General features: G+C 36.8%; 1 long non-coding RNA gene across 2 annotated transcripts; it reads right to left on the bottom strand.

Annotated features, from left to right (window-relative positions):
• Positions 1 to 12,544: 12,544 nt before the first annotated feature.
• Positions 12,545 to 68,533, bottom strand: LOC126959376 (uncharacterized). 2 transcript variants are annotated; one of them, XR_007727512.1, is made up of 4 exons: positions 68,394 to 68,533; positions 28,914 to 29,111; positions 23,618 to 23,875; positions 12,545 to 12,873 (listed from the first exon to the last, which is right to left on the bottom strand). It is a non-coding gene; the product is annotated as an uncharacterized LOC126959376 (long non-coding RNA). The 2 variants fall into 2 exon arrangements; XR_007727511.1 differs by lacking the exon at positions 12,545 to 12,873 and adding an exon at positions 22,151 to 22,284.
• Positions 68,534 to 72,089: the final 3,556 nt, after the last annotated feature.

Here is a 72,089-nt window from a genome sequence, read left to right as displayed (position 1 = left end):
CAAAATAAGATACAAATAAAAAGATATCAGAGATATCCAAGAAACTGATCTTCACACACTGGTTTGCTGTGCTGGGAGTTGGGGTGGGGGATGGGATGGGGTGAGACGCAACCTACAATAGTGCACCTATCAAAATGGAGTCGCCTTCTGCTTTTCTCATTAGGTTGAAAAATTAAAGTGTGTGCAAATTCTCAAAGTTAAGAGGCTCTATCCTTGAAGTCCAAAGAAACTCACAATAAGATATTCCACAAGGAAAGAATGCTGGCCCTGGACACAATGAAACTGAATGTTTATTCACTGGAGAATTGTTTCAAAGTTGCAGCTGTGGAAATTGATTTTAAAATGACTTGGCTTATTTGGAATCCTGTCCTGGTCCTCTCCCCCCATTCTTTACTACAATTAACAATAACACAATCAATTTGATGAAGAACCACACCTGGCAGGCATCTGAGTATTAAGTGAAATATTCTTAGAGAGTATATTTCTTGTAAGCAAGGCTGTTTCTTAACTACTAGGGAAACGGGGCTGGCCAGGTGAGGGAGACACATTAATAAAATATGATCCGGTCAAAGAGCCATCAAGTCCAATGGTACACGAGTGAGGTTGATCTGTCAGGACATATTAGTTCAAGGTAGTTCTTATTAATAAACATCCTGGGTTACTGGACTCCCACTTTTGTTCTCCCTGCATTTTGAAAGCCGTGGGCCTGATACAGGAAAAGTCTGAATAATCTGTGTGCACAGCTTCCAGTTTTCAGGTTCACCTGTGTTTCTCTGCTTTGAAAGTATTGCCATTTTCTCTGATACTTTTGAACTAAGGCCACTTGTAGAATTCAGTTTTCCTTCCTGTAAATAGCACACTCGGGTAAGAGAGGAGGAAGAGGAAATGTATCTTTATTCTAATGAAATGGGAAAAACCTGGCTTTTACTTTTAGCCAAAACACTCAAATGTGGCCGACGTGAGGATTGCCTTCTTCATCTATGTAAAAGTCCTTTGCTACTGAGTGACTGGCCCTGGACATCATGATGATTTTGTTTTCCTTATTGGTCCCTACCTCTTTGTGGGGATCACCCTTCCATAGGCACCGGCGGCTGTTTTTCAGACCATTTGGGACAAACTTTGCCCTTGTGGACTTCTGGGGCTGCATCACCAGGCTTTCTACCCTGGCTGTCATGGTAAGCCTTTAATTATGCCAGCCCTGCCCTGCAATGTATAGTAACTGTGGCATTGTTATGCAGTTTTGATTTGTTTACAAAATGCTGTCTGATGTTTTAAAGTGTACTCCCCACTTCCTTTGAGAGTGTGATTGTCTTATCACACCCCCATAATGAGTACTTGGAGTGAATTCCCCTTCCCCTTGGGAATGTCACCTTATCAGACATCCCCATATATGAGCTACTGACCTCAACTAGTGGATTTCAAAACACATACACATTTAAGAGTTTGACAGGCCCTTGGGGAGATTAGTTCGTGGCAGAGCTACACTCTGTGGGCCAGTCACTTCTCAGAACACCCAGAACTCAGGCTGTGGCAGACCTAGGGACCCCGCAGCCTCGTCTACCAGCACCGGCACTGATCTCTGGCATGAAGACTTTAGGGATCCCAGCTGTGGTGGTCAGGCCAGCTTCTCCAGAGAACCACTCCTATAAAGGTACACCTCAATCTTTAATTAGAATTCACTTTCCACAGAGGCCTGTGGCCTTCCTAATTGAGCAACTAGACCTTAATAATTTTGGAACTCCCTCACTATGTGGTTGGTGTTCCTCATTTACTGAGTGTTTTCCTTGTAGGATTTCTTTGTGTTATTCTCCTCCTCATTAAGCATTGTGAACCTAGAAGAAACATCCCTTTGTTCCGCAATAAGCTGCACGATTCATGAAGTTTTCATCATCTCTTTATTTACACCATATGCAACAAGCCAACTTTAGGCTTGCAGTGATTCAGAACCTAGAGCAGCGAAAGATGCATTGTGAGATGGGGGATGCATTCTTGTTACCTTGTCCATCTCCAGAAATCTTTAAACAGTAAGGCCATCTCAGAGCTCCTCTACCTCATATTCCAAGAAAGGTCCCTCAACTATTATATTTTACCAAGGATCAAAATGAGATCTATTCTCCAGTAAGCATTTGAGGTCAGAATGATTTTTCACCTAAGCTGTTTCTTTGCTTGTCTTTCTCTCTTCTCCTTGGCTTCTTCATGCTTGCTTGCTTGGGTCCCTTCTTTTGTCTTTCTATCACTGATCATGCTGCTATGCAGTAAAGTTTCAGATGGAGTATTCTGTTAGCCATTCAGCAGGTCAATGTATGTTGTAAGATGCATGATGCATTTTCATTAGACCTTGTGAAAATTTAAATGCCAATATGAATTTTTTTGTGCATTGAAGCAGTGAATGAGAGGAAAGCAACATACTGCTCATTTTCCTTCCTCACCAAAAGCCCATGAAATAGAAGAGTGTGGACAATGAATACTGGAATAGAAAACTAGTAGATGCAGTTTTGTCGAAATTTCCATCTTACCAGAGAACATTTCAGGAGAGTCCCTGCCTATACAGCAAAGGTCAGCAAACTATGTCTAGAATATTAAATTTTCCTGCCTTCTACCTGTTTTTGTAAATAAAATGCTGTAGGAATACAGCCAGACCTATAAGTTTATGCATTGTCTATGACTGCATTGACCGAAAACTGAGTAGTTGCAACAGAGACCACATGGCCTGAAAATTCTAAAATATGCACTATCTAGCTTTTTAACAGAAAATTTTTGCCAACCCTTAGAATGTAGAAAAAGAATTATCGAAGCCTCCTACAATACTTTTTTTGTATAGGAGTAAATGAAATATTTGCAAACGACTAAATTAGATATACTCTCGTTAGGAGTCTGGTCTTTACATGTGTGGAGTAAAACACCAAGATAAACCATATAAGTGTATGTATGTATGTTTAATTTTATCTAATTAAGGACCATTTACATGATCCATATTTCTTGGTAAATTGTGATCCTGAAACACAAGGACACCATACTATCTGTAACCTGACTCTGATCACGTCTGTCAAACACTTGCCACTCATGTATCTGTCAAATAAGCATCCTTTGAATGAATGTTCTTTGTGAAGAAAAATCATTTTATAAACCTCCAATTCTTTAGGTCCAGCTCATTGGAAATGGAGATCATGAAGCAGTGTGATATGTACTTGGTAGTATTTTCAATGTGGACCCATTAAATCCCTCTACTTCTGGACACTGAACAGGGATTTTGATTTCTTAGTGAACAACTGCTTGCTTTTCAATGCCTTTGTTCCATCTTTTTGTCTTCTCTTTATTTTACTAACTCCAACTTTCTGGCATTTTTTAAAAGAACATAACAATTTTTCTTAAGGAATAGGTTTTGTATAATTGCTTTAGCAACCAAAGCACCTTTCATTATTTTAGAAACAATCCATTTCCCATAATAAAGCTCTGCTTCCTCTTAGTCAACATATTCAATATAGCAGCTGCTTTCCCTGCTATCCCTTGGCACAAGTGTGCCAACCTTCTTTGCCACTTATCTGGCAACATTTGTTGACACAAATAGAGGCAGATTTAACCAAAGTCTTGCCAATACCTCCCTGGTGCCAGATTTGTAATCATGCATTATTTGGGGGGCTACTCCAGCTGTTTCTGAAGGGAGAGAATAAAGGAGTTTTCTTTCTTTTTGAAAAAACAACTCTCCATTGGGAGAAAGAAGATGGCTGAGTGAACTCCCACTTGCTGAATGGCATCCACACCTCTGGGAAATTTTCAACCAAGGAAGCTTAAATCGGCCAAAATTCTTTGAACCTGTGTCTGCAGTCCAAGAATATTTACTTAAGTATGCCTAGATTACAACATGCTTTCACACAATGTAGGGTTTGATGGACACATGGAATTTTTGTTAGTGGAAAGAAGTGGTCCTAATAATGAGTGTTCATTTTGAACTCACTCTCTATATGTGTCATCTTATTTAATACTCATCCATATGTGTTATTTATTTGCTGCTCATGATTGCCCTGGTAGGAAACCACCCCATAGGAAGTTTACAGATGAGGAAACTGAGGCATACAGAGGCCAATCATGTTTATAGAGTTAGAAGGAGGCCAACTTTCTTCCCACTCCCTCAACCTGCTATACTCTCCTCATTAGGATCCCAAAGAAATTGTGAGTGGGAGTAAACTGGGTGAAAGTGTGCGACTCCAACAAACTTTTGCCTCCACATAAGCAACATTTTAGATGAGATACTCTCTCCCAAAGAAATTGCAAGTAATAGCAACCTGGGTGCAAGTGTACAGCAAAATTCTCTGGTTTGCTCATTCGGTGAAATGTAGACTTACCAAACATTGTAAGTCTACATATCACCAAATGAGCAAACCAGAGTGTGAAGCCTAGGAATGATTTCAGGCCCATCCTTCCCACTTTAGTTGACGTTCAGAGAGATCTTTGACCATATGGTTAAGCCTTCATCTCACATCTCTCTCTCCTACTCCATCTCATTGTCTACAGCTTAAATTGAACCTCATCCCTGGATCACTGACTGCCATCACCTTCTATGGGCCTCCTTGCTCCAGCCTGGGCATCTGGAAATTCATTGCCTGCACTGTAATAGGAATGATGTGTCTAAAGATACTCTGATTACATTCTCTCCTCTTGAAAGTTATTTGATGGCTCTCATTGACCAAGCTCTTCTTAACCCAACACACAAGGTCCTTTACAATCTGGATCCACTTCCCTGGGCTAGTTGTCTTCTTATCTGTCTCCTGTGCTAGACAGCAAGACAGCAAAGGCTGCAGCTAGGCATTCTCAGCACCTGGACTGGTGCCTGCCACCTAGATGATGCCCAATAAATGGTTGCTGAAACATAAGTATGTTCTTAGTCAGAAGATTCTATCAAAATTGATTACAATTTCATATTTAAGGTTTATAATGCAAAATAAACTTTGAGCTAATTTTGGTGTTAGAATCCAAATGGAATATTTTTAGAGCCTATTATTTTCCAAAATTGTTTGCAAGTTAGCAATTAAGCTACTAATACAAATATTCATATCATTGCTCATACTCCACTGAACTGCTCTTCTCAAACACTAAGGGAAAGTTAATTTCAAGGCACATGCCTGATATTGAAGTGAATAAATTATATCTTTTTTATTATCTAAATAAAAGCCAATGGGTTTTTTGTTTGTTTTTGTTTGTTGTTGTTTGTTGAAAGAGTTATACATTATCCCTGCTTTGCACAAACAAAGTTAAGGTTGTTTATTCAGAGGCAAGATTTGGCAGTGAGGGGAGAAAATGGCTTTGGCTAACTCAGTTTAACTGACTTAAACTTGAGCACTGGCGGCTCCCACCCCTATAGAGAAACTCCCAAAGCTGTTCTTAACTGGCCCCACAAATCTAATAGGAAAAGGATTTGCTGATGAAAAACATCTGCCTTAGGGTATAGTGAAGATTCCACAGAAAGTTATACTTCACATGCTGTGACCTTATATGAATTTTCTCTACTAATCTTTATCTGGGGGAAAACTCTTGAAATTCTCCCTCCCAGTTTCATCATCAGCTTTTTACATACCTTTTCTCCTTGGCAGAAGAAACTACATTGTCTTGTTGGAAAGAACAGAGAAGCTATTGAAGACCATTCATTTAACCCCAAGGCTGTCATTACCCTATGAGCTGAAAAGCTGAGTCACTTTAGAAGCAAATATAGAAAATGCCAAAAAAGGATCTATACTCATTACAAGACTACAGAAACACATGTCAAAGTTTATTTGAATAAATAGAGATGTAGCATGTTGGATAATTTTGAATTTTTTGATTTATATAGAAGAGAGATTTTTGAATGAGTTAAACTCAGTTCCCATATTCTTCCAGCCATATAACCAGTCTAGCAGAAGACCACACATATTGAAATTCAAGGTCAATAAAGTTACCAAAATAAACCCATCCAATGCCAGAAAGAAATATAGAGAAATATAGTGAGATGGATTATTTGAATATCACATTAAAATTTAGAATCCACATTTTCTAAGTAAGATGGAGAATTTAGTTTTCACAAGAAATTAAGACTGAAAAACTATTAACGAAGAAAAATGAATTATGCAGTTAAGGTGGCCTACGCTATGTACACCTATTGAAGAAGCCTCATGTTCTTACTACATCTTGCAGAAAGGAGTGCTTCACTCTGGGGATCATATTCTACGCCCCCACTCCCTTGGTAGGAAAAAAATCAGATTTAACTGTGTGCTTAGGCATGTGGTGTTTATGGGAAAAGTTGTGTGTGGGTGTGCACTTAACTACTCAGGAGGGATATGCAGTATGAGTCAAATTTCAGAAGGCTTTCCTACTTCTGAATTCCAAGAAACCAAAACAGTCAACTGGATGAATCTACTTACAAGCCCAGAAAAGCAATGAGGCATTTTCATATCACAAAAGTAGGGTAAATTTTTCATTTTTGCCATGAATTATTTAAGAGATGCTTGCCGTACCCTGAGCAGATGATCTAGTTCCTCTCCTAAATGGGCATTTGCCCTTTGAAGGGAAAAAAATGAAGAGAATTTGATTAGAAACAAATGAAAACCAGTTGATATGTTTTCAGTCTGGCAACTTGCCCACTCTCCCTGTCTTCAAAGTCAGAGATAGTGAGATAGTATTTAAGTTATCCTGTACAGGTATTGTACTGCACCTAAGAAACACCGTGAAAGTTGAATTTTCTAACTAAATCTCAATTATCTACATGTATGAGACATATAAAAATACAAATTTTCATAACCATTTTTTAAATCATTTACTATTTACAAAGTCCTGGTTTCTGTCGAATTTTAGAAATGTAAGATTTCCATTTGCTAATGAGTTGGAGTCCAAAATAATTGCAGACACAAATCCTTTGGAGTTCAGTTCTATGATAATCTCTGGCCTCAACGTTGGCCTGTTGCACTGAGATGGAATTGACAGGACAAACGGAAGAAGGAAGAGCCCTGTGCAGCTATGGCTTCAATTCCTGGTTTCGCTAGTTGGCGTGGTGAGTGAGAATTTCTTCCACGCCTTGCTATCCCTGGGGTAGAATATAGGCATGCAAAAGCTGGAATACCATTGACGAGAGTTGTTTCATAAGTTTGGCACCCACTAGCACTTTTTTCCCAGTCCAGGGACTTGGATAATTATCTTGGTTCATGGTGGGTGGCATCTCACTAACAAATTGTTCTCTTGAGAGTACCATTGTTTCAGGTTTTGCAGCTAATGGTCTGGAATTTTTGGACTAATTGATTTAAATTTGTAATAACTTCTTTGTTTTATGTAGAAATGATTGGTCTTAGCACTGTAGGGCTATTCTAGCCTTGCAACTTTACATGTTTAGAATAATTGGATTAGATTTGTAATATTCTTTTATTTTATGCGGAAACTACTGTTCTGACCACTGAAGGATCGTTGTATCCTTGCAGCCTTTTTCATGGAAACTAAACTCTTTGTTTTGCAGAGCTTCCCAAAAGTTAGTAAGCTTCACAAGGATAGGAAGCAAGTCTGTTTCCTAGCTTTGCTTCATCCTCCGAGGTCTACCCAGTATTTTCCATACAAGGATTCCTTAAGGGTGTGCTGAACTGAATCCTATATATATGTCCTTGAGTCTGTTGCATAAATATGGGTAACTGTTTGCAATCATGGAAGAAAAGTAGAAATGATAGTCTGCCAGTCATTTCTCTAGCTCTGTCTTTGCTGCTTATTAGTGATGTGATCTTCAAAAAATCACTGAACCCATCTAAGTTTCACCTTTTGCACTTGTACAATGGCAGTAGTAGAAGGTAACTGATCTTAGCAAGTTATCATAACAATCAAGGGTGAAAATATGTATGAGAAAGTGTGTGCTCTATAAACATACTGTACTATAGAAATCCAAAGTATAATTATTATTAAATCTCACTTTGCTACCTGATTTTCTGATTAGTAACACTGTGGGGCCTGAGTTTCTGAGTCAGCAGCTCCCCTAACCCTCAGGCAGCATTAGGACTCATTTTTCTTACCTGTGTTTGACCTCCTTATCTCTAAGTTTCTAATTTAAAGACATGGTTTCTTAATTTGTGTAAATGAAAGATCATGAACTTTACATTGGATTATATATGTAAATGTTATTAAAGATTTTTATACTAAAAGCATAATAATTAGATGCATAGAAAGTAAAGAGACTGAACATAACTTAAATTCTAGGTGTTTTTGTTCTATTCTAGTGAGTGCCCTAATTTCTGTACTCATTGTGCAGAGATTCTTACCTAAGGAGTTAAATTTGACAGGATCCAAATAATAATGTGATTAGAGGGATACTGTAGCACTATGGCAGTGGGGATTAACTTGCCTAAAACATTTCAGAGGGAGATAGTCTATATAATTGTTTCTACGTCAAGATGAGAAAAACCTGCCAATGTTTCCTCACCCACATCAAGTGACCCTTTCTCCAATGGTCACTTGACCCTCTCTCCAATAAGCCATTCAAGTGACCACTGCCCATTTTTATTCACAGCTTTATGTCCCGCAGAAAGTTTGCTCATACCTCATTTAATGATTCACTGCATCACTTGGTTTCTGCGCCTACTTCCCTTTCTCTAACTCACCCTTTAGAACAAGACTGTGTCACACGGCAAGGCTCAACAAGGTGCAATGGTTAAATGAAGGAAGAAAACAAAATGAGGACTTTGGCATAAGATGCACAGCAAAGAAGGAATATCTATGCTGGGCTTGCTGAAGAAACTGTAAAAGCAAAAAGAGAGCCCCAAAGTCAAGTTCGGAAGATGCTATAGAACAAGCTGTGTATTGTGTGACCTCACAGCAGGTTGATTGAGGGCTTGTGGTGGTGGGCAGATCAAAATGGCTAAGATGGTCAAGTCAATACCAAGGCGGCTTCTGTAGGCACCTGGAAATTTTGAAAGGAGAAGGTTGGTAGGACAAGATGATTTATATTATTGAATGTATGTTCTTATCCTAGGTGATGACAACAGGTGCAAGTGTGACATGGAGCAATATGAACTCAACCAGGGCAACAAAGGTGGCTTTGGAAATTGGCATTACAAAAAGCAGTAGGGCTGTGAGCCGAGACAGATCTTGTTTGAGCCCTGATCCACTGTAGCAGTGTGGCTTAGAACAAGGTACTTAAACCTCTTCAGCTTATTTTTCTCACTTTAAAATATGGTTGACAATATTGGTAACTACTGTAAAGTGTTGGGAACTTTAAGCAAAACAAGAAGTTTAAAGCATTTATACTAATACCTGGTCATAGTAGAGACTAACAAATTAAAAAATGTTTATTTTTTGTGCATCTGAAACATAGAAATCTCTGTAAGAACAGGGATGAAGTAGTTATACCTTGAGCCCTTGGGTGCTTGCGTGGGAAACCACAACCATAAAAAGTTGCCTGCTTTTCTTTCTCTTTTTATTCAAAATATTATTGAATATTGCAAGGCATTGGACTGGTTTGTGTGTGATATACAAGTATGTGTTTAAGACAATATCCATGTGTTTCAGAGTCTTGTAATTGAGTGAAGGAAGAGAATATCTGTATATAAAAAAATGAAAATTTAAAAAAATCATATAGTAACCTGCGAAGTAGAAAGACGGAACTGACATGAGAGATCAGACAGCTGGATGTAAGTCCTGGACTCTTGTTGGTTCTGTGGCCTTGGGTTTGTCCTATGTACTTTCTAACCTTTGGTTTCCTCATCTGGAAGGTGAAAAGATTGGTTTCCAAGATCTCAAGTTTTCTACTGGGCCAGAAGATTCTAAGTCCAGTAGCATTATTACTGCCATTCAGACTGATGCTGAAGGTCACTGAGTCATCAGGGGCTCAAGAAAAGGTTTATGGAGAGAAAGACATTCAGGCCTGTTCTTGAGATTTCTCTAGGCAGAGAAGGGAGAGTGGTTTTAGAGGACATCAGAGCAAAAGCCCAGAAATAGACAATGACAGAATGTATTTCTAGTTATCCATACAACTCACATCAGAAGATGGATGTAGTCAAGTGAAACAGTTTTAAATTGAACTGAATTTTATTGAAAATCTCTCCTGTAACAAGCACTAGCCTGGGACTTCTCCTTATATTACCTAATTTAATCCACCAGCAATATGGTGTGATAGGCATCAATATCCCTTTTTTGGAAATGAGGCATGGACCCACATGCCACTGACCACGGAACCACACAGATAATCCCAAAGGGCAAAATAAATTGTCTCAAGCAAACTACACACCTGGGTCCACATCTGGCCTGTAGACCACCAGCTGTCAATGTTTGGTATGTGGAAACTAAAGTTCAGAGAGACTAGATGACTTATCCAATGGTACAGAGTGATCGTATAATAAATTACGTTCAAATTTAAGTTTTCTGAATCCATGTCTCGTTTCTTTTCCACTACATGATCTTCTTATTAGAAAAACTGGAAGAGAAATCTGGATAGAGAGGTAGGCTCAGATGGTGAATAGCCTTGAAATCAGCCCCAGATTTAGATTGTATTCAGTGACCAACCAAGACTTTGAGTAGGATCTTGATAGAATCCAAGTGGTGCCATGGGATGGTTAATATGAAGACGAAAGAATATGGTTAAAAGGGTAAATTTAAGAATGGGATTCTAAGGATAGAAGTGGGAGAGTAGATTCAGAATGAGATGAAAAAAGATGAAATGTGAAAAAGGACATGATTGGATATTGATAAAACCAAGGAGGGGAATTAATCAAATGAGAAGTTCCTGGCCTAGTTAGCTCTTTCTTAGGCCACCCTCCCTGTTTTATGTAAAGAAACTGACATGTACAGAGAGTACTTGAAACCATGTGACTGATTCAAGGAAAAAAATTAAAATCCTCTGATGAAATCCTTGTTTATGAGCACAATTTACCAGACCACAAACTGCCTTTGGAGCTTTCCTTTGCCTGTCTCCATTACTAGAGTCCCACTGCTGATTCAGAAACGTATCTGCCATTAAGATGGGTTAGGGTTCTAAATTTTTACCAAGAAAATTAACCAACCCAATTGTGGTGAAAATTTTGGTTTGATAAGTGAGCATAACTTTCTGTGAAGGATTTAGCTAGGTTAGGTGGAAGGATAAACTATTTTTGTGCTTATGTGTGTGGATTTCATCAGTTTTTCTGTTTAAATGGTCTCTTTTTTGCCATTGTTTATCTGCCAATACCCTGATTATGCAGTTGCCCTTTATAACCAAAAATGGATACTTTTTTTCTTCCTGCAGTAGAACTTCAACAAATGCTGCTTTGAATCTGAAGCTGGCAGAACTGATGGAAAGACAAGTACCAAATGCTCAAGTGTATCCTACATGACGCATTTGAAGAATTTTGTATCTTAGTAATGAAAGAAAAAATAGTAAACTTGAGTAAATTACATTTAATTACAAAAACTCTATAGAATATAGAGGTAAATTGAGATTATATAGGAGCCAACTGTTTCTGTTAACTTTAAATAGTGTCAATTCAAACACTATGTCGGGCAAATATTGATAAAATTGAAATGATCAGTGTAGATTTTAGTTCAATTTGAAAAATATTTATTTAACTGCCCATCTTAATAAAAGAAGAAACCTTTTAAAGTACATTGGAAATAAGTTGACTACTCTCTTACCTAAAGGGATCTTAATTATAAATGATTCATACATAATAAAATTAAAATGTAGCAAAGCAATACTGAAGGTAATATAAACATCATATAAAATTCAAATATATCTAGTATATTGCATTCTTCAAAAATAATCTGAGCTAGAATTACTTTTTACGTTGCACAGACCTCTCCTGTTCCTGGCAATTCCAGAAAGTCCAGAAGTCACGTGAAAAAATATTGTAACATGGGAAATTATACTTAATATTAAATATGTAATGAATCAACATACAATGGTTTGTCTAAGTGTTAACAGAAATATTTTTTATTGTGTAGCTATTCTAAGATAGAAAATTGTTTGGTGTTCTTTTCCAAATGGAATCCTGCATCAGAATATTGGTGGGGGTTTTTTTTTTTTTTTTTTTTTTCTTCTCTCTGTCTCTTTCTCTTTCACTTTCTCTTTCTATTTCTCTTTTAAGGTAGCATACTTTGCTCTGTGTGAAGCCCTTTGACTTGAAGAAATAGTGATCTAAGATAATGTCCTGCCATCCCGAAGAATTGTGGGCACGGGAGAGATTGAAATTGCTGTGTAATGTTATTGCTTCCTTCATTTCATAACTGTAAAGCAATGTGCTAATCAAAGAGCCAGTCTGTGTGCACATGCGATCTCTCTGTCCGGGAGGCAGACCTGATGCAGAGCAGAACCCCTGATTTCCAGGTGGGCTACAGTCTGAGGCTCCTTCTGTGTTCTGTACTTTGACTTGCCTAGACTTTCAGATAAAACTTAAAGTTACAGCAATGTCTTTTTTTTTTTTTTTTTTTTTTTTTTTTTGGCCAGAGTTAAGTCAGATAAACTTGAATATTCAAGTTAATGTTTATTTACTGACTTACTTCAATATAGAATATTTCTTTTTTTCTTTAAAAAGAGTGCTAAGAATCTTCCCGAGCTTTGCACGATGCGTCTCATTTGGGTCTCTTTTTTCTTACAGGGGCAAGGTGAATACACTAAATGAACCCCACACCATTTATATCAGAGTAAGGAACACAAACTTTAGATGTGATTTTAATATGATGCATGCGGGGAGAGGATCTCACAGCAACTACTTAGTACCATCTTTCACTTATTTTTTTGCCTAGAATCCTGGACAGGGTGGGTCATTTTCTTCACGCGTTGCTCTTGTTCACATTTTTTTTCTTCCTTTAAAATTGCCGAGGCTTGGCTGTTGCTATTTGGTGTTGCTTGACCCTTCTGGTCTAGCAATGACTCCCAGGGGTGAAGGAGAGCTTCCTAAAGTTCTGAAGGAGAAAATTTAATCAGCAAAGTAATCATTTCTGCTGTGATGGAAAAAAGGAGACCGGTATGAATGACAAAACAGCTGTGGACCACCAAAAAAGTCAACTGGAATTGGAAGAAGGTAGACCTAAAAAAAAAAAAATTGCTTCGAAGGCATAGCATTAAAGGGAAAATGAATCAGAAAAGAGATCTGAAGTGCTAGAATGCACTGCCTAATAACTTTAAATAGTCCATTGAGTCTTCCGGAATTTTTTTTGTTCTTCTTCAAGAATAATCTGCTTACATCGTTAAGACCTCAGCTAAGCTCAGTAACACAAATTACCAGATGTTGTATCCCCTAGTTTTTCCATCAAAAGACCAACCACCAAGCTTGTTGAAAGAGAAAGGTCATTGTCCCTCCCTGGCTATAAAACTATTTTTGCAACTCCTAACAAATGAAATGAGAATACCTTTCAGCTGTAGAAGGAACCTATCTCCCGCTCCTTCGAAGCCCCCCTGTTTGGCTTTGTTATTTTCTAATAATGCACTCATGTGTAAGCTAATAATGTGAACAGAGGGAAAATGAAGAGACTTAAAAAAAAAAAAAAAAAAGGAAAAAAGCAGAATGAATTAGGGCAATTGAGGTCGCTCTGTTTCATTTTTGCTGGAAGGATTTTAGCCCTAGTTTTTACCTTATCGCTTATTACACAATTTACGATAAAATGAGATGTGATTCCATTCTTATTGTTGTGCTATAGTCTATTGAACATGCATATATAGAATTCATTTCAGATTTAAACACTATCTTAATTATAAACTGAATAAAATGGACAACCTATCGAGTTTTCTAAATTGCATTCTAACAAATAGTTTCGTTTTTTATCACATTTCTACCATTGACATATTGGGTATAATAATGTTCAGGGAATATTCCCTTTTAATGCAGTGTCTTAATTGTGCCAAAGTATTTCCCATGTGACAACTAATAGTTTATTTCTGACTTACAAGTTTGATAACTTTAATGTCATGCCTTGCAATATTTTTCATGGTGATCTGCTTAAATTACATTATCAGGAAATTTTTTTTGTTTTAAAATCACCTACAAATGATATATATTTTGCATAATGTCAGTATATTACATGTAGCTTTCTATTTTCTTTAATAAATAATGTGATTGCTTGTATTTAGGATTCATTTACAGACACTTTTCCAACAAAAGACATATGTACATTAAGTTGAAAGTATTGAAAGAAATATTTCGATTGTGATTAAAAATGAAATACCCAGTTAATGGAATATAGAATGTAATTTTTAAAGAAAAACATATGTGCCAGAACCTAAGAAGTTAAGTCTTATTTTTATATTTGCTCACTACAAACCATGAATGTTGCTTTAAATGGAAAATATGTACATGATTATACATATAGTTTTAAAGTAGTCCTAAATATAGTATATTTAATTTAATCCTTCAAAGTAATTCTGAGTTAATAACATGGGTCCTAATCCTCAGAATGTAATGCTATGTATTCCTTAAAAACACTGATTTTTATTAATATGATATTTTAAAATGTAAAAGAATAATCATGCTGAGAAAAATCTGACATTGGAAACTGAAGACAACATGTAATTTTGTAAGTTTTTAATATGTACAGCATTTGTTGAAGAATTTCTAACTTAAAGATCACTTAAATTTAATTTTACATGTCAAATACATAACTATTTCACTGACACAGGGGAAAGAATTTAATTAGCACTTTGATGTTAATTGTTTGTTAATGTGTTAAGCTTACCAAACTGCCTCATTTAACTTAATAGATATTGCTATACTTTCGTATATTATTCTAATAAAGTATACAATTTGGATTTTTTTCCCTTCTTTTTCAAGTTCCCATGCAACACCTAAATGTAAACCTAGCCAACTGGTCTGCTAGAACAGAGCTGGGTGCTTCCTGAAGTTTGGACCTAAACCATTAAATAAAACAGTTATCCTGCAACACCCAAGAACTATTACTGTCTACTAATGTAGTCTTGCAGATTCTTTTTTTGAACAGTACACAGGAAAGTTGATTCATTTCTCTCTCTCTTTTACTACAGGGGGTTGTCCAACACACACACACACAAACACACACACACACAATTTTTAGTCATTTTTTTCAATTTAAATGATTTGCTATCACAGTTACTCCATCTTTTATCTCTAAAATAGTTTCAACCCTGTTAATGTGTGCATGTACTTTTTTCTTATCAGCCTCTCAGCAGCATTTGTGATTCATAGCAGCCATCAAAGTGATAATAAACTCATTCACAATACTAACAAACACGGGGCTCCCAGTTATTTACGAGGCAAATTCACTGCAAGGCTGGGCTGTGGAACAGGGGAGAATCAAGATGGTGTTGATTGATAAATTGACAGGTTAATTTACAAGTGGATAATAGGAGTTAGACCCAGAGGGAAAGAAGGAAGGTCTGAATTCTAGCTTGGTTGCACTGCCATCTGTCTTATGCCCAGAAAGCTGCAGGACTGCTGGCTGGCAGGATCAAATACATACACATTCTTCATAACTTAAAGACAAAGACCTCCATTTACTGCTTTTTGATGGGCTTGTTGCCTTGGTTCTTCACACAATTGACCCTCAATATGTCACAAACTGTGCCACGTCTCAGTATTTTTTATAAGTGCCACTTATAACATGATTTAGAATAAGTTATTCTGTCAGTTTCACAAAAAATAAACAATGAACAAAATTGTTTTCAAGACTATATTTCACAAATATTAATTGTCATTGGATTGCTGATGAGCGAATGCATTCTTTCAAATTTCCAAAGCCTCTGATATGTCCTTGTTCTAGGATGTACATCGCCCCCCGCCACCCCCACAAAAAACACAATTTTACCTTTTCTTTTTCATCCTTGGTATTTAGATGCTAGCTAGTCTAGCTGTTTACAAGATAGGGTGAATCAAATTGTATGAATCTCATGTTAAACATTTGCATCACTGTTTTTCCTAGAGTTTTATTGTTGTAAATTTGAACATATTTCAGAATTAAAAAAATAAGTTTACAAAGTTCTTTTCAAAATGGAGTACTAGTACATTTATGTTTCATTTCCAGTGAAATATTTTATTATACAGGCCAGCCATTTTCATTTTAGTTCTGTAGGAACAAATCCTAAACAGGCCATTAAAAATCTTTTAGGTCTTGTATAATAGGGACATATTATCATAAGCTCTCAGGAAATTGCCTCGATTGGGCTAGTGCCACTCACTGTGAGTTAGATGGCCAATTTGCAACTATTGTCACTTTGGAAAAAACCCAGTCTTTAGTCTTTTAAAATTGGTTGGTTAGCAGCAGTGGCCATGCTGGGGGCCTCCAAAATTGCGGGGCTGTGGTTCTTACTTGCCAGCACTTATAATTCTGAAATACTCCGGTCTCAACCCAAACCTTTTCTCCCCATGTCGCTACATTGTAGGCGAACACCCTTCTCAGATTCCAAATCCATTTAATGCTTAGCTCATGTTAAAACTTGGTAGGTTTGAACAAATACTGAGGAGTTCAACACATTTTCAAAGGAAATTGAAAAAGGCACAAAAGAGCATGTCTGCTCAGCTTCTGCAATTCATTACAAAATGCCAACACTAATATTATTTTTAAACAGATTGCTCCTATTAATCAAGGTATTAAAATAAACTATTAAAATTATGCCTTTAGTTGAGTAACATGAGAAAGCCCATGGAAAATATCTGGTCAAGAATGAATGTCAGAAAAATAAAAACAAATAACTTCGCATGCATGGAATTTTATGGTGTCACAAGGTTAAAAATGTCTCCTTAAAGGGTAAATATCCTTTGAAAAGAAAATGCATTTATGTGTGAATGGGAGGTTGAATGGCTTTTACTGCTTTGTTTAAACATAGACAATCATCTTTGTAATTTTTTTTTGACAAGTTGTATATTTTTCAAAAGAGACTTATAAAAGATCACATGTTTAAGATCGCTAATTGTTCTTGATGTGGTGACTTTTTTATTCAAAGGGAGTCTTTTCTTCAGTAAAGTGTTTAAGTAGTTTTTAAATTTCATAATCTACAGAGTGAAAACCTAAATTCTTTCCTCAGACTGTGAAGCAAGGCATTTTCTTTCTGAGGACTACTTAAACTTTGCATTATATATTTTCTATTAAAGTCTCAGTGACAACAAGTGTTATGCAAAATAGGAAAATAATTGATAGCCAGCTTATAGAAATGTACGCTTTTATACATATTTATATAGGGAATCTAATGGAAGAAAAATGTGCTCAAAATTTAGTTTAATACTTGTCTTCTGTCTCTAAATTCCAATTGTAAAACTGTCAGATTCATAGAGGCATAATTTCTAATATATTATACTTTTGTAACTTAAAATATGTTAACTTCCTAGAGATTTATTTTTACTGAATAATTCTAAAACCTCACGATTCCACTAAGATGTGGCAGAACTCATTTTCATTAGAAGCATGTTGACACGGAAGAGAAGAATGGGCAAGTGCAAGAATGGGCAGTCACTGATCATTTTATTTGTTTAAAATTGTGAATTAGTTTTAATAAGTGGACTTCTCTCCTATGCAAAATTAAAAAGAGGCTTTCTGTCATTTTCTCTCCTCAGGTACGAAAATGAATTCTGAAGCCAAGGTAACAACAGCAACAACAGCAACAACAACAACAACAAAGATATCAGATCTAATATCCCACCCAATTTCTGAGTTAAGCCAGTGACAGGTATATTTCGAAGCAAGACTATTTAGACACATTGATTTTTGTTGTCACTTTCTTCTTATTTCATATGTCACATCAAGGCTTGGAAATTAGATGAATGTAAGAAGGGTCCGCTGATCATTGTTCCTCAGGAGGAATTTTCAAAGTCAGCTAGCTGTGCTTGATGAAAGTAGTCCTGCATAGAGCTCCACTCTGCCTGCAGGGAAGTTTAGGCAAACTACACTTTACCACTTCACTCCTATTACTAGGATTCTTGGTTGTCAAGGAGGCATCTATTTAACTGAAGTCTGGTAAATCTCAAAAGTAGAGTATTAGGGAGGAAAAAAAGCTTAAATCATCTTTTTTCCTCTTACTTCAAAGTCCTTTTAAATGAACATGCAACTCCAATTCTGGTAAACAAATTTTATGAAGTAAGTCGTGCAGGTAATGCGTTCTTCAATTGTATGCTTCCAGGGTAACATGTTGACATCCAATCTTTGTGTTTTGAAGAGTTTGTAATAATAAATAGAAATCAATGCTGGAGACTGAAGGGTGCATCAATTATATTTCTTTTATCTCAAAGATTCTTTCCATGTTGTATCTATCCTTCCTCGTGAATTTTTTTTTCACATTGTAAAGTGTACTGTAGCTTAATTGGCAACATAGATGCTGAGTGCTGATCAAGTCTAAATTATATTTGACAGAAATGAAACTGGCTTTATTTTATGTGAAATATAAAATATTATCATGGTCCTTGAGTTTGAAAAGGGAGATTGTGCGTGTGTGTGTGTATGTGTATCATATTTAAAAGGCAATTTCTGAATAGGTATAAATTTTTAAAAAATAAGTTAGGAAAAATACTGAATAGCCCGTTGTCCAGAAACATAAGTGAACAAGATAGTTGAAAAATATTAAGTACAGGTCGACTTTAAACTTTGCATAATATATCGTCTATTTAAAAGCTTAGTGACAAAAAAAGTTATTTAAAATAGAAAAATAATTGATAGCCAGTTTAGATAAATGTATGCTCTTATATCACATTTATATAGGGAGTCTAATAGAAGAAAAATGTGTTCAAGATTCAGTCTAATATTAGTCTCCTATCTCTAAATTCCAATTGTAAAACTATTAGAGTTACAGGGGCATAATTTAAGTAAATGGTAAAATGTTTCAAACTAATACTGTTTAGAAAAAGTGTGGTTTATTTCTACCACTTAGAAAAAGGGGAAGTCTAAACGGACTGATAAAGTCTCAAGAGGATGCAGTTTGGGCACTTTGAGGGAGGCACCCTGCTTAGTTCTGAAGCCAACTGGGACTCAGGGCTCCTGGACAGACCCTACAGTTTTAAGGGTCGTAGTCTCAAGTCTAAAACATTGCAGGGACATTTGGGTGGGAGAGAAGGATCATGGATGCCATTCTAGTGTAACAGAGAGATTTCCTTTTCAGAGCACTTACAGTGCCTTGCCCGCCTGTGGTTGAGCTAGAAAATTTCCTTGAGGAAATTTCATTTGAGCCCACAGGGAGAGAGCACTTGCTAAGTTGTAATTTCCTATGATTTGAGATACGGCATCTGCAGGCCTCCTGTGTAGGATCACTCAGTAAAAAAACAAAAACAAAAAACCAAACCAACACCCCCCACACCACCAGGGTTTATCTTTTAAACTTGGCTGAATACCCAGTCATTTTTAACTCAAATTTTTCCCTTAACAATGTACTTGCCTTAAAAATACATCCAAGTAATTGTGTGGACATTTTTGGACAGTGGTGTATTGGACTGTGTTAACTGCTTGTTCACATGATAGTTTTAGCCTAAATGAAAGTGTCTCTTAGGCACGTTATTTATCTATTGAATTAAGTTAATTAAAAGAGTAGAATGTTAATATATTAACATAAATGAAAAACTGGGATTGAAGTCAAAATGCTAAATCAGAGGAACAGATTATAAAAGAAGTTATAAAGAATATTCTTGAGGAGAAAACTGTATAATTTCTGAAGTTCTCAACCTGTGTGATCTTGTATTCCAACCTTCCCAGTTCCACCTTCTCCTCCTTTGAAAAGAAGGAAGCTAAGACCCAGCAAGCTGATATAAGGTTCTGCGTTCCCAAAGCAGTGTCCAGGATCCCACGCTGTAGATTCTCCTACCAGCTTGTTTCCCAGATTAGAACGCTGCCGACAGTTCCCGTGGCTGGACAATGATAGTAGCTACAGAGAGCAAAGAAAGTCAGCTTGCCACTGAGCCTCAGTTTTTACATCCTAAAAATGGAGATGGGCCGGGCGCGGTGGCTCACTCCTGTAATCTCAGCACTTTGGGAGGCTGAGGCAGGCGGATCATGAGGTCAGGAGATCGAGACCATCCTGGCTAACACGGTGAAACCCCGTCCCTACTAAAAATAATAATAATAATAATACAAAAAAATTAGCCAGGCGTGGTGGCGGACGCCTGTAATCCCAGCTACTCAGGAGGCTGAGGCAGAAAAATGGCGTGAACCCGGGAGGCGGAGTTTGCAGTGAGCAGAGATCCTGCCACTGCGTTCCAGCCTGAGCGACAGAGCGAGACGCCATCTCAGAAAAAAAAAAAAAAAAAAGATGATGGCACTGTCTTCTACTTCTAAGCATTGAAAACAATCTTTTGGAATTTTAACTGAATGCTGAATTGAAGAGAAAAAAACAAGAATAGATATGGCATTATTTATTATCAATGTTGATTCCTTCACCATCAATGGAGAATACAATGGAAACACAGCACAGATGTTTGGGTGAATGTATATTTGTGTATGCATTGTATATGTGTGCATGTGTGTAAGCGTATGTGTTGGGGAACGCAGGCTGGAGGCCATGGCAATGACTATCCTAGAATATACCTTTGCAGAGTTATGGGTTCATGAAGGCCTATCAGCTCGCTTATGGGCACACATATAAACATGCAGATTCTTTTGCATAGATATGCTTCTGACATATAATTATTTTGAATTTTATTAAATAAGACTGGAGTTTGGGGAGTAAAAGCCAGTCTCCTCTGATGAGAAGAGTGAAGTCCAAAATCATCCTTGGTGAATTCTCAGGATGTTTGGATCTGCTTAGAGAGTTAAGCAGTATGTGTATGTGTATGTGTATATGTGTGTGTGTGTAAGTGTGTACATGAGTTTATGTATATGCATGTGTATGTGTGTATATATGTGCTTTTACATGGATGTGCATATGTGTGTATGTGTGTATATTTGTGTCCATGTGTGTATGTGCATATGTGTATAATGTATTTACGTGTGGATGTGGATATGTGCATATGTGCGTGTATTTGCTCATTTGTGTTGTGTTGATGTGTATGTGTATGTGAGTGCATATGTATGTGTATATGTGTGCTGTGTGTGTTTGTGGATGTTTGCATGTGTGTGCATGTTTATGTGGATATGTGTTGTGTGTGTATATGTGTGTATGTGTATATATGTATACACAGATGTGCATGCATGTGTATGCATGCATGTGTGCTATATGTATATATGTGTGGATGCGTGTACATGTGTATGTGTACATGTGTAATATGTGGATGCATGTGTGGATGTGTGTGCATGTGTAAATGTATTTGTGTGTGGATGTGTGTGCATGTGTATATGAATTTGTGTGTGTGTGTGTGTGTGTGTGTTAGGGGAGAATCATGGTTGGGATGGCCCCTGGGTATGTGAGAGAGGAGAAGCCAGCAAGAATAAATACAATGAGAGGAGATGTAGAAGAGTTTCACATAACTTTTGAAAATATTTTGTAAATTGACCGCAGGTTGGTCTTCCATAGGGATCATAGTCAAAATCCTGGGAAATCAGGATTAATTTTAGGTCATATGTGATCCCAAGGCAACTGGAAGACAGGAACTTCTGTGCATGTTTCAGCTGCATTGGCAGGACTAGGATGGTCCCTTGACTCAAGAAACAAATGAATTTCACTAAAATGTCATCATACTGCAGCGAAAGTTATTCACTAATTTTATGTAATGTGCTTCTCCATAGCTCTGATTGGCGACGGTGATGGTGAGGATGAGGATGAGGATGGTGATGAGGAAGACCATAGTGTTTATGCAGTGCTTGCTATGTTCTATTACTGTGGCTATTTCATAAATGAGGACATAGAAATTGGAGGTGCTGGATATGTTGTCCAAAGGCACCGAATAGGTAGGTGATGGCAGTGAGATTTAAACCCAGGGAGGCTGGTTCAGAGACAAACACTTAATCACTACATAGTACTCTCTCTTGCCAGAGGAATGGAGATACATTTTTATCTTTAAGCATTAGCAATGAGAGCTATGTATTTAGTAAATTGCCAGGAACACCCCTTTTTTAATTGGCATAATCTCAATTCAAATATATAATATTCCCAGAAGTGTTCATCCGACACCTCTTTCTTGCCTGTATCCCACACCCATCAACAGCGTTTGCTCACGTTTTCATGCACTCCCCCCTCAACCCCATCTTTAGTCCATAATAAAGTCAGGGCAGAAAACAGTTCATGTTTCTTGAGTTAGTATGTTTCTTGATGTGATGAGAGTTTTATAGCACATCACATTTCTCTGTTTGTTGTCACTGCTAGAAAACTCAGAACTAGGTTTTGCATCCATTTGTTTTATTTTTTTTTTTTCCTCATACAGCTTTTGGGAAATTATGATGTTTTTTGTGGGGGGAGGTTTTAATGCTTATGTGAATTCTTTTTCTAACTCCAGTTCTCTGTGGAAGGAAGTCATGGGGTTGAAGAAATATTTAAATGAATGAATCTTAAATACACATAAAAATTATCCGAGAAGTGAATTGTAAAACTGGCTGTATTTTTACGCTACGAATTCTGAGGATAGCTAGCTCGTTAATCTATAAAATATAAATGTCACATTATGTTTTCTAATCATAAGAATAACAAATATCCAAAGTAGCAAATCTCACCACACCAAGAGAATGACCACTAACACATATATCTTTTTATGAATCTATAACTAATTAATGGCTATAACTATATATAATATGTGTCTCTGTGTGTGTGCATGTGTGTGTGTGTATGCAACCTATATTCTGGCCAATTTGCGATTATACAATGATACCATCTTATAACCCATTTTCCCCCAACATCACAATTTTGAGTATTCTCCACATCACTATTTCTTCTCCCAGTTGTTTAAAAAACTCACACAGGGATTCGACTTACTGCTGGCCTCCCATAAGTAAGATTTCATATCAGCTATTGAAATGTCTATTTATAGGTAGCACCATAATCCACATAATCTTGCATAAATTCCCGTATGTAATTAAATTTATAGACTATTATTGAAGAGATTATTTTTCTTTCCCAGCAGACCTGAGTGTGTGTGTGTGTGTGTGTGTGTGTGTGTGTGTGTATATATATATTTATTTATTTTGAGATGGAGTCTTGCTCTGCCAGGCTGGAGTGTAGTGGCACAATCTTGACTCACAGCAATCTCCGCCTCCTGGGTTCAAGCGATTCCCCTGCCTCAACCTCCTGAGAAGTTGAGACTACATACGCCACCATGCCTGGCTAATTTTTAAAAATATTTTAGTAGAGACAGTGTTTTACCATGTTGGCCAGGATGGTCTCGATCTCCTGACCTTGTGATCCACCTGCCTCAGCATCCCAAAGTGTTGGGAGGCGTGAGCCACTGCACCCAGCTGAGAATATCTTGACTATGGAACATGCATTCTTATAAGAAAACTCTAACTTCAAGCTCAGTCTACAACACTCCTCCTTGTTTCCTGAAGTTACTATCACCCTTTTGGCCATGGGGCACCTAAGACAAGAGCTGTGCTTTTCTTCGGCTTTCACAGGACTCCAGAAAAAAAATGAAATCTCAGAGAGGAGGAGAAACTGGTTAGGTGCATTGCAGTCTAATGCTACCTCCCTGCTTCACCCCAGCTGCCAGTTCTAAAGGCTCATGTTCCAATGTCCTCACTTCTCAGTCTTCAGAGAACTGCCATATGCATAGTAATGGTCACCTGCCCAGGCTGTCCTCCCGCCCAAGTGATAAAAGCATCTCAGGGGCCCATTTTTACATACCTGGGGCAGGAGGACTTCTATTCACTTTACTGTCAGTTTCCTTTAGGACCAGTCTCCTTCTACTGCTCCTCCTTGTATTCCTATAAAATTTCTTCCTATTTCCATTGACTTCTCCAATGGTCTCTGCCCACTCAGATCTCCAGTGCCACTCCTCTCTGGATTAAATTCTTGTTCTTCAGTCTCTTTACCTTTGATCATACTTCGTTAGAAGGTGTGTATGTTGGGAAGATAGGTTGAAAGAGTTTTTTCAATACCAGCCTGATGAAAATGAATCAGATTTGAAATAAGCACATACATAACTGAAATTTCACTGAGAACAATTGAGTAATATGATTAAACTAAAACAAGATGATGGGTGCACAATATTTCTGTAACACAGCTATTACTGCAGACCATTTATGTCTGTCAGATACAGACAACAATAGTCTAAGAAGCTCAGAGTAGATGTTATGGCATTTTTTGAGAGCATTGTTTATAATCCGAAGTGTGTGGAAAGTCCATATTTGATTTGCAAAGGAATCTTAATGTTGGGATGAAGGATACAGCCTCATAGTGAGACAGTCAAGTATAAAGGGATCCCCGGAGAACCTCCGACCGCCCTGGCACTGGGAGAATGGGGTGGAGCCATGGGAAGTTCACACCCTTTGCAGCGGGGAGGAACCTGGCCTCTTATGTTCGGGGTGGTAACCTGGGATTCAATCTGTAAGGCGGGAAACTGACTAGCAGGACTCTCACTCTGCTGAGGGTCCATGCTTCCCTTTTTTTTCCTTCCCATCCAATAAATTCCATCTTTTCTCACCCTTCAAAGTGTCTGGGAGCCTAAGCTTTCCTGGTCATGTGACAAGGACCCTAAGGAGAAAGTCCTAGAACAATCGAAATTTAAAGAAAATTTGGAATGCTGCAATGATTGCCTTTCAGAGAAATAAAATAAAAATTTGCTGAGTGTATTCAATACTTTGTTCACAGCTTGGTATCCAAGAAACGTCCCTACCCTACATCATTTCTTCTTTAGTCTCTTCTAATTCAGATGGGAATCTGTCAACATTTAAAGATAGTTCTGACTCCTTGTGTCCACTTACATGGTCCTGGTTTTCACAGACTTTTCCAATTAAATGGCTTTGTTCTTGAAGAGTGGGACAGTCTCATATCTTTTAACCATATGTCTACTGGAATGTACCCACTACTATGCCTATAAACTGAAGGTACCAGGACCACAGCATTTTAGTCTTCAGACATCATCTAATTCAGGCTAAAACAAATGTTAGGGCTAGAATTCAATTTTCAGATGGAATCTAATACCAAGCCACAATATAAATTCTGGTTAAAAAAAGGTCTATGAGGGATTTTTCAACTCATGCCTACTCAGCCTCCATGTTGACCCATCCCCTTCTCTCTGCCAACCCTGAAGGCAAAGGAATGGAACTATATGGTCCTGTGAATAACAGTTTGAGAATGACTGATGTTGTATAATCTGTGAATTTTCTTTGGAAACGGAGGGTCCGAGAGATTAAGCAGCATAGTCAGTGTGAAAAGCAAGTATTACAAAAAGCTGGGCCTAGGAACTGTCTCCTGACAGTTCCTATTATGGATTTCCTTTTAACAGGGGAGAAAAATAAGACTCAACAGAAAAAGTAGAAATCATTTCCCCAAGATGTGATGCTGAGAAGAGTTTATGTTTGAAAGATCTGTGTACACTTAGGAATGTTTATTGCTGAGGGTTTTATTCATGACTCCATGCTTCTTCTTCATTTCTTTTTAGTTTGTTTTGTTTTGTTTTGTTTTGAGATGGAATCTCACTCTGTCACCCAGGCTGGTGTGCAGTGGCGCAATCTTGGCTCACAGCAACCTCCACCTCACGAGTTCAAGTGATTCTTCTGCCTCAGCCTCCTGAGTTGCTCAGATTACAGGCATGTGCCACCACAAGCCTGGATAATTTTTGTAGTTTTAGTACAGATGGGGTTTCACCATGTTGGCCAGGCTGGTCTCGAACTCCTGACCTCACTTTGGCCTCTCAAAGTGTTGGGATTACAGGTGTGAGCTACTGCACCTGGTGTAGCGTCTTCATTTCTCTAGAATGTAGATGGATCAAAGTGATTCAATATTTTTTTAAAAAGGCGTCATAAAAATGAGAATGAAGGCCAAGTGCAGTGGCTCACACCTGTAATCTCAGCAATCTGAGAGGACGAGATGGGAGGATTGCTTGAAGACAGGAGTTTGAGACCAACCCTGCTCTGGGCAACAGCAAGTAGACCAGCCCAAGCCAGGAGTTTGAGACCAGTCTATCTCTCTAAAAACTAAAAAAAAAAAAAAAAAAAAAAAAAAAAAAAAATTAACTGGGCTTGGTGGCATGTGCCTGTAGCTACTAGGGAGGTTGAGGTGAAAGAGGATTGCTTGAGCCCAGGAGTTTAAGGCTGCAGTGAGCTATGATTGCACTGCTGCACTCCAGCCTAGGTGACCGAGTGAGACCTCAACTCTAAAATATAAAATGAGAATGATATCAAAATCTCATAACAGAGAGAACCAAACTGAAGAAAGGTAGCCTGTATTCTGAGATTTTGAGAGGAGAGTTAACAGTTTGAACTTTAATAGGGCTGATGATCAAAAGCTTGTTAGAGTTAAATGCTACCTCTATATGGAGAAAACTGTCGAGTTAATGAAGATTTCTGGAGTTACTCATCATGACTCTGTGTCTTCTGGAAACTAGATGATTAATCATAGCAAGTAGTAGAATGAGGGTGGCAGGCTGTCTTCTGGCCCTGGCTGCCTGATACTACTGCAGGAGGTAGAAATTGGTAGACTATTCTTTGATTGTTCTATTCAAAGCTAGCTGTAATTTACTTGGTTTTGTGTGGGCAGGAAAAAACATGTCAGAGAGAGACACATAATCAAAATATTGAATCACAGAAATATTGCACGTGGGCTAGCTCTGGGGCCATCAGTTTTAGATTGCAAGGGAAAATTGGTGAATGGAGTTAGCATAGAGGGCAGCTGCCTGGCTATAGTTTGGGATTTCTCCTGAGCTGAAGCAGAAGGGAAGATTTAGCAACTGTTTGTCTTGGCAGAAAATCATCTCTGATTGTTTGCGGGGCAGAGGATTGGAGTCAAGAAGATACAGACAATTTCAAACGAGAAATCCTGACCCGTGTCGTGTGGAGCTGTGTTTGCCTGATGAACCTGTTATAACTCCATCCACCTTCACTCCAAGGTAAAAATCTTTTTAAATCAAGAAAACAAAAGTAAAAATTAGAACTTAGTCCTAGCAAGTTGGAAGGCAGTTCAACCTCCACATACACCTGTGGGAATTGTCTTCTCTTACAATCTTCTTTAAAAATTTGCTGTAGATACCTTGATTTCCTCCTGTCTCATCTTTTCCCCTCAGATGAGCTGGGAGTGAACTCTTGTCAGTCCAAAGGCATAATATTCAGCCCAGTGCAGATCCTTGGACTCCGTGATGCTGTGGACACAGCCTTCAATGGCATTGACCTCACATGACTTGGGTCCAGATTCTTTTGTGCCTCCCACAGTTGTGTGAACTTAGGCATGTTTCTTGATTTCTTTTTTCTTTGTTTTTTGGTTTCAGTTTCTTTATCTGAAAGCCAGAATCATTATACTAGCTTCATGCAGCTGGCATGGGGATTTAAAGACTTTGAGAAAAATTTATGTCCAGCTCTCAGCCATGGTTACCATATTGTGTATTTCCCATACTATTTCTCTGGTCATGGCTTCCTGGATGTAGCTCACGTTTCTAATTTACCTAAGGTTTACATGTTTGGAATCACTTTGTTCCTTTAGACAACTATTTTGGGATTTTTTTTTTTTCTCTCCAGTAGAAGGAAGTGGAGAATAACCTAGAACACCTGCATGAGGTACAAGTTCTTGTCTCATATCTGTTTTAATGATTTCCAGGTTCTGTGCAAGGCATCATTTGAAAAGCAAAGAGGCAGCGCCTGCTGTGGGCTCACCTAACAGCTGAGAGCCTGTGGCATTCTGTAGCTTACTGAGACTTTAGGCATTACTAATCTGTGAAATGAGAAAGTTCCATGGTATAACACCTAAGCTAAAATCCTCAGTTACACATCAAGAAAATATAATAAGCAGTCTATCAACATGTTACTTTGTCTATGTGGAATCGAGTTTTCTCCTCTTAAGTTGTGTCTTAATGTGGTACATTCTTGTACCTTCAGGTAATCTGAATTTTTAAAATACTGTGAACATGCACTTTTACTTGGCATTCCCATATCTGGTCTGTTAGCAAGTCGTTCTGAGGCGGAAGAATTGACCCCCTCGTGGGATTGCAATAGGGGTGTGGCTTGTTTACCTGGCCGCCGCGCACTGGAACCTCTGGTGGGCGGAGGAGGACACAGGTGAGCAGGTGTGGGGCTAGGCCCAGCGCTTTTGGGTTCCGGCCCCACAGTAGCATCTAAGGGTGTGTTAACAATTAATGCTCTTAGCAGTTGCCATCCACTGACGGCTAAGTGTTAACCAGCTCGGTGAGGAGACGAGGCGACAGCCTTTTACCCCTTGCCCTCTTGGTTTTACACCGTGCCCTCTTGGTATCCGAGTTCTTGTTCGGCGTCCAGGAAGAATTAGGTCGAATGATTGGTTTGAAAGGTGATGAATGCGGAGGATTTTATTAAGCGGTGGAAATGGCTGTCAGTGGAAGGGGAGCTGGAAAGGCTATGGTGTGGGGAGGAGGTGACCTTTCCCTGAAGCCCGGCCTTCTCGGGCCAGACTCCATTCTGAAGTGCTGTCTGAAGTTAAGGTGAGACTGTCTGTAGTTTCCAGTGCTCAGTTGCTTTTTCTCTCCATGGCAGCCGCTTGTCTCTCTGCCGGCTGATGTCGGGTTTATATGGGCACAGGATGGGCGCGGGGTGGAAGGTCAAAAAAGTAACATTTGGGCAGGAAAACAGGGATAAGTCTTCTCCTTTAGGGACCCGGATTCCAGGCTTAAGGGTGGGGCCTTTGTCGGGAACCGCCCTCTTCTACCCAGTATTTTCTCTGCCTCTTGTCCGTATCAATTCCTGTGAAGACTTCCTTCAAAATATAGCCTGAATCTACCCACTTCTCCTCAGCATCATAGGCAGTGTCCCTCTGGATTGGCAGAATTGCCTTTCACATGGGTTATTCATTTTCATTCTTGTCTCCCTACAGCCTTACTCTCCCCAAAGCAGAAGAGCATGGTTGTCTAAAATGGGGATTAGATTTTGTAACTTCCAGATGTAAAGCCTTTGCATGACTTCTTGTTGCTTTTCATGAGGTCTGAACCTCTTACTGTGTCTAGAGAGCTTTGCATTACCTTTGTTTTCACTCATCTTTATCTCCAGTTCCTCTCCGCTGAGACTTTTCTCCAGCCATATTGAACTCTTTGGTTTCACTCACATGCCAAGCTCTGTTTGGCTTCAGAACTTTGTCTTGTAACTCTTTGTCTGGAGAAGGCTTGCTCATTGTCATCTCTGTAAATATCAAATCCCCAGAGACTTGTTTCTGGAATATCCTATGAAAATGAGCACCCTATTACTCTGTTTTGGTTTCTTGATATGATTTATCACTTTTTCAATTATATTACAATGATTTATATTATATTAAAAAGATTTTTGAAAAGCCACTTGAATAAGTCATTAAAATGATTTTTAAAAACCACTTGAATACGTCATTAACTGTTAAGGAAACTAAGTTAGTAACCAAAACCTTTAGATTCAGATTATTTTATAGGTAACTTTTATAAAATCATCAGGCTATAGATAATTTCTAGCCTACACAATCTTCTTAAGAGAATAAAATGGAGAAGCTACAACAATTATTTTTATGAAGCTAGTACAAAATAAATATCTTAAGCAGAGGATAAGAAAAGATTAAAAGCCAATCTCATATACTGAATATAAAAGTAAAAATCCTAAGAACAGACTAGCAAGACTGGAATCCTACTGTGTATGTATTTACACAGATATTATCTATCTATCTATCTATCTATCTATCTATCTATCTATCTATCTATCTTCTAACTTTTTTTCTGTCTAATTTTAGGGGTCTGACTTTATAATAATTTGTCCCAAAATAGTTTTATAAGATAAAAATATACAAATATAAAGGTCAAAATGGGTACATTTGAGTATAATAAAATATAAAAAAGCCCTACTTATCTTCAATGAAAATGCTTTATACAAAGTTGAGTAGCACAGTCCACAGTTCAGGAAAGCACATGTAAACATTAGTGCCAGTAATTTATAAAGAACACCTACAGTTCAATAAGAAAATCCAAGCAGCCAAATAAACAGTTGAGCAAAAGACATAAACATATTATTTACATAAAATAACACATACATGCCCAATAGCTATCAGGATAAATGTTTAAGCTTACTAACAAATAGAAAATGCAAAATAAAATTGTAAGATGGCATTCCAATGATTGGCAAAATCTTAAAGTCTGATAAGAGAAATAACAATGGTTGGTTAGAATGTGGGGTAATAAACTCAACGATTTTCAGTGAATATGTAAATTGGTCCTACTGCTTTCAAAGTAATAGGATAATATCTATAGAAACTTAAGATGTCTATACAATTTGGTTCAATATTTCCAATTCTACTAGAAACTGTTGCATTTATGTGAAAGGAGATGAGTACAAGAACGTTACAAATAAATTTTGGAAAGTACCTAAATGTCCATGAATAGTGATTGAGTAAACAAATTTCTAACTAGGAATACTATGCAGCAGTTATAAATGATGATTTAGAACTAAATTTGTAAACATGGACTTTGGAAAAATAAACTATAATATTAAGTCAAAAAAGCAAATTACACAACAGTGTAAATAGTGTTGTACCTTTGATTAAAACGTTAATAAGCATACAATAAAATAGTATTTATATTTTATGAATATGTATACATATGTGGCATAAGGACTTGCCTGAGAATTACAAGCACAGAATTCAGGAGAGCTGTTAGCATCCCAGGTAAGGGAAAATGGGAAGATGTGATTAGAAGGAAAACATAGGAAGCTCTAACTTTATCGGCAATGTTTTATAACTTAACATCAGAAGCAAATGTAGTGAAATGTTAATACTTTATAAATTAAAAAGCTATGAGGTAGGTACACAGACTTTCATTATGCTAGTCTTTATAACATTCTGTGTAAAGTATTTTGTAATAAAATATATAAAGCTTTTCTTCAGATCTTTGTTAAAATATGCATTTGTTACCACCCCAACACCTCCACATTTTCATCTAATTTTAAATTAAATATAAACTGTTTATTTCTGGAAAAAGGAAAAATAATATTAACAAAATTAAACTAAAAAAGTAACATTCACATTTCTTTGAAACAGTGCACATATAGTTTCTCCCAAAAGTTATGACATATATCTATATTTTTTAATCTGACATTCTTTTTGGATACTAACTGTTTCACCCTGCTGTTGATTTCATAACTTTTTTCTTGATTGGGTGTTTGTCATTTTGCTCAAATATTCATGTTAGGACTTCTTCTTATTTACTTTAGCATCCAAAATATCCATCCATGAGTGAGAATGTGGTAGAATCAAGCTTAGAGCACAAAACCAACTCCGTAAATGTTTGCTGAATCCCTCATTGGTTGACCATCTTAACTTTGTAGTAATTATACAAGTATGATGAATACTTTTTTGGAAAACGTGGTTCTCTTAACGTATTGATAATGTATTTATTTTCAGCTTTTTAAATCTACATATGGAAATATAACAAATAAAATATAGTATTATTAGCTAAATTTGAATTTCAGATATTCAATTAATTTTCCAAACTATAAGTATGTCCCAAAATATAAGTATGCCCCATGGAGTATTTGGGACCTATTTACACTAAAAATTATTTTTCATGGTTGACAATTCAGACTAAGTTGGGCACCCTGTATTTTATGTGGCAACCCTGTCAAGGGCCAAACCACAGTATTTTTTTTTTTTTTTTTTGAGAGGGAGTCTCGCTCTGTCGCCCAGGCTGGGGTGCAGTGGCCGGATCTCAGCTCACTGCAAGCTCCGCCTCCTGGGTTTACGCCATTCTCCTGCCTCAGCCTCCCGAGTAGCTGGGACTACAGGCGCCCGCCACCTCGCCCGGCTAGTTTTTTTTTTTTTTTTGTATTTTTTAGTAGAGATGGGGTTTCACCGTGTTAGCCAGGATGGTCTCGATCTCCTGACCTCGTGATCTGCCCGTCTCGGCCTCTCAAAGTGCTGGGATTACAGGCTTGAGCCACCGCGCCCGGCCCAAACCACAGTATTAAATTGACCTTGAATTTCTTACCTCCCTCAGGGCCTTTAACCACTTTTATGGACTAGTGAATGACCAAGATTGAAGGTAAGTAGGACTTGCACATCCCTATTCAAGGAGTTAGAATAAAAGCGACATAAAACAAGATGGTCTTAGAAGAGAATAGGTGGAGGAACCAGTGTAAATTTATGAAAATTCTTTGGGAAAATGAAAGTTTCACCAGTCTTCCTGATATATATTGCGATGATTTGAATATTTATCTTTTCCAAAATTAATGTTGAAATTCAATCAGAATTTGGCAGCATAGAGAGCTTTTAAGAGGTGAACCCATAAATGGATTAATCTATTCATGGATTAATGGATTAATGGGTTAATGGATTAATGGGTTATCACAGGAGTGAGATTGGTGACTTTTTAAGAAGAGAAAGAGAGACCTGGGCAAGCACACTCAGCCCCCTCACCATGTGAATGTACACTGTGCCACCCTGGGACTCTGCAGAGGGTCCCCAGCAGCAAGAAGGTCCTCATCCTCTACCTTGGACTTCCCAGCCTCCAAAACTATAAGAAATAAACTTTGTTACCTCATAAAGCATCCAGTTTCAGGTACTCTGTTATAAGCAACAGAAAACAGAGTAAAACATACATGAAAGACATAACATTTTTCTGTTGAGTGGGCTTGGGTTCATGATCTCAAAATTTTAAAATATTTACATAACTTTTAACTATTGCAAGCAGAATATCTAAAAACCACTTTTAGACCTTCCCCAACCAACAGATCCTAGGGATGGAGGGCTAGCTTACTGACTACTTGCACAGGCTCTGGTCTCAGTGTTCCTCCTTAAGGCTTTATTCAGCAGATATGGCTAGCTGATGGCTTCAGTTGTCAACATTCACTGTGCTTCTTGGAAAGCAGCTTGTCACACAGCATCACTGAAACTTGGAAGAAGGACTATTTGTCTTCAAAACCCACCCAACGTGAATAACTTCTCAAATTCTCGCTTCCATCCCAAGCTGTCCCCCCACAGGGGCACGGAAGCGGTCTGTCAGGCTAGGGTGCACAGTGGAAAACAACATGCCACAACTCCACAGTCATGTTTTTCTTCACTCATCTGCCTTGATCTGCAAACACATATATGCCACAAAGTGTACTGCCCCTTTCAATAAATAACAGAAGGCCCCTTAGACACTTGGAGGAGGAGGTTATATTTTATTAGAGTAGTCAAGCTATGGTTTTAGCCAATCAGGTGCCCTGATACACATATAGTGTTTACCATTCCCAAAGTGAGGCTGTTACTGGTAAAGTCAGATTAATGGTAGGATTTCCTGACTTATGCCCTAGGTCTTGATTTCCTTAGCATTGCATTCTCATCAACGAGGCGGAAATTGTATACCAAAACCACAGCAAATGTGGAAGAAAACAAACAAAAGAAAGTACAATGTTCCTCAAAGGAGGGTGCATGGTCAGCAGAGAGGACCACACGGTTGTCGTAGCACATCACATCACACAGACCCTTGATTAGGGTCAACCCATCAACCAATTTTCTCTTTAGTTGCCCAAGCAATAGCCACCAGAACCTCTACTGGCACATCTCATTCCTTCATTCACAGCCTGCAGAAATTAAAGTGGCACCTTACTTTAGAGGATGAGAAGGGCAGTAGAGAAAAGTGTGGCAGGAAAGAATCGCAGGCTAATTTTCTTTAATTTTTTGTTGAGATTTGAGTGCAGAGAATCTTACCTTGCATGAACTAATAGGATAATTCACTAGTGTGATTTCACTACCCAGGACACATCTTCAGTAAACATACCACAGTTCATGAGATTTTTTTTCATGAGATTATTGGAGAAAATGCACATATACGTTGCTACAGGGACATTTAATATCTTAGAAGCTGAGAATTACTCATCTTTCAATCTGTTCCACCATTGTATAGCTCTATGATCTGTCTGTAATATAATTTTTTTCCCCAGAAATATACTTTAGTATCTTAAACATTCCAAAACCCATTTGATGTCCAGACATTCTTTTTCAATCATCAAATAACGAGTCTCTGGGGAAAAGACTTTTCCTCCTGATGTACCCAGTAGGTTGTTCTTGACTGGCTGGTTTCTGCACCAGCAGTGCTCTTGATCTCACCTGCACTTTAAAAGACTTCTCAAAGTCACATCTAATTAACACTGACTCTGTATATAAAAAGGCTTTGTTATGACTTCTTATACTCAAAGCAGGTATTTTTTTCAGATGTTTCCAATCTATTAAATACAATGTAAGAATGACAAGGCCTACTATCTAAAATATGCATATTACTTTAACCCCTTAACTGTCCCTTCACCTATTTTTTTTTTTTTTTTTGGTACTTTTCTCCACTTACTTGTAGTTCATGCTCTTTCTAACCAGCTTTCCCTGATTCATAAATCAAATAGTTTTGCAATGTGAATTTTTATTACAGCAAAGCAGACTTTTACATCCATCAGAATCCAATTTTAAGGAGCCAGATTATATCAGTTGTTTAATATCTTTCTCATAATTCCTGTTGAAATGTTGTATTTATGTATCTGAAAACGTCATCATAATTTTAAAGAAAACTCTATAGTTGCTTGAATTTGAATAAGAGCCTGAGCAAAAGTAAAACTTGGGGAAATAAAATGAGAAAAAAAAAAAAAAACACATTTAAAAGCTTCTTATGAGGAACTCCTTATCCACTAGATCACATGAGTAAACCTGGATTCCTTAAGTATCTTACCAGCTATTCCTCATTAACCAGATCTTCAAATCTGTCATTCACATGGCTGCCCCAGTTATCTTCCTAAAACCTAGGTCAATTGACATTTCTTCCCTCCATCACAGTCTTCAGGGGCTGCATAAAGTTACAATGCATTAAAATGACACTTAAGACCTCTGTGATCTAGTCCCAAACTGTTCTGGCCTCACTTTCCACCCCATTTTATTAATTTCACCACTAGCATTCTCTCTCCTCACTGCAGAGCATGCACATTCATACCTCCGTTCCCCATGATGTTTCTAAAATTCCCATGTGCAAACGCCACTGATTTATGGAGACTTTTGGCTGCTGTGGTCAGAAACAGTTCCTCCTTATTGTGCTTCAACTGTAAGATGTTTGACCTCTTTTGATATAGATTGTGTTTTACCTTCTGCTGTAGTACTGACTTGTGGTTTCCTCATTGCAAAGTAAATGATCTCAGAAAAATTAGTATCATATTCAGCTTTGTGTTCTCCCAACACCTGGGACAGTGTCATTCAGAGAATAGGTCCCCAATGCTTGTCTGTTGCATGATTCAGAAATGAGAGCCCTTACTCAGCGCTCTTCAGTTCTATTGGAGTTAACATCATTCTGAAAAGTGATATTTTCTATTTTCATGTTTGTGTTCATTCTTCCTTCATATTAAAGAATTCTTAATAATGAACTATCCAGTTATCAGTAAAGCTATGTGGACATCATAAGGCCCTACCAAAACTAGGGTGACATTCAGTGGCTGGAGCACAAAGATGGGTCTAATAGAAGGAAATGAGTGTTGAATAGGTGTAGAAAATATATAGTTGAATGGCTGGGTGCAGTGACTCACAGTTGTAATCCCAGCACTTTCAGAGACCAAAGCAGGAGGATGACTTGATGCCAGGAGTTCGACACCAGCCTGGGCAAAAAAGCGAGACCCTGTCTCTATTTAATTTAAAATAAATTAATAAAATAATCATAAAATAAATACAGAGTTTAATTGTGGTCTACAGACCAACAGGTATGACAAAGTAAAAATGTCCTTCAATTTTTAAGAAACTAGGGGCTAGCTAGTTATCCTTCAGTTTTCTTAAAAAAAACTAACACTCACAGTCTAGCTTTCATAAAACCGAATCCCAACATTACCACTAAGGGTTACATATGACCTTTTCCAGTGTCACAGCCTCCTCATCACCAGCAGAAACCAGTGATCCCACTTCAGTCCCTTAAAGAATACGCAGTTGAGTTTGGAAAACTGAGTCTTCTCTGTGAGGATTTCCACCAATTTGTTGGAGATTCACTTGTGATTGGCAGAGGAAGATGCTGTTTGTCATTCCCCTCACCGAGAAACAATGTATTCATAATTAGGCCAACATTCTCCTTTTGTTTGGGGATACCTGATTAACATTATCAGGTAGGTTTATTTTTCTTTCTCTTTAAAAGGTGGATATTTAGTTGGATGAAAGAACTTAAGATGGTGAGAAAATGAATTCCGAGGTGCTAAAGTGCCTCTGAGTGTATGTACCTAGGCATAGAATCTGGGCTATAAGCCAATGCAAATATCCAAGTTTTAAGAGATTAGTGCAAACTCTGTCAAAATGATGGTACCATTTTATGATCCCATAAGCAGAGTATAGAAGTTACCATTTCCTGGTATCCTTGACAACATTTGGCACTTTCAGATTTTTAAACATATGCCAATAAAGTGAATAAAGTGATATTTAATTATGGTTTTAATTTGCATTTCTCAGATTGTTAATGAGATTGAGTATGAAATAACTGTTCACATCCTTTGCCCTTTGTTTCTTGGGAGATATATATATATATATATATATATATATGAAATAAACTATACTGTATATGACACTTTTCCTTTAATATTTGTGAATAGTTTTAATGCCCTATGACTTGGTAGTAATTTCTAAGTTTTGTGTATGATAAAACGTATTGTGTATTTCTAACATTTTGGAGCATAATTGGTATGTTTATTAGACTATTGTTTTTAAATATCTTTTATCTCCTCGCTTTTATCACCTTGCTGAATTGAGGGTGTTAGATTGCAAGTAATAATTACTATGGTAAAATTGCTAAATTCTCATTATGATTCTCTCATTTTTTCTTCATATCTTTAAGTGATAGTGTCTGGTACATATGTCATATTCTCTTGGTGAATATATTATTATATTATTATTACTATTTATTGAATTTTACTTCTTAAAATACTATTTCACTGGATTTAACAATTATAGATGACAATATTTACCTCCAGCTCTCTAAAAATGTTATTCTGTGCTCTTCAGTCTCTCATTTTTGCTGTTGAGAAATCGTCAGCACAAATGGCATTCCTTTGACAGCAATACATTTAAATATTTTTCTTCCAGAATGACATTAAATTGACCCCCTCCCTGTGGTGTTTATAGTTTACTGCAATGTTTCTCCTTGTTGGTTTCTATTTATCCTACTTGGGAATCACTGGTCTTCCAGACTGAGGATTCATATATTTAAGGAAATATATTTATTTAGACGTGGTCTCTTCAAATATTTCTTTTCTCCCATTCTCTGTATTTTCTTTCTAGAACTATGATCACACCTATATTTTTGATTAGACATATATATGATTAGACTCTATTCTCCATATGTCTTTAATATCATTTTGTATTTTCTGTCTCTTTGAGGAGAATTACTGGTAATTTCTTCAGATTAGTCTTCCAGGTCTGTTATTCTCTCTTTTATTATGTCTTAACTAACATGTAAATCAGTCATTGATTTTCTCATTTTAATTATTTTATTTGTCATTTCTGGAAATTGTGTTTCCTTCCTTTTTATTTCATTGATTATGCTTTGATAGTAATTTGCTCCAAATTCATTATTTCTTTTTGCATTTAAAAAATGTATTAAATGTTCTTGTTTCAAATTATACATCCAGTAATTTCCATAATGAAGTGGTATACAGATCTAATTTTATTTATTGTTGTTTCTACTGACTTTTACTTATGGTGGCTTATTTTCTATCGTGTATTGGGATTTAATCATGAGTCCAGGTTTTGTCGAACTCACTATATACAGATTTTGAGACACCTGTTTTGAGGATGCATTCCTCCTGTGGGGAAGATTTATATTTGTTTCTGACAGGTATACGAGGACACTAGAGATCTTGTCCATTTTAAATCATGTTTTGTTTGTTGGCAGTTTTTAAAGCCATAAAATATTGTAAATTCAGTCCTCAATCTCATATGAAGGCAGGTCATTGGTCATTGTGTTGATGTTTTCTTTTATCTTCTAACTGGAAGCAATAAATCATTGTCTTGTTGACTCTCTTACATGGTTGTTTTTCCCTAAGTTTAACCTTTCTCTGAGGTTGAGACCTATCTGAGGGTCTACCTTTATGCAGGATCTCTCAGTCAATAATTTCAGTGTATCATCTGTTTTTGTTTTGTTTTGTTTTTTTGAGGTAGAGTCTCTCTCTGTCACCCAGGCTGGAGTGCAGTGGTGCAATCTCGGCTCACTGCAACCTCTGCCTCCCGGTTTCAAGCAATTCTCCTGCCTCAGCCTCCCTAGTAGCTGGGACCACAGGTGTGCACCACTGCATCCAGCTAATTTTTGTATTTTTGGTTGAGATGGGGTTTCACCATGTGGGCCAGGCTGGTCTCAAAATCCTGACCTCATGATCCGCCTGCCTCAGCCTCCCAAAGTGCTGTGATTACAGGCGTGAGCTGCCATGCCCGGCCTAGTGTATCATCTTTAGTCACCCGTTGCCACTGATACTCTAGCATCTTTGTGTGTCCCTAGTGTAACAAGTTGCCTAATTGCTAGCTTCTCTTGCCAGCCTCTGTTCCTTTCTTACTTGTGACTTCATATCTCCCATCTTTCTTTCAGGTACATCCAATTCTTTAAAAACTGTTTAAAATGTTTTCTTGAACATTTAGTGGATTTTTAAAAGTGTAAATATGTTGGTATCAGTATCTCTTCTGATTCCACTCCATTCTGAAAATGGAAGCCTGACTTTTCTCCCCAAATGTAATGTGAATAATACCAAACATAGATTCTTTTTCTTTTTTCTTTTTTTATTGTTTTTTTTTTTTCCCAAGCAGAAAAGTTTTTAAAGAGTTTAGATTAAGAGAAGAACTCGTTTTGTTAGCTTCTAAAATTTTAAGAATTAAATGGCACAAGTCATCTGGAAAATTTGAAATTTCAGTGGTTATTCTCAAAAGAGAGGATTCCCTGAAGTTTGTATAGAAACTCAGAACAGGATATAATGCAGATTGATAAGAGCAAATGTTTACTTTTGGAAATTAAAGATAGAGCTGGCAGAAGTCATATCCAGTTTAGAGAATGAGAGAAGCATGGTAGAAAGGGCAAGAATGGATTATGTATCACACAGACTTGAACATGAATGATGCACTCCTGAATAGTTGTAGGTATCTGGTCAAATCATTTAGCCTCTTTAAAATGCAAAGTCTTTATCAATATAATGGAGATAGTAATGTTTTGGTCATAACCTTAATATAACTTATCTATATGAAGTGGTAAGTAGGGTGTCTGGAACAAACTAGGCCCCTGACAATTGGTATTTACTACAGTATTCTTACTAGCATAAAACTTCACCAGTGCTCTGCCTATGAGGAGTTGGAGATGAACACCAGAATCAATCTTAGATTATTCATATATTTTCATTTTTTGCTTACATAAACCATTAGCAACTAAATATTTTATTTGCCCTATATTATTAAGCCACTTCAACAAACACTTTTAAATTAAGGAATAATTCACATAACATAAAATTCATGATTTTAAGCTGTAAATTCAATGGCTTTTAGTACATTCATGAATTTTATGTTACCATCATCACCACCTAATTCCAGAACATTGGATTCACCCCAAAGACAAAGCCTTGTACTCATTAGCTATTATTTCCTTTTCATTTCCCATTTTCCCCTTCCTGATTTCTTGGCAATCACTAATCTACTTTCTATATATATGACTTTGTATATTCTGGACAATTCACTGAAACTCATACAAATAGAATCACATTAAATGTGGCCTTTTGTCTCATTTCTTTCACTTATCATAATGTTTTCAAGATTTATTTATGTTGTACCATATATCATTACTTAATTTCTTTTTATAGCTGCGTAATGTTCCACTGCATGGATATACCACTTTTGTTTAACTGTTTGTCCATGGTTTATCCATGTATCCATGTGCAACTCAGTGATGGACTTTCAAGTTTTCCCCAGTTTTTGGCCACTATGAATAATTTTTCAATGTACAAGTTGTTGAATAAACATCTATTTTTAATTATTTTAAGTATATACCTTGGAGTGGGATTTCAGGGTCATACAGGAATTGTGTGTTTAACTTTGTGAGAAAATGTCCAACTATTTTCCACGGTAACTGCAACATTTTATAATACATTAACAATGCACAAAACTTCCAATTTCTCTATTGTCTCACTGTCACTTGTTATTTTCCTTTTTTTCTTAGAAAAAAGTATACTCATCCTTGTAGGTGAAGTTAAATTTTGTGGTTTTGATTTCCATTTTCCTAATGTCTAATGCTGCTGGGCATCTTTTCATGTATTTATTGGCCATATCCATATCTTCTTTGGAGAAACATCTTTTCAAGTCCTCTGTTCATTTTTTAATCATAATGATTATCTTTTTTTTAAGTCGTAGGTGTCCTTCATGTATTCTGTGTAATAAACTATTATCAGATACATGATTTTCAAATATTTTCTCTTGTCGTTTGGGTTGTGTTTTCACTTTTTTGATAGGATCTTTTGAAATGAAGAAAACATTTAATTTTGTTGAAGTCCAATTTATCTTTATCCTTTAATTTATTGTGTTTTAGAGGTCATAACAACAACAACAGCAACAAAAATTGCCTACTTCAAGGTTTTGAAGAATATATTTGTATTTTCTTTTAAGAGTTTTATAGCTTTAATTCTTGATCCATTTTGAGTTAATTTTTGCATATGGTGTGAAGTAAGAGACCAAGTTTATTATTTTGCATGTGGATATCCAGTATTCTAAGCATCATTTATTGAAAATTCTATTATTTCCCCATTAAAAAGGTTTGATATCCTTGTTGAAAATAAATTGACCATAGATGTTGATTCCTGAACTCTCAATTCTATGCCATGGATCAACATGTCTCTCTTATGCTAGAAGCACAATGTTTTGATTACCGTAGGCTTGTAGTAATTTCTGAAATTGAAAAGTGTGACTCCTCCAATTTTGTTCTCTTTTTCAAGATTGTTTTAGCTATTTTAATATTCTTTGAAATTCCAAATGAAATTTAGAATTAGCTTGTTCGTATCTACCACAACACAGTGGATTGAAATTTTGAGAGAGATTGCATTAAATCTGCAGATCACTTTAGAAAATATTACCATCCTAGTAGTAGTATGTCTTCCAATGCATAAACATGGGGTGGCTTTTCTTTTATTTGTCTTCTTCAATATCTTTCGGAAATGTTTTGTGGGTTTTCAGTATATAAGTCTTTCACATCCTTGGTTAAATTTATTCCTAGCTATTTTATTCTCTTAGATGCTTCTGTAAATGGTATTGGTTCCTTAATTTTGTTTTCAGATTGTTCATTGCTGTCATATAGAAACCCAGCTGATTTTTATGTGTTGATTTAACATCCTGAACCTTTGATTAATATATTTGTTAGCTCTAGTAACTTTTCTGTGTATTCTTTGGAATTTTCTATGTGAAAGATCATTTCATCTACAAATGGAGATAGTTTTACTTCCTTTCCAATTTAGATGCCCTTTATTTCTTTTTTCTCACCTCATTTAATTAAAAAAATTTTTTTTGGAGATGAAGTCTCGCTCTGTCACCCAGGCTGGAGTGCAGTGATGCAATCTTGGCTCACTGCAACCTCTGCCTCCCAGATTCAAGCGGTTTTCCTGCCCCAGCCTCCCAACTAGCTGGGATTACAGGTGTGTGCCATCATGCCCAGCTAATTTTTGTATTTTTGGTAGAGACGGGGTTTCACCATGTTGGCCAGGTTGATCTCAAACTCCTGGCCTCAAGTGATCCACCCACCTAAGCCTCCTAAAGTGCTGGGATTACAGGTGTGAGCCACCACACCCCGCCTCACCTAATTTAATTTTCAGGTTACAACTTCCAGTGCAATGTTGAATAAATGGTGAAAGCAGACATTCTTGTCCTGTTCTTTATCTTCAGTGGAAATGTTTCATCGTTTTACCATTAAATATGATATTTTCTGTCAGTTTTCCACAGATTCCTTTTGTATCAAGTTGATGAAGTTCCTTCTTATTTCTAATTTTGAATTTTTTAAGTAAAAGGGGTTTAAATGCTTTTTCTACATGAATTGCAACGATCATATGATCTATTTTCTTCATTCCATGAGTAAAGTTTAGTACATTGATTTTTTGTGTATTAAACCACTTCTACATTCTTGGTATCAATCATACTTGGTTGTGGGGTAGAATCCTTTAAATGAGCTGTTAGATTTATTTTGCTGGTTCATAAGGCATATTGCCATTTAGCACCTTTTCTTGTGATAACTTTATCTGTTTTTTCAGAGTAATACAGATCTTGTAGAATGAGTTATAAAGTACTCTTTCCTCTTCTACCTTTTTTTGAAATAGTTTGAGAGCAACCACTAGACAAAAGACATTTATAAGACTTCTTCCTATTTAGAAGCATTCAATTCATACTGCCTCTCTCTTCAACTTGAGAAATAAACTCAATTATATAACTTTTATTTGGCAACCAAGTATCTAATGTAACTATCCTAATAAAGAAAAAAGTGATTGTGTATTTGTCATATTTTGTTGAGTTTACCTGTTTAAGTGAGTGCACTTGATAAGAATTTTCTATCAATTAAATTGCAAAATGTTCTAACAATTATTTTCCTAGACAGCCTTACAATTTTATCATGTTTTATGTATCATTAAATAAACAGCAAGTGTGGAAAACCCACCAAATTTTTATGATTCAGGCTCTCATTTTTCTTTAAGAAACATTTAAGTGATAAATTATTCATTGAAAATGGTTATTTGGGGAACTAAGTGCTAATTAGTAGACTTCGCAAATTGTTCCTCAATTAGTTGATTAGCATGAATAGAAGTATGTTTGAATGATGTGAATTTAATGGTTTAATTTTACTAAGATAGTAAAAATAATAAACGTACCAAGTCAAAGAACAAAAGAAATTTTGCTTCCAATAGTGGACATTGTTTCATTTGTGGAAGGTCACTCAGTATCTTAACCTACATGTTTCTTTGATTGATAAGCCCATTGTGTTTGAATAGGTACAAGATAAAGCCTTGGCCATGTGCAGTGGCTCATGCCTGTAATCCCAGCACTTTGGGAGGACGAAGTGGGTGGATCACCTGAGGTCGGGAGTTCGAGACCAGCCTGGCCAACATGGTGAAGCCCTGTCTCTACTAAAATTACAGAAAATTAGCTGGGTGTGGTGGTGCATGCTTGTAATCCCAGCTACTTGGGAGGCTGAGGTAGGAAAATCGCTTGAATCTGGGAGGTAGAGGTTGTGTTGAGCCAAGATTGCACCTTTGCACTCCAGCTGTAGCAACAAGAGCAAAACTCCAACAACAACAACAAAAGCCTTGCCTCAGACTATAGAGGTCCAAACTTCTAGATCCTCTATCTGCTCACTATTAGCTAGTGAAGGTTATAGCATGTGATGTTTTGTCTTGCTCAGTTGTATGCTCTAATTGGGGTTTTTATCATGTGGAAGTGTGGTAAGCAGAATTCTAAAAGTGCACTCCAAGATTTCCATCTTTTGGTTATTGGATCAAACATTAATCTAGGAACTAATGTAAGGGACTTTGCACATGGGACTAAGACTATTCATCAGCTAACCTTAAAGTAGGGAGATCATCTTGTGTTATCTGGATGGGCTAAATGAAATCAAAGGAATCATTAAACACAGAAGAGGGAGGCAGAACCATCAATTAATGGAGCTGAGGTGGAAAAAAGGTGCAGAAACAAGGTGAGGGATATATAGAGAATGGTTTATAAGCAATAGAACCCATGATTAGTACAGGTATTTGAAAAGACCTATCTTACCTATTTTGAGTTAAAATAGTCTTTTAGGTTGGAAGACTGGTCGCTCAGGATGTGTAATGAAATATCACTCTGATTGCCTGAGATTACTTTGAATGAAAAGCTTTCCTGAAGAAAAATTTTTGAGTGGCCATTTTGCCACTTCCATGAATCAAAGACAGAAGGGAGTCAAGATGGCTGCTGAAAGATCATGGCAGGCTAAAATCCTGAAGACCTTGCTAAAGATACCAGTTGAAATCTAGAGACTATCTTGATCTCATTTCATGCTTCCGTAGAGTGAAAACAGCCAAAGTTTATGCTTAACGTTTGAGCTAAATTATAACATCTACTGAATTCAAAGCTTCTCCCCATCTTTTATGTCTAAGTTAGGAAAATGATTGGGAAAGACTAGAACCCCACGTATTAAAATGAGATTACATGAGAAATCAAAGGTCTTAAATTTCTCCTGGAGGACAGAAGAACCTCTTGTCTCTTGTTTGGTTTTATGCTTACAGGAAGATGGGGTAATTATAACCTAAACTTAGCATTTGAGTTGCAGGACACTAAATGATAATATTAAATAAATTCAAAGCTTCACCAGATCTTAGATCAGTAGGATAATGATGGAAAAGAATACAGCTAAATGAGGATGTGTAGGGGGAGAATCAGAGCCTTGCAACTCCTATGGCAGCCAGAGCAGTCCTTTTCTCCTTGTTGATGAAACTCTTTCACACTTGCATGAAAGAACTTTGAATAAATCTCTTACCTATTTACCTTAAAAGCAGATCATTCTTCTTAGCCATTTTCTCTGCTCTTTCCTAAACCCTTCTTGCCTCCCCAAATGTAATTAGCATTATAATTCAGAATGCTCCTGGAGAAAGTTGCAAAGTCCAACCTTAAGAAGAATGCTTTCACCTAAAAAATAGTTATATAACTTTACTAATTCATTTTGATCAAAATCTGAGAAGTGTGTGTAGGAATGAATCTGAGCTTATTTGTAAAATGAGGAACAATCATCATTTTTGATATGGTTTCAGTATGCTTGCTGGATTCCCTGGGAGTGAATTTAATTGTTTGGATAGATGCCTAAATCTGCAACCTGGAACTAAGGGTGGCCTGCACTTAAAAGAAAGAAAACAATTGAAATGCAGAAAACTTTTGGTATAGTACAGAGAGAACACTGTAAAGACTTAGAATTTAGAAGGTGGGAGTCCATTCACCATGTGTTACTTCAGATAATTTCTTAACTTTATCCCCTGAGAAACACGAGAAGACACTCTTTACCAAGACTTTGAGAAAAACATTATGTAATGAGAGCAGATGCTTAGTGATAATTTGCTTAGGGTTCAAGATGCTTATGAGAGATTGCACTTGAAGTAGGTTCCTGGTTTCAGTGAGTAGGAGGATTGCAGAGGAGCAGAAGCAAAATAACAATTGACCCTCGGTATCTACAGAGGATAGGGACCAAGGCCCCCTGCAGATACCAAAATCTGGGGTTGCTCAAGTTCTTGACATAAAATGGTATAGTATTTGCATCTAACATATGCACATCCTCTCATATACTTGAAAAGAGCTCTAGATTACTTATAATACCTAATACGATGTACATACTATGAAAATAGTTGTTATGCTGTATTGTTTTTTTTAAAAAAAAATCTGTATTATTTTTAATTTTATTATTTTCCCCCAATATTTTCAGTCTGTGGTTGGTTGACAATGAGAATGCAGAACCCACAGATACAGAGGGTTGACTGTAGTTCCATTTAAACTCCAGAATCAAAAGGCCAATCTGGGAAACAGAACTTCAGGAATATTTGACCTTAGTTAATATCATGTGATTCCTTGGGACAAAGCAGATTTAAAATTGCTACAAGTTTCCTAAATGATATGTACAATTGGTTGGGTATTTTGGGGTAGGGAAGAGCTTTATATTTGGTGAACTTTGACCAGACCTGAGAAATCATAATGTATATTTGCTATCCTAAACCTATATTGCTATCCTAATGGCTGAGTTGGTTCCTAGACCTAGTGCTCCTAGAATGAAATGGAGGGAGATAGTATTGCGATTGGATGCTGTAGTGATATGATAGGGTATATTATGATATTTTTTCCAAGTCTATTTCAAAGATATGTGGCACAACTTATCACTAGGAAAAGGAAAATATTCACATCTTTTGTGGATTAGTGTACACAGCTCAATGCTACAGTATTGCTCCAAAACCTGGAATACCTCTATAGTTCATAGGTTAGAGTGGTAGTTCATGGGTGTTAGATAATAAATAAATTTTTGGCTCAATAGGCCCCAAAGTTATTCTGTTTTCGTTTCCTAATTATGTAGTATGTATCTGAAATTTAAGATTCTATATTTTAAAATACACATACACACACACACACACACACACACACTCTCACACTTAGGTACTAGAAAAACCCCTACTAGATCTTGTGACCCATAAAGTAAAAGGTATTATGGTCCTATTATGTCCCCTAGAACTTCTTGTCCTTAAGGAAATAGTAAATTAAAAGCAATAACCCATCCCTAGGGGAATCTTCCTCCAGAGAGAGATTAGCGCTACCATCAAAGACTTGAGAAAAGCAGGCGTGGTGATTCCTAATATAACTCTACTTATCTCTGTAGTTGCGGAAGTACAGAAAATGAAGGACCTTGTAGAATGGGAGTGAGTTATCTTCAAAATAAATAGATTTGACTTACATTGTAACTGCTGTTCCAGATGTGGTTTCTCTGCTGGGGAAACTCAGTGCATTCATTGGCACCTGGAACACATCTGTGGATTTGAAAATGCTTTTCTTCTCTCTCTCAATAAATAAAAAATCAGCAGAAATTTGTCTGAACAAAGAGGGGCAGCAATATACCTTCTCTGTCTTGCCTCACGGTTTCAACAGTGTCCAAATTTGTTTCTAGGGCCCTTGACGATCGCTTAATTCCAAAGGACATATTGTTAGTCTGCTACATGAATGTTATCATATTGATAGCACCTGGAGAGAAAGAATTAACAGGTATCTTAAGTGCCTTGACAAGACACATGCAGGATATAGATTTGGAGATCAGTTCCACAAAAATGCGCAGGCATATCATCTCAGTGAATTTTCTGGTGATCCATTGATCTGGAACCTCAAAGTGAAGGGTGATGAACATTTGTCACCTAACTCCAAGGAGCAAAATGCTTAGTGGGGCTTTTTGTTTCTGGAAGCAAATTGTATCACAAGTGAGGGTTCTACTCTCTCCCAATTATGTGAGCTTCCAAATATGAATGGAGCCCAGAACAAATTACTTTTCCCCAGTGATCTAGGCTTCAAGACAAGTAGCTATGGTCCTTGGTCTTTATAAAGCACCAGGTTCAATAATGCTGGACATATTTGTGGTCATTGAGGATGAAATCCTAGTTTGGGGGACAAAGTCACCTTCTTTAAACAAATAATCATGCCACTTCTAAGAACAAGTTCTTGGTTTGCTATTCATTTCTCATGGTGACTAAGTATCTGATCGTAAGAGCCATATAATTATGACACTTGAGTCAAATTTCCTATTATGATGAAGTTTTATATGGTCTGCCTATTTATAAAGTGAACACACCAACTACCCTGCATCATAAAATAGAAGTGGTTCAAATAGGATTGGAATCAAGCAGGTCCTAAGGACACAAGACAAGTAAGTAGCATCTGACTTTCTTACTCCTTAAAAACTATATGTATTAACTAGATTTGAGCAAGTTTTCTATATGACTTTTCATGATATATGGCACCAGGAGAGTTGGTCCCTAAAAAAGGTAGAGAATAATTTTAAGTTCTGTACGTTGTTCCTTCACTTCATGGCAAAGTGTGTCTAGATGAAGAGATGGCTTAAAATCACGATGTATTGTATGTATAGCAGTCTATGGGGAATGGCCAACGACTTGTCCATATGACCAGGGAGTTGAAGGGACAAGTCTGAAAAATTATAACAAGAGGGTTTAGGGATGAGGTATATACTTTTCAGAAAAATTGCAGTTTGAGATTATTTTGGAATGTTTACCTAAGATCATACCCACCGAAGAGGAGGCTCTTGGTAATCAGTGGTGGCTTTCTAGAAGTGTCTCTCCCTCATGTTAAGTTACATAAATGCTTCAAGTGTCATGAAACAAGGTGAGATGTTCAAGATGGGCTTATAAACATGGACTTTCCTTCACCAAGACTATTCAGGCCACTTCTACTAATGGATGTCCAATTTGCCATCCAGTGAGTGACACAAAAATCCACATGTGTATTACACCTGACATGAACAGTCAGGTGTCTGGTAGCAGGATAATAACGCTGAAATCCTTCTAAGATAGAGGTTGCAAACAATTTCCACACTGGAATAGATTCTTAACGTGAATTTGGATGTGATGTCCTTGGTCATCAAGCATCTGCAAACAGTTCTATTAGGGGACTTCCTTATTGCTCTACCCTTGGTAAAGATTTTCACATAACATTGCTTCTAATGAAAACGATTAAAAGAAAAAAGGACAGGGGAAAGACTGCCATGTTTTGATTCATTATCCTCAGTATATTTGCCATAACTCAGAAGCATCTATCATTATAGGATGTTGGAAATGGCCTATTGAAGTTTCAGTTACAGTTATAGTATGACTTTAAAATTTTTCTGCATCTTGTTCCAATAAGTTGGGGTCTGCTGGTTAGAGGTATTAATCCACAAGGAAGAATGTTTCCACTAAGACATACAACAATGTTTCCATTGAATTGGAAGCTCATATTGCCATCTGGCCATTCTCAGCTTCTTATGACTCAAGGAACAGAGGAAATGATAGGGATTTTAGGGCAGGCTGGTGTAATCGATCCTAACCATGAAGGACAAAGTGGGTTACTACTTTACAATGGAACAGGAGAATTATGGGTGGAACCCAGGTAGTCTCTCAGTGTACCTTCTTATCTTATCATTTATAGTAGTAAAAGTAGATGGTAGAAAAAATTTACAAACAGGAAAGGCTGTCAAAGACTTGGAATCAACAACAATAAATGCTGGGGTAACTCATTAGATTAAACGTCAACACCTAACTGGTCAGCTGGGGTGCTGGTTGAAGGCAGAGCATGCAGAGTGGACAAGAAAGGAGAGAAGTCATAAATATGAATTGCGCTTTCACATACTGCCATAGAAATTTGATTACTATCCTCTAGACTTTCTATTTTTACGGAGTGGTAAATACATTTATATATTTTAGCTTCTAATTCATGTTGTCTTTTAGTACCGCATTTGGGGTATGCTACTAAACACTTGTTCATGAAAGCAGAATTTAAACATGGGATTGTGACTGCAGAGGAAGAATGAACATCATCCAGTTCGTTTGGACTTAGAGTTGTGTGAAATCAGTGATAAGATGCTGAAGTGTCTTCATTTGGGGGAAAGAGTGAGTATGTTTATTGTTGCATAGGTGTATGATGTCCCAAGTATCCATTTCTTTTTTCATTTCTGACTGTATAAATTTAGGAAGAGGCATTCATAATTATGTCTCAAAGATATTGTGGGTTCAGTTCTAGACCACCACAATAAAGTGACTATCACAATAAAATGAGTCACATGAATTTTTTGCTTTCCAAGTGCACATACAAATCATGTTTGCACTATATATAGTCTATTAAATGTGCAATAGTACTAGGTCTAAAAATGTACACACCTTAATCAAAAATAACGTATTGCTAAAACACACTAACAATCACCTGAGCCTTTAGTGAGCAGTAGTCTTTTTGCTGGAGAGGGTCTTACCTTGATGCATAGGGCTGCTGATTGATCAGGGTGGTGGCTGCTGAAGGTTGGGGTGGCTGTGGCTGTGGCATTTTTTTTTTTATTAAGACAACAATGAAGTTTGTCACATTGGTTGACTTCTTTTCATAAAAGATTTCTTTGTAACATGCAGTGCAATTTGATAGCATTTTACCCATGTAGAATTTCTTTCAAAATTAGAGTCAATCCTTCCAAAGTTGCTGCTATTTTATTAACTAAATTTGTGTAATATTCTAAGTCCTTTGTTGCCATTTCAACAATGTCCATAGCATCTTCCCCAGGAGTGGATTCCATTGCAAGAAACCAGTTTCTTTGCTTATCCATAAGAAGCAACTCCTCATCTGTTAGTTTTATCTTGAGGTTGCAGCGTTAGCCCCATCTTCAGGCCCCACTTCTAATTCTAGTTCCCTTGATATTTCCACCACATCTGCAGTTACTTCTTTCACTGAAGGCTTGAACCCCTCAAAGTCATCCACAAGGATTGGAATCAACTTCTTTCAAACTCCTGTGAATGTGGATATTTTGACATTCTCCCATCAATCACAAACGCTGTTGATGGCATCTACAATGGTGAATCTTTTCCAGATGATTTTCAATGTGCTTTGCCCAGATCCATCAGAGAAATCACTATCTATGACAGGTATAGATTCTAAAATGTATTTCTTAACTATTAAGACTGAAAGTTGAAATATTCCTTGGTCCCTGGACTGCAGAATGGGTGTTGTGTTAGCAGGCATGAAAGCAACATTAATCTCTTTGTATACCTTCATCAGAGCTCTTGGATGATCAGGTGCTTTGTCAATGAGCAGTAATATTTTTTGTTTGTTTGTTTGTTTGTTTATTTATTATTATTATTATACTTTAAGTTCTAGGGTATATGTGCATAACGTGCAGGTTTATTACATATGTATACTTGTGCCATGTTGCTGTGCTGCACCCATCAACTCGTCAGCACCCATCAACTCGTCATTTACATCAGGTATAACTGCCAATGCAATCCCTCCCCCTTCCCCCTCCCCATGATAGGCCCCGGTGTGTGATGTTCCCCTTCCCGAGTCCAAGTGATCTCATTGTTCAGTTCCCACCTATGAGTGAGAACATGCAGTGTTTGGTTTTCTGTTCTTGTGATAGTTTGCTAAGAATGATGGTTTCCAGTCGCATCCATGTCCCTACAAAGGACACAAACTCATCCTTTTTTATGGCTGCATAGTATTCCATGGTGTATATGTGCCACATTTTCTTAATCCAGTCTGTCACTGATGGACATTTGGGTTGATTCCAAGTCTTTGCTATTGTGAATAGTGCCACAATAGACATACATGTGCATGTGTCTTTATAGCAGCATGATTTATAATCCTTTGGGTATATACCCAGTAATGGGATAGCTGGGTCATATGGTACATCTAGTTCTAGATCCTTGAGGAATTGCCATACTGTTTTCCATAATGGTTGAACTAGTTTACAATCCCACCAACAGTGTAAAAGTGTTCCTATTTCTCCACATCCTCTCCAGCACCTGTTGTTTCCTGACTTTTTAATGATCGCCATTCTAACTGGTGTGAGATGGTATCTCATTGTAGTTTTGATTTGCATTTCTCTGATGGCCAGTGATGATGAGCATTTTTTCATGTGTCTGTTGGCTGTATGAATGTCTTCTTTTGAGAAATGTCTGTTCATATCCTTTGCCCACTTTTTGATGGGGTTATTTGTTTTTTTCTTGTAAATTTGCTTGAGTTCTTTGTAGGTTCTGGATATTAGCCCTTTGTCAGATGAGTAGATTGCAAAAATTTTCTCCCATTCTGTAGGTTGCCTGTTCACTCTGATGGTAGTTTCTTTTGCTGTGCAGAAGCTCTTTAGTTTAATGAGATCCCATTTGTCAATTTTGGCTTTTGCTGCCGTTGCTTTTGGTGTTTTAGACATGAAGTCTTTGCCCATGCCTATGTCCTGAATGGTACTACCTAGGTTTTCCTCTAGGGTTTTTATGGTATTAGGTCTAACATTTAAGTATCTAATCCAATGTGAATTAATTTTCGTATAAGGAGTAAGGAAAGGATCCAGTTTCAGCTTTCTACTTATGGCTAGCCAAAGGACCTCTTCAAGGAGAGCTACAAACCACTGCTCAGTGAAATAAAAGAGGACACAAACAAATGGAAGAACATACCATGCTCATGGATAGGAAGAATCAATATCGTGAAAATGGCCATACTGCCCAAGGTTATTTATAGATTCAATGCCATCCCCATCAAGCTACCAACGAGTTTCTTCACAGAATTGGAAAAAACTGCTTTAAAGTTCATATGGAACCAAAAAAGAGCCCGCATCTCCAAGACAATCCTAAGTCAAAAGAACAAAGCTGGAGGCATCACGCTACCTGACTTCAAACTCTACTACAAGGCTACAGTAACCAAAACAGCATGGTACTGGTACCAAAACAGAGATATAGACCAATGGAACAGAACAGAGTCCTCAGAAATAATACCACACATCTACAGCCATCTGATCTTTGACAAATCTGAGAGAAACAAGAAATGGGGAAAGGATTCCCTATTTAATAAATGGTGCGGAGCAGTAATATTTTGAAAGGAATCTTTCTTTTTCTCCTGAGCAGGAGATTTACTTAAAATATTCAGTAAACCATCTTGTGACAGAGATACTGTCATTCAGGTTTTGTTTTTCATTTCCAGAGCACAGGCTGAGCAGACTCAGCATGATTCTTAAGAATCTTAAGATTTTCTGAATCATAAATGAGCACTGACTTCAACTTAAAGTCACTAGCTGCATTAGTTCCTAACAAGAGAGTCAGCCTGTCTTTTGAAGCTTTGAAGCCAGGCATTGACTTATCTTCTCTAGCTATGAAAGTCCTAGATGGCATCATCTTCCAGTAGAAGGCTGTTCATCTACACTGAAAATATATTGTTTAATGTAGCCACCTTCACCAATTATCTTAACTAGACCTGGATAACTTGCTGCAGTTTCTACATGAGCACTTGCTTCTTCACCTTGCACTTTTATGTTATTGAGATGGCTTCTTTTCTTAAGCCTCACGAATCAATAGTTTCAAACTCTTCTTCTGCAGTTTTCTTATCTTTCTCAGACATCATGAATTTGAGAAGGGTTAGGACCTTGCTCTGGATTAGGCTTTGGCTTAAGGGAGTGTTGCTAATCACAGGGTTGCCAGAAATCTTCAATATGGAAAAATTTGCAACTAAGCGAAGCATAAACAAGGTAGACCTGGTACTCAGATGACAGACAGGGTGGCCTTTTCCTATTCTCTTGGCTACTCAGCATCTGCATGCTTTCTGTGGTTTGGGCAAGTTCACCGCTGTGTCAGTTCTGGGAGGATTCCATTTCGGAAATGGAAAGGGCCGTATCTTCTCTGTTTTCAGTTGGAGGCGGCTTAACTATCTGGAACTTTATGTTGAAGGAGAGATTCAAAGACACAGGAGCATTTTAGAAACAATTTAATTTGGTCTGAGAGGTGTTAATGATGAATGGTGGAGGTGTTGCAGTTTCAGAAACTGAGCAGTAGATGTCTTAGGGTAGTGGCTCTGGAGTAGTTTGCTTAAGAGTCCTCCTATCTAGAGTCCTTGTCTGTCTGTGTTTCTTACCAGCAGCCCCATACTGCAACCTGACTCCTACTGTTTTCTTATGCCTGTCCATGTGCCTTCCTTTAAAGGTTCTGAGCTCTTTGATATCCTCTGTGGTCAAGTGAAACAGAACGAAAATCTGTGGCCTCCAACTCTAGATGATACAATATGTTTTGTTAACATTTGTATCATGCTATATAACACTATATTCTAATTTTAAATATTCTCAAAACTATTTTGATTTTATAAATATATCCATTATACATATATCAAGTTATTGCTAAGTCATCACATAGTTTTAAAATTTTCTTTTCATTCTCTAACCTGTCATTCATTGTCAGTCTTTGTGAGAAGGTAATGGTAAAATCACATTTTTCCCGTAACAATGTTCTTCGTCTGATGAGGAGTCACTGCTTAGTTAACTTAAACAGGTATAAAATGCATTTTAATTTTTCCTTTTACAATTAGATTCATGATAATAATCACAAAGTAGCTTTTCAAGTGACACTCTGTTAAGTGTGATGTAGAGACTAAATAAACAGACACAGAGACCTTCTCCCAAAGGCGGCTTGCAGCCCAAGAGAACCAGCATGATTATAAATAAACATGAACATTCATAGACTAGGACAGACATGAGGGAAATTAATATTTTTATCTATTTATTTGATATGGAGTACAATGGTTAGGTGTCAGGAGAAAGATTGGGTGAAAAATAATGTTTTTATATGAGAAAGGAACATGGAAAATTTAAGAGCTTTTTTTCCAATTGTCAGTGTAATTATTCAACTTGGTGGTAAACTTTACAGATTCAAAATAAGTTCTTCCTCTATGAATTAAGATAGCATCAAGAATGCTTAGCATAGACAGCATATGTCTGTACAGGACAATGTGCTATGTCTGACTGCTAATAAATCCCTCATGAAGTTGAGTCTTCTGTCTTTTTAACATTTGAGCTTCTGGCATACTAATTTCATCTAACCCAATACGGTCAGATCCTCTGGATGTGTCTTCATATCGATCAGTTTCATATAAACAGTTGGTCTTTGTTCCTTTAACACAGAATCCCAGAAGTAGCTGTTGGGCTAGTAATGACAAAAAAAAAAAACCAACCAAACCAACCAACCAAACAAAAAAAAAAACCCCTGCACTTATTTTCATTTTATTTAGCAGATACAGTTGAAGTTCTGAATAATTAATGTTCGATCTTAGAAAATGTTTAGCAATTGGAAGTATTGTACTAGCAATTAAGACATCACAGGGAAGTTAAAATATTATCGTTAAAGCTTTTTATAAAATTTGACAGAAATCAGAAACACTTAACATTTTCCCTATCAAATCTCAACTAGGCAATCACCTGATGTTTAAAAAAAAAGTCTAAAATAAATATGGCCAGCATTTTTCATTACCTACTGGCATCAGCTGGTCGACCTTCTTAGACAATCTACTTCACAAGAAACTGACCTTCTCCAAAGCAAGAAAAAAATGCTGATTTGTCCAGGTTGACCGTGGTGATTTAATGACCCTGTTTATAGCATTTGGTTCAGAAGTGAGCTTCTGACACAGTGCTGACCAGTGCTTAGGTAGAGATTCTGAGAAAGCTTCTCTTGCTGTTAAAATGGGAAACTTTTTTTTCTCTTTTACCACCTTTTAGGATATGGTGCTTGGGACTACTGCAGTAACATTACAACCAAGAAAAATAAGTCGTGAGGACAAGGGCCAGTGTGCAAAGATTTGCAAAGCAGGAAGACCAAAAGAACTTGGCTCATGGATGACATCATTAATTCAGTGGATTATCCTTGGAACTGACTTACCTCTGGGCTATGCGCAACATATGAAACTCATTATTATGGAAAAGAGTTTTTGCTAGGTTTTGTGTACTTGCAGGTAAAACACTCTAATGATTTAATAAATGTCTTCATTACAATAAAACCCCTGAAATTGCTATTCAAGTGCATGTTAGAATGACACTGTTTTAAAGAGAGTATTGATTTAATTCTACTAGGAAAGCAAATTTACAGACTTGAGTTCTTGATCATTGGCATGATCAGTTGCCACCACTGAGTTGTTGCACTATTGCTGAGAATCATAGAGAACATTTGGAGTAGGTAGGAGGGATTCTGCATTGTGGACTAGTCTGTCATTGACTGAGATTGCTTGCATTTTGCCATTATTATCATCATCATCATTAATATCAACTCTTTGCTGATCACTGGTGCTCTCTGGTCCTCAGTTTTCTTATGAGTGAGGTAATGTGATTACATAGGTTGGTTTCTAAAAAATTCCTTCCAGCTCAAAATTTCTGTCTAGCTTCATTTATATTAAAATCAGAACATGTTTCTCATAAGAATTTACAAAATTTCTTGAATCCTGGGAAGATTTTTGTGTTGGTTTCCTTTCCTTTCTATGAAGTTAAAGGTTATGTACTTTGACATAAGCCCTGCAGCAGGCACTGGGCGTAAAACACTGGACAACACAGATGTGATCCATGCCCTCACTGATCAGTGGAAGAGAATCATTAAACAAATAATTACAAATCTGATAACAGGGACTTTCAATGTGATCCGGAGTGTCTGAGATTATATCCCCTGGGAAATGGACTTGAAGCTGGGGCCTTACAGATGTGTACAACTTATCCATATAAGTGGGGGATTCAGGGCTTAAAAAAGAGAAGAGTATGGGCAAGTTTGCATAATAGAGTAAACCTTGAATATATGTGAGAAACAGAAAGGAATTCAGTGGTGTCGGGGCAATGGACAAAGAAGTGTGAGATAAGGCTGAATAACAAGACAGGGAGTTGTCATGAAACACATGTGTATTGTGTAGTTTGTTGATGGACAATGGACATTGCACTTTGGGGGCTTAACAGGCAAAGTTGGAGGGATTCATGCTTTTGTCTCCCTAGACATGCCTGCTTTTCTCTGTCTTCCTGAATATGTGTCAACATTCTTCGAGTATAGCCTCTGTGAATGCTTCATTGTAAGATCTTCACTTCTGGTGCAGCAGAACAAGTCAAAGTGGAATGAATCATAGGAATGGTTTAGAAATGATTTGGTGACCAGATAAATATTTTCTAGGCAATTGAGTGCCAAAATGGATGATTTTACCATGTAAACTAGAATGAAAATAAATCAAAGGGAAAAATCTAGCATTGAAAAATAAAATAACTAAAACTAAGTATTGAATAAGTAGGTTTCATAGCAGATTAAACAGGAGAATATAAGACCAGTTAACTGAAAGATAGTCCACTAGAAGAGATCCATATTAAGCACAGAGACCAAAATCTGTGAAAAATTACATATAAGAGTGCAAGCATATTTGTAATGCAATGAAAATTCAAATTGCTTGAAATTTGAAAACACCTTAAAGATAAGGGAGAAAGAATGGTGTAGAGGCTACATTTTGAAATGGTATTGGTCAAGAATTTTATAAAACTGGTGAAAAGCATCAAGCCATAGATTGCAAGAGACTGTAAACATAGATCAAGATAAATACAAAGAAAATTATGTGAAAGCATATCACAGGTAAAAAGACTAAAAATAAAAACTACAGAAAAAAAATTAAAAGCAGCTGAAGAACTATAATGACACATTACTTTAAAATTTCAATAGTAAAGTTGACAGCTGACTTTGTATTACAAATCATGGGAAAGAGAAGAAAATTGAATGACACTTTTAAAGTGCTTAAAATAACTACTAACCTCAAATTCTATATCCATCAAAAAAGATTACAGATATCTTGACACATATATATGATGGAGATCATTTATTTCAAGGAACATATATTAAAAGAACTATTAAAGGGAGATTTTCAGGAAGAAAAAACTGTGACTTTAAGACAAGGAAATGAAGAAAGAAATGAAGAGCCACAAAATTAAATATCAATGGCACGAAATAAGGGCGTGTATTCAAATAGATTTTGAATATATAAAATAATACTGCATTATTTGAAGTCCTAATATATAAAGGACTTAAACTCTCTAAGAAGTGGTAAGCGTTAATTTATATTAGCATTTAAATCAAGGATGAATGTGGTTATCTCTATGGTAATGAAATGAAAGAAAGGAAAATAATATGTAACTAAAATTGTAACATAGGAGAAAAGTAGAATGATAAAAAATGCTTGCTTCATCCAAATGATGGTAGAAAGAGAAGATAAAAATACATTGACAATTAGGAAAAATAGTAAGATGGAGAATTTAATTATAAATTTATCAATAGTAACATTAAATTACATTAAATGTAAATAGAGGCTCTAATTAAAAGATTGTATACATTTCTGACAATGATCATCAAATTGGGCAAAATGAACTACTATACATGTATATCTACCTATGAAAAACATAAATAGTATGTATGAACTTTCTTTATATCATATATGTGTAGGATTTAGAAGATATATGTATAAACACACAAACCCACAAGTACAGTTTAAAACATTAAAAGAGAAAATTTAGCCACACAAAGACTAAACAAAAGAATGCCAGTGTAGCTATCATAATAGAAAACAATGTAGACTTTGTGGCAAAAATATTTCATAATAAGAAAAGGTTCAATCTACCAGGATGATACCAAAATTATAAATATGTATGCATTTAAAATGGTAGTCTCAAGAAAAAATGAAAATTTATAAAGCTAAAAGGAGAAATAGATAATTTACAGTTAGTGTAAAATTTTATTTAAATTTAAATTTAAATTTTTGTGGGTACATAGTAGGTATATATGTTTTGGGGGTACATGAGATGCTTTGATACAGGCCTGCAATATCATGATGTAATAATCACATCAAGGAAAACTGGATATCCATCCCCTCAAATACTTACCCTTCATGTTACAAGCAATCCAAATATATATACGCTTTTGGTTATTTTCAAGGTAACGTAATCGTCACCCTGCTGTGTTATAATCACCCTGTTGTGCTATCGAATACCAGATCTTATTTATTCTTTCTATTTTTGTGTATCTGTTAACCGTCTCCTCATCCCCTTCACCACCAACACTATCCTTCCCAGCCTCTGGTAACCATCTTTCTACTCTCTATCTCCATGCGTTCAATTATTTTACTATTTAGCTCCCACAAATAAGTGAGAACATGCCAAGTTTATCTTTCTGTGCCTGGCTTATTATTCTTCAGTTCCATCCCTGTTGTTGCAAATTACTGAATCTCATTATTTTTTATGGCTGAATAATACTCCACTGTGTATATGTATCACATTTTCTTTATCAATCCATCTGTTGATGGACACTTAGGTTGCTTCTAAACTTTGCCTATTGTGAATAGTGTTGCAATAAACATGGGAGTCCAGATACCTCTTAGATATCCTGATTTTCTTTCTTTTGGGTATGTACCTAGCAGTGGGGCTGCTGGATTGTATGGTAGCTTTATTTTCAGTTCTTTGAGGAACCTCCAAACTGTTCTCCATAGTGGTTGTATTAATTTACATTCCCACCAATAGTGTATGAGGGTCTTTTCCCCATACTCTTTTCTCCATACCCTCTCTACCATTTGTTATTGCTTATCTTTTGGATAAAAGCCATTTTAACAGGAGTGAGATGATATCTCATTGCACTTTCAATTTGCATTTCATTGATGATTGATGACGTTCAGTTACTTTTCATATGCATGTTTGCCATTTGTATGTCTTCCTTTTTTTTTTTTACTGGTTCTTTTTTTTTTTTTTAAATACTTTAAGTTCTAGGGTACATGTGTACAATGTGCAGGTTTGATACATAGGTATATATGTGCCATGTTGGTTTGCTGCACCCATCAACTCATCATTTACATTAGGTATTTCTCCTAATGCTATCCCTCCCCCAGTCCCCCAGCCCCCTAGCCCTGACAGGCCCTGGTGTGTGATGTTCCCTGCCCTGCGTCCAAGTGATCTCATTGTTCAATTCCCACCTATGAGTGAGAACATGTGGTGTTTGGTTTTCTGTTCTTGTGATAGTTTGCTGAGAATGATGGTTTCCAGATTCATCCATGTCCCTACGAAGGACGTGAACTCATCCTTTTTTATGGCTGCATAGTATTCCATGGTGTATATGTGCCACATTTTCTTTTTTTTTTTTTCTTTTTTTTTTTTAATTTATTTATTATTTTTATACTTTAAGTTGTAGGGTACATGTGCATAACGTGCAGGTTTGTTACATATGTATACTTGTGCCATGTTGGTGTGCTGCACCCATCAACTCGTCATTTACATCAGGTATAACTCCCAATGCAATCCCTCCCCCCTCCCCCCTCCCCCCTCCCCATGATAGGCCCCGGTGTGTGATGTTCCCAAAGGATATGAACAGACATTTCTCAAAAGAAGACATTCATACAGCCAACAGACACATGAAAAAATGCTCATCATCACTGGCCATCAGAGAAATGCAAATCAAAATCACAATGAGATACCATCTCACACCAGTTAGAATGGCGATCATTAAAAAGTCAGGAAACAACAGGTGCTGGAGAGGATGTGGAGAAATAGGAACACTTTTACACTGTTGGTGGGATTGTAAACTAGTTCAACCATTATGGAAAACAGTATGGCGATTCCTCAAGGATCTAGAACTAGATGTACCATATGACCCAGCCATCCCATTACTGGGTATATATACCCAAAGGATTATAAATTATGCTGCTATAAAGACACATGCACACGTATGTTTATTGCAGCACTATTCACAATAGCAAAGACTTGGAATCAACCCAAATGTCCATCAGTGACAGATTGGATTAAGAAAATGTGGCACATATACACCATGGAATACTATGCAGCCATAAAAAAGGATGAGTTTGTGTCCTTTGTAGGGACATGGATGCAGCTGGAAACCATCATTCTTAGCAAACTATCACAAGAACAGAAAACCAAACACCGCATGTTCTCACTCATAGGTGGGAACTGAACAATGAGATCACTTGGACTCATTTGTATGTCTTCTTTTGAGAAATGTCTATTTGGATCTTTTGCCCATTTTCAAAATCAGATTATTAGATTTTTTTGCTATACAGTTGTTTGAACTCCTTATATATTCTAATTCTCAATCCCTTGTCAGATGGATAGTTTGCTAATATTTTCTCCCCTTCTATGGGTTGTCCACTTTGCTAATTGGTTCCTTTGCTGAGCAGAAACTTTTCAACTTAATGTGATCCCATTAGTTCATTTTTACTCTGGTTGACTGTTCTTGTGGGGTGTCACTCAAGATATCTTTGCCCACTTCTTGGAGAGTTTTCCCAATGTTTTCATTTAGTAGTTTCATAGTTTGAGGTCTTAGATTTAAGTCTTTAATCAAGTCTTTAATCCATTTTGATTTGTTGTTTTATTTTTGTATATGGAGATAGATAAGGGTCTAGTTTCATTCTTTTGCACGCGGATATCCAATTTTCCCAGCACCATTTATTGAAGAGACTGTTTTTTGTTGTTGTTGTTGTTCCCCAACATATGTTCTTGAAACCTTTGTCAAAAATGAGTTCACTTTATATGTATGAATTTGTTTTTAGGTTCTCTATTTTGTTCCATTGGTATGTGTGTCTGTTTTGATTTCAGTACCTTACTGTTTTGATTACTATGGCTATGGCTCTGTGGTGTAATTTGAAGTCAGGAAATGGGATTCCTTGAGTTTTGTTCTTTTTGCTCAAGATGGCTTTGGCTATTCTGGGTCTTTTGTGATTCCATATGAATTTTAGGATTCTTTTTAATTTTTTTTTTGAAGAATGCCATTGGTATTTTGATAAGGATTGTATTGAATCTGTAGATAACTTTGGGCAGTATGGACATTTAACAATATTGATTCTACCAATCCATAAACATGGAATATCTTTCAAATTTTTTGTGTCCTTTTCAATTTCTTTAATCAGTGTTTTACAGTTTTATAGATTTCTTTGTAGAAATCTTTTACTTCTTTGGTTAAGTTAAATCATAGGTATTTAATTTCATTTGTGGCTACTGTAAATGAGATTACTTTTTTATTTCTTTTTCAGATTGTTCACTGTAGGCATTTAGAAATGTTACTGATTTTTGAATGTTGATTTGTATCCTGCAACTTTACTGAATTTGTTTATCAGTTCTAATAGTTCCTTGGTGGAGGTTTTAGGTTTTTCCAAGTATAAGATCATATTAATTGCAAAGAAGGATAATGTGGATTCTTCTTTTACAATTTGGATAGTCTTTGTGTCTTTCTCTTGTCTGATTGCTCTGCCTAGGACTTCCAATACTATGTTGAATAACAGTGGTGAAAGTGAGCATCCTTTTCTTGTTCTAGATCTTAGAGGAAAGATTTTCACTTTTCCCCTATTCATGATGATACTATCTGTGGGTCTGTCATATACGGCTTTTATTATGTTGAGGTACATTCCTTCTATACCTGGTATTATGAGTGCTTTTATAATATTATGAAGGAATGTTGATTTTATCAAATAATTTTTTGGCATCAATTGAAATGATCATATGGTTTTTTTTCTTCATTCTGTTGATATGATGTATCACATTGATTGATTTGCATCTTTGCATCCCTGAGATAAATTCTACTTGGTCATGATGAATAATCTTTTTAAAGTATTGTTGAGTTAAATTTGCTAGTATTTTGGGGGGATTTTTTATCAACATTTATCAGGAACATTGGCCTATAGTTTTCTTTTTTGATGTATTTTCATCTGGTTTTGGTATCAGGGTAACAATGGCCTTGTGGAATGATTTTGGAAGTCTTCTTCTCTATTATTTGGAATTGTTTGAGTAGGATTGGTATTAGTTGTTCTTTAAATGTTTTATAGAATTCAGCAGTGAAGCCATCCAATCTCAGGCATTTCTTTGCTGGGAGACTTTTTATTATGGCTTCAATCTTGTTATTTGATATTAGTCTGTTCAAGTTTTGAATTTCTTTATGGCTCAATCTTGGTAGGTTGTATGTGTCTAGGAACGTATCCTTTTCCTCTAGATTTTCCAATTTAATGGCATGTAGTAGCTCATAGTAGCCACTAATGATCCTTTGAATTTGTGCAGTATTGGTTGTAATGTTGCCTTTTCATCTCTGATTTTATTTGTTTGAGTCTTCTCTTTTTCCTCATTAGTCTGGCTAAATATTTGTCAATGTTGTTTATCTTTTCAAAAAACCAACTTTTTACTTCATTGATCTTTTGAATTTTTTTTCTTCATTTCAATTTCATTTATTTGTGCTCTGGTCTTTATTATTTCTTTTCTTCAACTAATTCTGGGTTTGGTTTGCTCTTCCGTTTTTAGTTCTTTAAGATGCATCATTATGTTATTTATTTGAAGTTTTCTTTTTTGATGTAGGTGCTAGTAGCTATAAATTTTCCTCTTAGTATTGCTTTAGCTGTATCCCATAGGTTTTGGTATGTTGTGTGTGTTTCCATCATGATTGTTTCAAGAAAGTTTTCAATTTCCTTCTTTATTTCCTCATTGACTCACTTGTCATTCAGGAGCATATTGTTTAATTTCCTTGTGTATAGTTTCCAGAATTTCTATTATTGATTTCTAGTTTTATCCATTATGGTCAGAGAAGATGCTGGACATTATTTCCATTTTCTTGAATGTTTTAAGACCTTTTTTGTGACCTAACATATGGTCTATCCTTGAGAATGATCCATGTGGTGTGAAGAAGAATGTATATTCTGCAGCAATTGAATGAAATGTTTTGAAAATACCTATTAGGCCTATCTGTTCCATAGTGAAGATTAAGTGTAATTTTTTTTGGTGATTTTCTGTCTGGAAGATCTATCCAATGCTGAAGTCTTCAGCTATTATTGTACTCAGGTCTTTCTCTCTTTTTAGCTCTAATAACATTTGCTGTATATATTTGGTTGCTCCAGTGTTGGGTGCAAAAATATTTACAATTGTCATATCCTCTTGCTGAATTGACCCCCTTATCATATAATGACTTTCTTGGTCTCTTCTTACAGTTTTTTTATCTTGAAATCTGTTTTGTCTGTTATAAGTATAGCTAATCCTACTCTTTCTTAGTTTCCACTGGCATGGAGTATCTTTTTCTATCCCTTTATTTTGTCTATGTGTGTCCTTATAGGTGAAGTATGTTTCTTGTAGGCAATAGATCACTGAGTCTTTTTTTTAAATCCATTCAGCCAATCTATGACTTTCATTTGGAGAATTTAGTCCATTTACATTCAACATTATTACTGATAAGTAAGGACTTACTCCTTTCATTTTGTTAATTTTTTTCTGGTTGTTTTGTGGTCTTCACTTCCTTCTTTTCTTCCCTCCTGTCTTCTTCTTAGTGAACGTGATTTTCTCTGGTGGTGTGATTTACTTTCTTGATTTTTATTTTTTGTGTATCCATTGTATGTTTTTTCTTTTTAAATTTGAGATTACCATGAGGCTTGCAAATACTATTTTATAACTCATTATTTTAAACTGATGACAATACTGATTGCATAAACAAACAAAAGGCAAACAAAAAGAAACAGTGTATGATTTTATACATCTCATTGAGCAACTGTTAGAAGAAATAGACAAAAAATTAATAAGAATATAGATTATTTGGATTACGATTTTCAGACTTAACCTTATTTACGTAGATAGAAATCTGCATTCAATACCTTATGCATATATAATCTTTTCAAATACACATAAGACATTTAACAAAATCACCATATGCTAAGCCATAAAATAACTCAACAAATTTCTAAGTTTTGAAATTTTAGAAAGTATATTCTGTACTCATAGTGTAATTATATTAATAATGCTAAAAGTCAATAGAAAAAGAGGAAAAGCTCTAATATTTGAATATTCATCAGTATACCTCTAAAGAATCTGTGGGTCAAAGAATTTGTGATGCATATGAGTGAATGTTTTCTGCTGAGTGACAATAGAAATGCAACTTTTCAAAAGAAGGGATTCAGGCCAGGTGCGGTAACTCATGCCTGTAATCCCAGCACTTTGGGAGGTTGAAGAGGATGGATCATTTGAGGTCAGGAGTTTGAAACCAGCCAGGCAAATGTGGTGAAACCCTGTCTCTACTAAAAATACAAAAATTCGCCAGGCATGGTGGTACACACCTGTAATCCCAGCTACTCAGGAGGCTGAGGCAGGAGAATTGCTTGAACCCAGGAGGTGGAGGTTGCAGTGAGCCGAGATCACACCACTGCACTCCAGCCTGGGTGACAGAACGAGACTCCATCTCTCAAAAAAAAAAAAAAAAAAAAAAAAAAAAAAAAAAAGAAAAAGAAAAGAAAGGAGGCATTCAACTTAAACAGTAGATAAAGGTAAATAATAGTCTTAAAATTATATATTAGAAAAAAAAGAGTGGCTGAAAATTGTTCATGCAAGTGTCCTCTGAAGAAGTTATAATCAGAAGACTCAACTAAATTTCCAAAAAAAAAGTAAAAAGAAGAAAGCAATATTAAGAACATAACTATGTTAACAAAATAGGAAAAAATAGAGAAAAATATCAAAGTTTAACATCTCAATTTTTTAGACTGCTGGACTAAAAAGTAAGAAAAAGCTAATTACCAAAATCAGGAATGGGAGAAATATATTAATATTAGTAAATATTGAGATTTTTAAAATATTTTATGCCAATGATATTGATCAGTTATATTTCTTAGCAAATGCCTAGGAAAACATACACAGCTTTGCAAATCTGTTGAAAGAGGAATTACAAGCATTATTAAATATATCAAATATGTTATTGAAAGCTATCCATCAATTAAAACTCTAGGACAAGGTAGCTCCACCATTAATTTCTGTCAAACATTTAAGGAAAAAATAATATCTTATGCAAACTCCTTTAAAGAATATAAAATCATACAAGGGAAACAACTTGTTTTAAAAGACTAACTTAACTCTGATACAAAAACAGTAGAACTGAAAAGCAATTAATTCTATGGTCATGCAGCAAAATACTATACGGCAACTAAAATAAACTACAGTGGAAGAATACCACCACCATAATATTTAACTAAAGGTAGTCAGAAAAATTAGAACACATACTTTGTATTATTCAAAAGGATACATCAAGTGTGAGTCTATTTACATAAAATTTAAAAATAAGCAAGCCAGGTGCAGTGGCTCATGCCTGCAATCCCAGTTCTTTGAGGGCTCCAGGGTGGGAGAATCATTTAAATCCAAGAATTCGAGACCAGGCTGGGCAACCAAGCAAAACCCCCCAACTCTACACACACACATACACACACACACACACACACACACACACATACACACATAGCAGTAGCAGCAGCAGCAGCAGCAACAGCAGCAGCAGCATGAATCTATGGTGTTAGTCATTATGATACTGGTGCTTTTGGCTAGGAGAGTGAGTTAGTGACTAGGAAGGTACATGAGGAAGCTCTCAGGGTGTTAATAAAACTTCAATTTTTTTTTTTATCTGGGTGGTGGTTTCTTGGAGGCACTCACCTTGTGAAAAGTCATCCAGCTGCACTGCTCTGCTTTCTGCAATTTTCTATATGTAGGTTGTACTTCAATAAATATATTTATTTTTATTATTATTATTAGTTTTTTGAGACCGAGTCTCAGTATGTCGCTAGGCTGGAGTGTAGTGGCACAGTCTCAGCTCACTGCAACCTCCACCTCCCCACAGAGAAGAATCAAGCGATTCTAGCCTCCCGAGGAGAATCAAGCAAGTCTAGCCTCCCAAGTAGCTGGGATTACAGGTGCCCACCACCACGCCTGGCTAATTTTTGTGTTTTTAGTAGAGACAGGATTTTACCATGTTGGCCAGGATAGTCTTGATCCCTTGACCTCATGATCTACCCTCCTCGGCCTCCCAAAGTGCTGGGATTACAGGCATGAGCAACTGCTCCCAACTTAATAAATATATTTATTTAAAAGTTTCCATATACCAAGTTATGAAGCTGAAGGATAGTTTTCCCATCTATCAGTAGAAAAAGAAAACTTCAGTCAACCACGGTAGAGGAAAAATGATTCTACTAGCTCTACGGAAAATTATATGACAAAAGTGTTGACATATGAAAAGCCAGTCAATGATAAGCAACCAAATATATAGGAAAACAGCGTTAGAGGAGTATGTCAGATTCTTTTTTTAGAAACTTAAAACTTTATTTATTTGTTTGTTTGTTTATTTTTTGAGACAAGCTCTCACTCTGTCACCCAGGCTGGAGTGCAGTGGTATGACTATGGCTCACTGGAACCTCGACCTGCTGTGCTCAAGTGATCCTCCCACCTCAGCCTGCCTAGTAGCTGGGACTACAGGCGTGTGCCACCATGTCATGCTAATTTTTGTATTTTATTTGCAGAGGTGGGATTTTGCCACATTTCCCAGGCTAGTCTTGAACTTCTGAGCTCAGGTGATACACCTGTCTCAGCATCCCACAGAGTCTTAATTAATAAAGTTATTATGCAATTTTTCTGGAATAGCTCAGCATGGATCATTTAGGATGCTTTTAATTATGCCTACAGAAAAACAGCTCACACAGGTTGAAACAGTAAAAAATGGAAACTATAAGTTCATCTAAGAGGAGGTTCATGATGAGAAGACTTAATGTTGTCTGTACCCAGAATCTTCCCTTTTCACTGCTTTGCTCTACAAAGAGTTTAACTTTGCCCTAAACCTATATACTGTGATGGCTTGTGATAATAGTTATCAGCCTTGCACATGATTTTTTGTATATGTTGGTGATGGAGAGAGGTGAACTAATCTCCCTTAACTTCTCTAAGAATGAGGAAAACTTCTCCCCAACTTCTAGCAACTCATTATCCAGAATTGAATCAAATGTTCAATCTTTAGCTAATTTGGAAATGGAATTAAAATGTCCTTGGAGCAAACAGGCCCACAGCTGAAGGGCTCAGCCTTCCTAAAGTAAGAGGCTGTATGAGGATGGGCTGGGTATTTAAAAACACAATGAAGACATGTTAAGTGGTAGGATGGGGTAAGGAACAGTGTGCTCCTTGGTAGTCATTGGTCTCTCTAGAAATATGAATGCAAAATCCATTCAACAATCACAAACTTAACAACCTCCTGATATTTACAGCTTCTTTGCTAGGATATTTTTGTTTATTTCTTATCTATTAGGAATTGTGCCTTTAATATCCTCTGCAATTAAGCATCTTTGACTTAGATTTGTCTAGAATTCCTTTTCATATGCTTTAATACCTGCATAAGTATACTGGAATTATCATTTTAAATTTTCACATGAAACACACTCATTTTTTCTAGTATGCCAACTTCAATTATGTTTACAGTGTATTTATTGCTGGCCTTTGGTTTCTTAATGCCATTTCTTTGCAAAAGTAAGTACTTTAGCATAAGTCCTCTCCTCTAGATCAGGTTTACCCACTCCTGGGTAAACCATACGTTTCATTGGTGGGGTTGAGAGCAACACTCAGAGGGGAGACTTGGGATAAAGGTGCCTTGAAAACCGAGAGGACAGTAGCTGATGAAGAGGATGTGGATTAGGACTACCTTGTGAACTCAGGATCCTGGTACTTTACATCAACAGCGGTTAATATTCCAAAGTATGCTTTAGGACTTTGGGGAACCTTCCTAACTATAGACCAAATATCAGTAGGACACAGTTTCTTTAATGTTATCGGTTTGGGAAACCTTATTTGGGCCTTTGACTGAAAGAAATGGATATGCATTAAAAACCTTGCTATACAATCAGCAGCAATATAAAGTACACTGATTTTATTTCTTAATTGCAATAGATAGGAAATAACCAAACTTACCAACTTTCCTCCTATTACAGACTGTTGTCATCATTCTGTCAATTTTCAGTAATCGAAGATATATGTACACACACATATGTACATATGCACATGTAAATGCACACATACACACACCCACAAAGGAAACTGGAGATACTAAACCAAGGTTAAAAACAGATGTATTTTGTCTCAAAATGTCAATTTTTATAAAATAATTCACATTATTTAAATTGTAAATTTCTGTATGAATCTGAAATATAATTTTATTTACATGTAAAATCAGTATTTATGGAATTAATGTTCCATACCAAAAAATTAACATTTTCACAATAAGATAAAAGCAGATAAACAAAGTATTCTAGAAATGGTTCTCATTTGGTCTTGTCTAAAAATTGTTGAAGAAAACAGATTTTATTTTTGAAATTTTGTTTCCAACACACCCTGTGCTGTCTGGGAATGCGATGTTTAGTCGCCTGTAAAGGTTCAAAGAGATCTCTAAATTTCCACACACATAAAAATGGCAAAGACTATATTATATAAACTTTTTCACAAACTGATAAAGATTACTAAGGCTAGATCTGCTCATACAAAGTGTGGAATTAAAGCCTGAAATTAGATGACCGCTTTTAAAATGAGAGCCCGTTGCCTTCCTGAGCTGCCGTGGAGAAGGACGGCATAGATACCAGGACTGGGTAAACCTGATCTAGATCTTGGATCTGCCAATGTATTCACGGTGTGAGTCTGGGAAAGTTACTTCACCTCTCTTTGCTTCCGTTTTCTCTTTCGGTGAATGGAGATCATTTGGCGAATTGAATCAGGTCCTCAAGTTTCATCGCCATTGACTACTGAAGGTGTGATTTGCAGGAGCTCCTTTACTTTCCCTGCGGTTTTCCCATCTACAAAATGCGGCAATGCTTAACTCACAGAGTTCTTGAGATGACTGAATAGGATATGTATGGTTCTGAGTGCAGAATATGGAACAGAGAGGCCTTTGATAGTAACAAGAGGCTTCTACTCTGTTAGGAACTATTTCACGGACTAGCAATACCTAGATGAATAAAAAACAGCACAGCCTCTGACTTCAAAGAACCCACTAAAGTTGAGATGCCCTAGGGATTAAATAAGCCAGTGTCCCTAAAGCTATCTAGCATATGTAAGCACTCAATACACGTTATTAATACTTTTTCCTTTTATAATTGATTTTATGGATGTAGAGTCCTGACTCTCAAAGCTCCAGTTGGAGATGTTTAATGAATAAGAGACCTAAATATGTAATTTTCACATCTTAAGATTTGTCATCAATTTTTAAAATTGTTGCAGCATGTGTTAGTTCTTACTTTTAATACTAAAAATCTTTTTCTGGGTATCTATTAATATGTAGAAAGCTTCACTTCCACCACGTCCCATAATGCTTTCCACCACCTTATAAGGGTGTAATATTCCCACTTTCTTAATGACTTAGAGTGGCTCAAAGAGGTGAGGTGACATGCCTAAGGCGCGCGCGCACACACACACACACATGCACCCACACACATTGCTTGGAGCTGTGCCCTTCCATGCCCAGGTGGGAGTTGCCTGGTGCACCGCACCTTAGGAGTAGCCGAGTTTGGTAGCACTTCATTCTGTCAGACAATCAGGGCGACAGAGAGGAGCAGCCCGAAAACTGTAATGCCACGGTTAAGCAAGGGAACAGCTGCTTCACTTGCCCATCTGGCAGCCGGGTTTGGGAGTGACTGGGTGCAATGTAGTGACTGCACTGCCCAGAGATTAGAAAGAGCAATGTTCTCCAAGGCTTCCCATGCGCGTAATTGTATTAGAAGAGCTAGCATGTTAATGGTGGATGTGGTGATAATAACAATAACAGCAGCAGCAACAATAATAATACTATCCTATTTTTTTCAGAAAAGATAGCCTAAAAGGGTTAAGAATCCCAGCAAGACACAACATAGACGGGCTGAAAACTCGTGGCAGGATGGAAGGTATAAAGACGCCGGGGAAGTGACTGGGGAATAATAAAATAAGAGGGAAGCTAAACCAGTGACCCTTGTCGGCAGTGAAAAGCGGGAGATTAGAAAATGTTTCATGCTAATTTCCATGGAGATTTCTTTAATTTAGCGAAGATTGCTTCCCGGGCTCCGCCTGGCCCGCGCCGGCCCGCGTCCTCGGTGGTCTGGGCGCCCCGGCTGAGCAGCTAGCGGGTCACTCGGGCGGCTCCGACGTCTCTATCAGCCGCGCCCGCGCCGCCCGCCTCCCCGCGCTCCTGCCCGAATCTCGTTTTTTTTTCTTTCCGTGGCAGTCTTAGGATTCTTGTCACATGATGGCTTCATCGGGCCCTTCTCCTCCTGATCCTTTCAAGCTCTTTCTCCTGCCTGGCATATCAAAGGAGATTTGTGGGTCACCGAGCCGGGACGCAGCGTATAAAGTCATCAGCCTGGCCGGCACCACCTCGATCATTTGCCGCATTGTTCTTGCAAGGAGCCCAGGACGGCTGTGGCTCTTTAATAACTAGCTTAGTAGCCGAAAAATCTTAATTTTCGAAAATACAAAATAAATAAATAAATAAATAATAAATAAATAAATAAAAGAGACAGCCTAATAGTTTATTCGTTTTTCCATACGCTCCTAATTGAAACTCAGTAGCAGCCTAAGATAAAGCAACACATCAGATGAATTAAAATGTTTCACAGAATTTTTATTATTTAGCATTATTATTGTTCTAGAATGAAATTAACAATTTAAATACGGAACCCGCTTGCTAATTCAGCAACGAGATTAGAAACGGCACTTTTAAAATACGTATTGTACGGTTATGTATGCACAAGCCTTTTAGAGAATAACTGTTTTAAGTTTACCGCGTAATTGAAATTCAAACGACTTCACCATCACAGTGAAATACGTTTTAAATGGAAGATTTCTGCAATGTATATGGAGGTGGATGCATGTGTGGTTATGTATGTATATACAGTATAACATAGTCTCCAAAATCAGCCCCAGTGATAGACTCCGTATTTCAACTCTTTTCTGGGTAAAGATTGCTCTTGTTTGCAGAAATATGTAGAACAGATCAGAAGATTGCCTCTTCCCGCTTCCTCACTGAGTTTTCGCCTGCTTCATCTACTTTTCTTAATTCCCACGGAAGCTGCAATTAAGGCCTGAGGCACTGGCTTCAGTGAAAATTTTACTGGAGTAAAACTCTTCTGCCAAGTCATTTTTGATCAAAGACATTTCCGTGGCTGTTGCTGAATTCTCTTCTCTACTTTTTCTCTTGTGCTTTATTTTAGACCTTCTGGCTGCATTTTCAGAGGTTCTGTGTTGCCTTACTATTTTACAGGCATAACTTTTATTAATTTGCTTTAGTTAGTTACAGCCTGAAAGGTCAGGGCAAGTTTCTTTGGCATTAGTTATCTATCATAAAATTTGCCTATAAAAAAGGAAGTGTCCCCTTAAAACCTTGCCTCATGATAAGACATAAATTCCTAATCACTGTGATGTGTTTGGGGAAGGAATGTGGGAGTCTTGCATTAAAATTTAAAATAAGTTTTTGTCTTCAATCCTTACAATTCATGTGACCAACTAAGTGTAGCAAATACATAAATTGTATATCTAAAATAATACCAAAAGTATAACACGATTTATGTACATAAGTAAATTCACAAGTACTCTATTTAGCTAAAGAAAAGTTCTTGAGGCCCTTTTCTAGAACTTTACCATTTCAATAATTAGAAATAATTCAGAGTTGATATGGCTACTATGTAATGTTCATTCCACTGTTTCCTACTTCCATACCCATAACAGACTTTGAAGAAAAACCTTGCTCTAGGTCACACTTGGTCTCAATAATTTATCCCACTCACCCACCCACCCACCAGAGGGCCACCAGCAATCTACTGTACGGATGCTATTGGCCATCCCTAATCAAGAGTAACAAGCATATTTTGTGGTTGTAAACCACTAAAGTCACCTCTTACTATCAGTTCTAGAATATTTAGAATGCAAAATTTTTATTCAGTGTCCCCTATGACAAGAAGGTTCGTTTTACATTTTTTCCAACCCTGAGTGATTTTGGAGAGACATTTGACTCTTATTTTGATATTCCATTGTGAGAATATCCTTGACTTCATTCATGAAATATAGAGACCTTTTGGATCACTCATTGAGCACTATCAATGGAAGCTGGATTTTGAAAATAAGAAAAAAGTGTAATAGTTACAAATAGCTGCCATATTCATTAGCTGGTGATAATTGATAATGCTATCATACCTATATATCTCCACAGTAAAAATCTGTGATCCATAATCAATTAAAATATTTTTATGAGTATATAAAAATCCTTTTTAGCTAACAGAACACGGACAGGCTATTAAGGAGTTTTTCTTTTCTGTTTCTAATATACATACATTTTGTATGTCAGATTTTTACAATGAGGCAAGGAGTCTATGGTAGACATATTCATCT

The sequence above is a fragment of the Macaca thibetana genome, chromosome 7, assembly GCF_024542745.1.
Source record: "Macaca thibetana thibetana isolate TM-01 chromosome 7, ASM2454274v1, whole genome shotgun sequence".
NCBI lineage: Eukaryota > Metazoa > Chordata > Mammalia > Primates > Cercopithecidae > Macaca > Macaca thibetana.
The sequence above is the reverse complement of the archived record's forward strand: the minus strand, read 5'-3'. Positions and strand labels throughout refer to the sequence as shown.